Source organism: Sciurus vulgaris (genome assembly GCF_902686455.1).
Source record: "Sciurus vulgaris genome assembly, chromosome: 9".
NCBI classification, from domain to species: domain Eukaryota; kingdom Metazoa; phylum Chordata; class Mammalia; order Rodentia; family Sciuridae; genus Sciurus; species Sciurus vulgaris.
The window spans coordinates 4300444-4368197 of NC_136469.1; the positions used below are offsets into that span (position 1 = coordinate 4300444).

Here is a 67754-nt window from a genome sequence, read left to right on the forward strand (position 1 = left end):
CACATTACAATGAAAATGCCTAACATTCAAAATAAAGATAGGATTTTGAAGGCCACGAGAGAAAAGCATCAGATTACATATAGGGGGAGACCAATACGGATAGCAGCCGACTTCTCAACCCAGACTCTAAAAGCTAGAAGGGCCTGGAACAACATGTTTCAAGCTCTGAAAGAACATGGTTGCCAACCAAGAATCCTATACCCAGCAAAACTAACCCTCAGATTTGAAGATGAAATAAAATCCTTCCATGATAAACAAAAGTTAAAAGAATTTACAAATAGAAAGCCTGCACTACAGAATGTTCTCAACAAAATATTCCATGAGGAGGAAATGAAAAACAACAATGGAGGTCAGCAAAGGGAGGAACTACCTTAGAGAAAAACCACTCAAAGGAGAAACCAAGCCAACTTAAAAACCAAAAATAAGCCAAATAACTGGGAATACAAGTCATATCTCAATAATAACCCAGAACGTTAATGGCCTAAACTCCTCAATCAAAAGACATAGACTGGCAGAATGGATTAAAAGACCCAACAATATGTTGCCTGCAAGAGACTCATCTCATAGAAAAAGACATCCACAGACTAAAGGTGAAAGGATGGGAAAAAACCTACCACGCACATGGATTCAGTAAAAAAGTGGGGGTTTCCATCCTTATATCAGATAAAGTGGACTTCAGGCCAAAGTTAGTCAGAAGGGATAAAGAAGGACATTTCATACTGCTTAAGGGAACCATAAATCAGGAAGACATAACGATAGTAAATATTTATGCCCCAAACAATAGTGCATCCCTGTACATCAAACAAATCCTTCTCAATTTCAGGAATCACATAGACCACAACACAATAATTCTGGGTGACTTTAATGCACCGCTGTCACCACTAGAGAGATCTTCCAAACAAAATCCAACCAAAGAAACCATAGAACTCAATAACACAATCAATAACCTAGACTTAATAGACAAATATAGAATATTCCATCCATCAACGAGGGGATACACTTTCTTCTCAGCAGCACATGGAACCTTCTCGAAAATAGACCATGTGTTATGCCACAAAGCAGCCCTTAGGAAATGCAAAAAAATAGAGATACTGCCTTGTGTTTTATCAGATCATAATGGACTGAGAGTAGAAATCAATGACAAAATGAAAAAGGGAAATTACTCCAACACGTGGAGACTAAATAATATGCTATTGAATGAAACATGGATAACAAAAAACATCAGGGAGGAGATTAAAAAATTCTTAGCGGTGAATGAGAACGATGATACAACATATCAAAATCTCTGGGACACCATGAATGCGGTACTAAGAGGAAAATTCATTGCATGGAGTGCATTCCAGAAAAGAATGAAAAGTCAACAATTAAATGACCTAACATTACAGCTCAAAGCCCTAGAAAAAGAAGAACAGAATAACAGCAAAAGTAGTAGAAGACAAGAAATAATTAAAATCAGAGCTGAAATCAATGAAATTGAAACAAAAGAAACTATTCAAAAAATTGACATAACAAAAAGTTGGTTCTTTGAGAAAGTAAACAAAATAGACAAACCCTTAGCCACACTAACAAAGAGAAGGAGAAAGAAGACTCAAATTACTAAAATACATAATGCAAAAGGAAATATCACAAAAGACACCACTGAGATACAGAACATAATGAGAAGCTACTTTGAAAATCTGTATTCTAACAAAATAGAATCTACCGAAGACATTGACAAATTTCTAGAGACATATGCTCCTCCCAAACTGAACCAGGAGGACATACACGATTTAAACAGATCAATATCAAGCAATGAAATCGAAGAAGTCATTAAAAATCTACCATCCAAGAAAAGCCCAGGACCAGACTGATTCTCAGCCGAGTTCTACAAGACCTTCAAAGAAGAACTCATTCCAATACTTCTCAAAGTATTCCAGGAAATAGAAAAGGAGGGTACCCTACTGAACTCATTCCATGAAGCTAATATCACCCTCATAGCCAACCAGGAAAAGACACATCAAGGAAAGAAAATTTTAGACCAATATCCTTGATGAATATAGATGCTAAGATCCTTAACAAAATATTGGCAAACCGTATCCAAATACATATTAAGAAAATTGTGCACCACGATCAAGTGGGGTTCATTCCTGAAATGCAAGGATGGTTCAACATTCGTAAATCAATAAACGTAATCCATCATGTCAATAGACTTAAGGATAAGAATCATATCGTTATTTCAATTGATGTAGAAAAAGCATTTGATAAAATACAACACCCCTTCATGCTCAAAACAATAGAAAAAATAGGGATAGTAGGAACATACCTGAACATTGTAAAGGCTATTTATGCTAAGCCCATAGCTAACATCATTCTTAATGGAGAAAAACTGAAACCATTCCCTTTAGAAACGGGAACAAGACAGAGATGTCCTCTTTCACCACTTCTATTCAACATTGTCCTCGAAACTCTAGCCAGAGCAATTAGGCAGACTTAAGAAATTAAAGGGATACTAATAGGAAAAGAGGAACTTGAGCTGTCACTATTTGCGGATGACTTGATTCTATATTTAGAGAATCCAAAAACCTCCTCCAGAAAACTTCTAAACCTCATCAATGAATTCAGCAAAATAGCAGGCTATAAAATCAACACACATAAATCTACAGCATTTTTATCCGCAAGCGATGAAACAGCTGAAAGGGAAATGAGGAAAACAACTCCATTTGCAATAGCCTCAAAAAAAATAAAATACTTAGGTATCAATCTAACCAAAGAGGTAAAAGATCTCTACAATGAAAACTACAAAACACTGAAGAAAGAAATTAAGGAAGACCTGAGAAGATGGAAAGATCTCCCATGTTCTTGGATAGGCAGAATTAATATTGTCAAAATGGCCATACTACCAAAAGTGCTATACAGATTCAATGCAATTCCAATTAAAATCCCAATGATGTACCTCACAGAAATAGAGCAAGCAGTCATGAAATTCATCTGGAAGAATAAGAAACCCAGAATAGCTAAAGCAATCCTTAGCAGGAAGAATGAAACAGGGGGTATCACAATACCAGATCTTCAACTATACTACAAAGCAATAGTAACAAAAACGACAAGGTATTGGCACCAAAAGAGACAGATAGATCAATGGTACAGAATAGAGGACATGGACACAAACCCAAAAAAATACAATTTTCCCATACTAGACAAAGGTGCCAAAAATATGCAATGGAGAAAAGATAGCCTCTTCAACAAATGGTGCTGGGAAAACTGGAAATCCATATGCAACAGAATGAAACTAAACTCCTATCTCTCACCCTGCACAAAAATCAACTCACAATGGTTCAAGGACCTTGAAATCAGACCAGAGACTCTGCATCTTATAGAAGAAAAAGTAGGTCCAAATCTTCACCTTGTTGGTTTAGGATCAGACTTCCTTAACAGGACTCCCATAGCACAAGAAATAAAAGCAAGAATCAATAACTGGGATAGATTCAAACTAAAAAGCTTTCTCTCAGCAAAGGAAACTATCAGCAATGCGAAGAGAGAGCCTACAGAGTGGGAAAACATCTTTGCCACTCATACTTCAGATAGAGCACTAATTTCCAGAATATATAAAGAACTCAAAAAACTCTACACCAAGAATACAAATAACCCAACCAACAAATGGGCTAAGGAAATGAACAGACACTTCACAGAAGAAGATGTACAAGCAATCAACAAATATATGAAAAAATGTTCACCATCTTTAGTAATAAGAGAAATGCAAATCAAAACTACCCTAAGATTCCACCTCACCCCAATTAGAATGGCGATTATCAAGAATACAAGCAACAATGGGTGTTGGAGAGGATGTGGGGAGAAAGGTACACTCATACATTGCTGGTGGGACTGCAAATTAGTGCAGCCACTCTGGAAAGCAGTATGGAGATTCCTTAGAAAACCTGGAATGGACCCTCCATTTGACCCAGCTATCCCACTCCTTGGCCTATACCCAAAGGACTTAAAATCAGCACACTACAGAGATACAGCCACATCAATGTTCATAGGTGCTCAATTCACAATAGCCAGATTGTGAAACCAACCTAGATGTCCTTCAATTGATGAATGGATAAAGAAACTGTGGTATATATATACAATGGAATATTACTCAGCTATAAAGAATGATAAAATTATGGCATTTGCAGGCAAATGGATGAAATTGGAGAATATCATGTTAAGTGAGATAAGCCAATCTCAAAAATCCAAAAGAGGAATGATCTCACTGATAAGCGGATGATGACATTTAATGGGGGGTAGGAGGGGGACAAGAATGGAGGAAGGAGAGACTGTATAGAGGGAAAAGAGAGGTGGGAGGGGTGGGGGGGAAGGAAAAAAATAACAGAATGAATCAAATATCATTACTCTATGTAAATATATGTATATGCAAATGGTATGCTGTTACTCCATGTAGAAACAGAAACAATGTGTATCCCATTTGTTTACAATAAAAATAAATTTAAAAAAAAAAAAGCCAAATTCTCTCCACATTTTGCCCATTTCTGGTCACTCTCAGAATGACAAATGGTCATTTCATATTTTACCCAGGATTCATCATTACTCTGTGGCAATGGCTTCTCTACCTTACCAGAACCAAAGACTACCATGGTATTCTGAACACTTGTCTACCACAGAGTGTGTCACGTTGTACAGAATCATGGTGTAATCGTGTCTCTCCCACTTGACTTATGTTCCCCTGCAGACTGGTGGATCGAACCCAGAACCTTGTGCCAGCTAAGCACGCACTGCACCACCAGCTACGTCCCCAGCCCTGTAGGCTCAAAATCCTTTACAACATGAGTCACTTTTGGGGACATTTTAATATCTATCACAGTAGAAGTGAGCCTAAGAAGACCAGCGAGTTTGACAACGGGGCTGGGACGCTCTTCCAGATGTCAAGAGGAACTCCCTCGGGCTTCTCAGATCAGCCACCTGAAGGGTGTCCTGAGCTTGAGCACTGCCCCTGTCTGGTCTAGCCTCGATGATTTTTAAATTCATTTTTAGTGATACAAATAAAAACCGGTGCTTTGGTTAGTCTTAGATTATGGATTAACAGGGCAAATAAGAAATAATGAGCCATTATTGCTTTTAATTTTTGTTTCATTATTAAAATGAACCTCCGACTTGAAACGGCAGGTGCAGGGCCCTGGCCCTCCTCGCTCTTGCAGGGGAGAACACGGAGGCAGAATCTCGGTTGAGCCCCGAGGGTCCCCTGGGAAAGCGCCAGGCATTCCCAGTCAGAGGAAGCCACAGACATGGCCGCACGCTGTCATGTGGTACCAATCAGTGTGTGACAAACGATGTTTCCTGATTGTCGAAGGAAATATAAACTGCAAGTGACACAGGACCCAGGACCTCGGACTCAGCGTACCCCTTGGACCTGGGCAGACTCTGCTGCCAGTCCGGGTGCCGTAGCCTTCCCCGAGGCGGGTGTGCAGGAGCGGCCTCTCCTGGCTCCAGCTGCCACTGTCCCTCCCTCCCTCCCTCAGGATGCTCAGTTGGCTGGTGGGCTTCGCCCCACCCTCTCGTCTCCTGGGCCGAACCTCGAGTTCCCCTGAGCTGGCGCTTGACAAGGATCTGGGTACTCTCCTTTTCATAGAGGAAGTTGCTCAAAGGCGATTCCGAAGCTGGGATTTTTAAGGAATCGATTGATTCAGGCTCTGACGTTCTCAGTGGCAACACAGCTGAACTGACCTGATGTAGCAGGGGACTCGCCTCCCACCCAGGTTGGTGGGCGTCTGGGCAGCACTGGGGCCCTCTGGGGTGCTGTCGGCTCTCCTCTGTGCTCAGAGCAGCGCCAGGGGAAGAGAACTGCTCTGCACATCATCGGAGCAAGCGCGGCCAGGCTCCCAGGCTGGGCTTGAGTTCCGTTCCCAGCCCTGGATCTGGGGTGGGACCAGCCCGAGGGCTGCGAGTTGGGTGAGGAGCATTCCCAGGGGAAAAGAGGAAGGAGGGCGGCTGTAAGGCAGACGGACTGGGGGGGGGCTTTTCGGGGCGAGCGTTGCGCCTTCGAGGCAGAGGCTGCAGAGGCCAGCGGCGTGGCCCCGGCTTCCTCAGACGCTGTGTCGAGGGAATCGGGTCCCGCACAGTGATGATGGGCTGGGAAAGAGGAGACGCTCGGAGGCAGTGGTCCCAGAGTGTGATTACAATGCTGCGCCTTGACAGCTTTCCTCTGGGACAAACACGGGGACATGTTGATGACCTTGTGCTGTGGGGCTGACATACCCCTCAGGGAGGCCAGGCCGTGGAGAGGAGGCTCTCCCGTGGCCTCTTTGCAGGAGAAACTCCCTGAGCAGGGTGGGCGAGTGGAGTCCACGCCGGCCACATCACTGCAGGCAGGAGAAGCCAGGCAGGAGCTTGTGCCTGGCGGGGTGAGCACCGGCCGCTCCCCCCACAGCCCGCGTCGCCTGTCAGCGTTCTGCGACAAGCCCCGCGGGGCTCCACCCGTCCCCAGGACTTCACTCACGCACCGGGAAAGCCCCAGCGGCTTCTCGCCTGGCACAGGTGAAAGATGGAGGCCGGCACCTGGCTAAAGGGCCCCATGCAGGACTCTGGCTTCATCCAGCTCACTTTGCTGGGCCTTCTGCAGTGGCCTCTCAGGGGCTGGCTCCTGGTGAGCAGGCAGCAGTGTCCCAGAACAGGTCTCAGCCTTCCTGTGGCCCTTCTTCCCGCTGGTCCTGCAGTTCCAAGAAGAAAGGGCTTCCTGGCCCTGAGGCTGCCCCAAGGGCTGCTATAGGTGGTGTGGCTCTTTGTAGAGGCCAGCACTGGACGCACCTCTGTCCCCACTCTGTGGTGACAGCTGGTCCTCCTGGAACCGGACACCTGCGTGCGCTTGCGTGGCTTCACTAGGTGGCAGCACATCCCTCCTTTAAGAGAGACTGAAAGGACGCGGTGAGGGGCTTCAGCTGGGAGACGCAAGCGTGGTGTGCACAGAAGGCAGGAGCCAGGTGTTCCGCCACAAGCCACCGCGCGGTGCTGGGGCCGCAGGTCACCTGCCGGGCTGTACATCGGTGGCACCGTGGCGCTTCTGCTTCAGCCGGGCGCCGGGAGGGCCTCCCTGGGCTCAGCTCGCTGGAGAAGCTCCAGGCAGCCGCTCCCCTCAGCGTGCGAGGCGCTGCTCTGCCCCTTCCTCCTTCTTCAGCGTGACCAGCTGGGTCTCTCCTCTGGCAGGGGGCTTTGCCAATCCTCAGACGTGCATACGCCCACTCCTCTCCCAGCGGCCCTCAAGGGACCACTGGTTCCCAGCCAGTTGGTCGTGACCAGGCGCATGGTCTCCGCAGACACCAGGCCCTCAGCAGGGAAACTCGTCCTGTGGGGTGGCTGCCCTGGGGCGGGGCGGGTGGTCGAGCAGGTCCAGGTCCTCGTGATGTGCGGGGACGTGTGGGGACACGGGCACAGCACTGCTGCAATTCTCTCGCCTGAGCACTCACTCTTTAAACTGGGGTGGCTCTCAAAGGCCAGGCTCCTTTAGGTTAAGTAGGCCTCAAGAGAATTGAATTGTGACTGGAAAAGGAGGTAATCTATCTAAAATATAATAAACATACATTATTTTATGGAGGCACACATATCCTAGCTTTCATATTAGGAAAGTTAACAGTAAACTCCACTATGATAATAAAATCAGTCTTTTCTCCAAATCTTCTTATTTTTGAAATAAACCTTTTTGTGAATCACTCTTATTAAAAAAAATTATTTTTAGGAAAAAAAAAATCTCAGGCTAGCAAACAGGGTCAGCTGCCCAGATCCCCTGGGTGCTTTCCCGCAGTCCTCTGACTCAGCCCCATCTTGTGTGTGCTTGGCGACACCCAGTGCCTGGGGACTCAGCCCCACCGGAACCCGCTGTGCACACACCTGGCCAGTGCAGGGCCACAGATGCCAGCCCTTGGCCTCCAGGAGGGGCTGGTGACACTCAGGCTCAGTCAGGCTGAGTCTGGGCCTCCCCTTCCCAGTGCTGCTGCCCCAGGCCCTGCTGATTTGTCTGGGAGCGGCTCCCTGGTAAGTCACTGGACCTTGATGTGCACTCTCTTGAGAAACCAAACAAGGACATTTTACATCCCTACAGCCTCTGATTCGTGATAGTGATAAGGATCAAAATGAAGTCATTTGTCAACATTGTGTAGAAGAATTTGGGGGTAGGCTTGGAACCTTCTCTTTCACATGCAGTGAAAGATCTTTAAACTTATAAACCCAGAAAAGTAATTCTGCTAAAAGTTCAATAAGGGAAGATGTCTCCATAGTCTCCAGGTTTTAAACTTCTGAAGGACGATTTCAAAAGCGAAGAACAGCTGCGGGTACGTCTAACAGAAACTGGGGCATTTGCAGAGGGTAGGAGGTGCCCAGAGGTCAGGGAGAAGCCAACCGGGTCACGCAGAGAAGAGGCGGCAGGGATCGAGCCGAGACTCGGGGCTGCAAGAGCCACCGTCCTTTGCAGGCGTGTCCCAAGTTCTTGAGTCCCGGCACCGCGCCAGGCACCAGGTGCAGAGCTCCGGCGGCTCAGCGAAGCAGCACTAGGGAGCCTCAGCGAGGGACCCAGGAGAGGCTACGTGCAGTCAGGGAGGTGAGAAGTGGGTGGGCGTCCTGAGGACGGGGCACAGGGGATGGAACTGGAGACAGGAAGGAACACCAGCATGGCTGGCTGACCTGGAAGGGCAGCAGGAGGACAAGGCTGGTGGCCCTGGCCAGCTCAGGCCTGCCCCCAGTGGTGCGAGGGACGCTGGAGGCTCTGGCCCGCGGACTGACATGCTGACTGGTTTTTAACAGGCCCCCCAGCTTGCTTTGTTGCATGTAGACTTCGGTGACAGGCAAGAACAAAGTAGGAAAGCTACTCAGGAGGTTCTGTGCCCACCCGCCTGGGAGACTGTGGCCTTGTTAAGCAAGCACAAGGGGTGGGCACCATGAAGGGACCGGCTTCCAGCAGTATTTTGGGACAGAATCCACTGACTTTGGTGATGACTGAACTCAGCGTGTAGGAGAGGCATCAAAGAAAGACGTTAACGAATAAGTCTTGCGCCCTGTGCTTAGTTCAATTTTGCAGACATTTGTTTTCTACTCTACGTCACTGGCTACATACGAGGCGCTGTACTAGCAAGATGCATTTCCTCCTGCCAAGAGCCTACATTCTGGAAAGAGAAACAGACATAGCAATAAGCACACATAACCCATGTCAAGACTAATGATCAGAGTATGCTCACGTTCTGAGGGTGGGGTTGCCACCGCCCCAGCCAGATGGTGATGGAAATGGTGTGACGCTGAACGCCGGCAGGCACAGGAGGTTGTCCTGAGCACCCAGGCTGGAGGAGGGGTGCTCCGGGAGAGGTCCCCGCCTTCTGGAGCCACAGGAGTGAAGCAGCACTGTCTTTGGAGCTAGCAGCAGACTGAACTGGCTGGGATGAGAGCAAGGTGAGAGGAGATGGGGGCTGGGTGGGGAGGATGATGGCGTCTCTGGGCCCTGCTCCTGCCTGGAGCTGGTCGGAAAGAGAGAGGGAGAGGTTTTGTGTGGTTTTGCATTTTGAGGCAAAGGTCTCACATATTACCAGGCTGGCCTCCAGCTCCTGGGCTCCAGTGACCTTCTGCCTCAACCTCCCTAGTCAATAGGACTACAGGTATGTTTACTGCGCCTGCTTCAGAAGGTTTATAGTAAGGGATTGTTGTGATCAGACTAGGTTTTATAAAGTGTCCGTCTGACGGCCATGCGGAGGTAGATAAGAGGAGAAGGGAGAGGCTGGAACACAGTTGGAAGTTACTGCAACCAAGGCAGCGAGCGGAGGGCACCGGGTAATCCCAATACAGCAGGAGGATCACAAGTTCAGGGCCGGCCTCTGCCACCTAGCAAGTCCTCAGCAATCTAGTGAGCCCCTCAGGGCTGGGATGTAGATCTGGGGTAAAGCACCCCTGAGCCAAGCCCCAGTACAAAAAAGAGAAAGAGCTGAGAGCCTGCATGGGGTCTAGCGCGGGGAGCAGAGGAGCAATCGAGGGAGGCCCAGGGATGAGCGAGGGAGAAAGCAGAGTCCGGCAGGTCAGGCAGATGCGGTCCCATTCATCAGGACCAGGGAGTCCCGAGAAAGTGAAGGCCATGGACGTGGGAGAAAGGGTGGGGTCCAGCTGGCATGTTGAGGTGGAGATGGATCTTCAGAGGGAGGTGGACACGCAGCCCCGGGAATAACTAGGGGCGGCTAGCCTGTAGCTATGGCTCTCGGAGCCCAAACATAATGGGGATATTTTAAGTTACAGGAACACATTCAAGTGTCAAAGGAGGGGCTTGAAGTGACAAGGGGGCCAGGAGAGGAGTCCTCAGGAACCCGGCCTTCAAGAGGAGCCAGCAGCCAGCAGTGAGAGGGCACAGTCACAGGCCACACCCCAACCAAAGGCAGCACCAGTGTCCGGTGGGAGCGGGAGGAGCCGGCAGGGGAGGCAGAAGCCACGCCAAGATCAGTTTGGAGCCTTGCACACATTCCTGCGTTGGGCAATGATGAGGTCACTGTTGATCAGACGCAGCAGCTTTTATGGTGGTGACAGGTGTGGGACGGGTAGAAATCCGATGACAGTGGCTCGTGGAGTGGGTAGGACAGGTGCGTAGATGTTCCTGCAGCAAAGGTGATGTCTTTTCCACTGGAAGCAAGACCATGTCCAGGCGGATGGGGGCTGGAGTGGACGGAATGTGTTATCTAATGCTGTGGCAGATGCTGGAAGCAGGTTAGTGTTCAGAGCACAGAGCGAAGGGACCAAGTGACACCAGCAAGCCAGGCAGGGAGTTTGAGGGAACACCCAGATAGGGGCCAGAGCCGGCGTCTGAGGCCGGGCTAGGGGAACAAGGGTGAGAGGCTAGGAGGGGAGCTGGTTGGCAGGTGTGCACGAAGGGCAGTCAGGGAGGAGCTGGTGGCTGCTGGGCCCCATCAGGAAGGAGTGGAACCAGTGGAGAAGCAGGAGGGCTGGCTGGAGGCCGCCGGGACGCAGGGTAGTCGGAGCTGGGAGACTGGCAGGCAGGGTGGTGTGTGTGTAAAGATTTCACAGAGAGGGCTCCGGGTGACATCTGGGCCTGGGACAGGATGGACTTGGGATGGGGTAAAACAGGCGCTCAGCATTAAGGTCAAGGTCCCAGGAGGCTGCAGTGTGGGAGGCACCAAAGCCACCCAGGATGATGGCAGAAGTTGGGCTCAAGGGAAGGGACACGCTAGAGATCCCTGGACCTGGGCAGGAGCCAGCAGATGACGTCACTGAGCAGAAGGGACTGAGAAAGCCCTGGAAGCCATGCCCAGGACTGCTTGTGGCGGGGCACGTGGGCACCAGGAGTGTGCCCTCAACTCCTCCCAGGCTGCCGCTCACGTGGGAGGGCTGCAGAGGCCCCCCAAGGCTGGGACAGTGGTGTGGACGGTGGTGTGTGGTGGCCCCAGGCAAGGAGAGGAGCTCGTCTTCACCAAGGACTTGTAAAGTCATGCGCTCCAGAAACCAAGGACAAGACTACCGCACTAAGGGTTTCCAGGGAATCACAAAAGACAGTTGTACTGACTGCACAGTATTTAATACGATCAGTTCTTAAATAAGAAGATAGGCGCATAAACAATTAAAATGAAATATATAATAAATAATCATTAAGTTATAAAGTACATAGTTTATATTAAAACTAAATTCTCAGAGGCAAATGTAAATACAGAAGAGCAATAATATAGAATAATAATGCTATGATTTTATAAAAGTGTCCAGAGAAGGTACTTTCAGCTAAAATATTCAAAATTCTGGTAAGTTTTCCCTGAACTCAGGACCTGCAGCAGAGCTTTCTCCCCACCCCCTCCCTCCCTCCCTTTTCTGTCTCTGCAAATGCCATCGGAACCGTGTTAAGCACCGAGCATCAGACTCTGCGGAGTCTTGCTTCGAGGCATGGTCCAGCCTTCCTGCAGACGCACCCAGGACCCCAGAGACTCAGATGTCGGCAGCTTTACAAAATGCAGAACAGGCCCTGGGGCTCGAGTTCAGCACCCTGGATGTACACAAGGAGGTGGAAATGCTCAAAGCTAAGCAGTGCCCACAGTTTCAGGCGTCCTGTGTCACTGTGCCAGGTGAACAGTGGCGGCTCCCTGGACACGGCCCTGCAGAGGGAAGCTCTGCCTTTCCTGGGCGCTGGGAGCTGTGTGGCAGCCTTTAAACTGTCTTGGTTCTAGCCAGTGACCCCGTGAGCCATGCTTACTTTACAGTGGAGAGGCTGCCCAAAGGATTAGATCATATTTTTAACAATAAACACACCCAAATAAATACATTATTTTAAATATAAAATCACAATGTCAAGAAGTCAGTAAGTATAAAGCCAGAAAGAAACAGTCTGGAACTTTCCCACGCTCCAGAAGGGCTGCGTCCCGGGGCCTGGTGCTCTGGGCTCTGCCCAGCAGCCCGTCCCTGGACCGCGGCAGGTTCTGCTGCCATCCACAGGCAGAGGCGCACACGGTCCCATGGGACAGCGTATTCTAAAGGCTTAAAAAAGCGACACTTCTGGAGATGAGACACTTCATGGAGCTGAGTGAGTACCCAGGCTGGGTGCATCTTTCCAGTCTGCGTCTGTCTCGAAAACACTCTCAGGTAGCTGCGTTCTCCTCTCAGAGCCTAAAGCATGTCTGTCCACCTGCTCCTGCCTGCTCAGAGTACTGAACAAGAAGAGATTCTCAAGTAGCTTATTCCAGTCTAGCGAAAATTTTATTTTTCTAGAGTTTTTAAACTTGATATTTAAACACACTCCGATGGAATTGAAATGAAGGGGCAGTTAGAGCAGATTGCTTATCTTTACAACCCTTGGCAAAAGATCAGACAATTTCCTGGAAAGCCTGGAACAGGCCTTCCGGCCACTTTGTCTCCTGGCTGTGAGTTTATGTTGGTGACTGAATTTGTCTTCTCCAAAGTGAACACAAAGTATCTAACACGAGAAACATGTTTTGAAACAAATTCATCACAGAAATTTCATTTTAAAAAGAAGAAAGCAAAGATGGAAGGAAGGAGACCTCTGGAGGTTCTGGCCCCCTCGTAGAGCGAGGGCACAGTCTGAGGAGAGCCAGGACACTGCCTCAGCCCTCTGGTCCCAGAAGGCCATGATGCCTGCCCCTCCGCAGCTTTTACTTGACATGCTTGCAAATCTAAAAGACTAAGGAAGTCTATGTCATAAATACACTCATAGCTATAGCTTTTAAATATTTTTGATGATAAAAAAGCAGGATTTTTTGGTCCCCATCTGGTAAATCTGTCGCCTGGTGTGTACATAAGTTACATATTTATTCATTAGACACTGAGATAAAAAGTAAACTCTTGAGATATGAATTTTTAAACACCCCTTGAAGGAACACGGATTTCAGCTTTTCATTTGATCCTGTGCTTCCACATGTTCAGCTTCAATGAAGGCGTGCGCTCTTAAGTTATGATCCTGACAGAACTCATCCTTGTGAATCAACATTGAAGTGAACATAAGATCAATCAAGTCCTGAGCAGTATTTTTGGTTAATAATGTTAGCCTTCTCCATCAATCAAGGAATGTCATAGTTGGGGAGTAAAATAAAGTAAAAATTTCAAAAGCCATAGAAACCCATGACCTAGGCAATCAGACACCTTGAACTGAATAAAGTATTGCATGATAATCTGGGGAATGATCCTAGCTTTGCACACTTACTGAGGTCTTTTCCACACTAATAAACTGTACTTCTGCACTCTGAATGCCAAGAAGTGAGTTTGACTCCTGTTAGAGTGTGTAACATAGTGTCCAGCTTCAAGTCAGATCCTCAGGAACCTTCATCTCCCTGAGTCTAGGAAAGATGCTGGTGGATCATCTGTGGAGAGAGTACGCCATGAGTACCCGAAATGTGAGAAGCAAGTGGTCAGTCGGAGGCCAAGTCCAGCAGCAAGGGGAATTAAGGGAGATACCTTTTGGAGAAGCGATTTCAGTCTTTCCAGAAATTCTTTTGGTGGTTTCTTCTCATAGGAATCACATGAAGGGCATGTCTAGAAATCAATGAAAAGCAACATTCTTCTTTAACACTTCTTTCTACTGATTAAAATGTCATTTAAAGTTTATTTTCCAGCCAGGCTTGGTGGCACATGCCTGTAATCCCAGCAGCTTGGGAGGCTATAGCAGGAGGATTGCAAATTCAAAGCCAGCCTCAGCAACATGGCAAGGCCCTAAGTAATTTAGCAAGGCCTCGTCTCAAAATGAAAAATAAAAACCAGACTGGGGATATATGGCTGAGTGGTTAAGCACCCCTGGGTTCAATCCCTGGTACCAAAAGGAATAAAATAAGATAAAATTTATTTTCCCCACTGAAGGCATAAAGTATGTTCTTTGAAAAACATCTGGGAGAGCTGGGTGTGGTGGGGCACACCTGTAATCCCTGTGGCTCAGGAGGTTGAGGAAGGAGGATGGTGAGTTCAAAGCCAGCCTCAGCAACTTAGCAAGGTGCTAAGCAACTCAGCGAGACCCTGTCTCTAAATAAAAAAAATTAAAAGGGCTGGAGATGTGATTCAATGGTTAAGTGCCCCTGGGTTCAATTCCTGGCACACACACAAAGAAAAACAATCTGGGAAAGTAAATAAAATTGTTCTGAAAGTGACAACGGTAAAATCACTTGTGACCCTGCCCTGGGAAAGGCTGCAATGTTTACTTATCTCCCCCAGTGTTGTCTGAGGTTCCTGTTTTTACTTTTCTTTTAAATTATGCTAGTTGATAATCTTTTTTTTTTAACACATCACAAGCATTTCCTAGGTGTTACATATTCCTCAAAAATATTAAGTATAATGGTTGCTTTGTAATCCAACCTAGAATTAAATTACCACCATATTTGGACACATAGATAGCTTCTAACTTTTCACTTTTATATACAGTACTTCATAAAACACCTCTGTAAATTATTTTTCATATATATCTTGTTTAATTTATTTGATAAATTTTAGTAGTAGAATAACTAAATTAAAGAAAAAGAATTTTTTAAGGCTTTGGATGTATTGTAAAATAAGTATATGTCTTTTCACTCACAGCATTATTATTATTGGAAAAATAATCATAAACAAATTCTCATCCAATTGAAAAAAAAAAAGGATTTCCTTGTTTTAATGTGCATTTGATTGCTGGGAGAGTGAACAATTTTTTACATGAATCCTGCCTGCTCACACTTCTTTCTTTATTCCTTTCTTCCCTCCTTCCTTCCTTCCTTCCTTCCCTCCCTCCCTCCCTCCCTCCCTCCCTCCCTCCCTCCCTCCCTCCCTCCCTCCCTCCCTCCTTCCTTCCTTCCTTCCTTCCTTCCTTCCTTCCTTCCTTCCTTCCTTCCTTCCTTCCTTCCTTCCTTCCTTCCTTGGATTTGCATTCTTTATTCTTCTCCCTGTGGAGATGCGGAACACCAGGCATTGCTTGGCATTTAAGCGCCTGGTTGCGGGTTCCATGCTGTAGTGACGACATCTGGCTGAGAGACAGGTGAGGCATTCTGACAACTGTCTGTGCACCTGGTGTGTCTCTTGCTTCCTGGGTGGTCTCACCCTCCTCTGTTACACGAAGGTGCCTAACTGGACAGCTCCAAGTTCAGTGCTAGGGTGTTGCGATTTAAAGCCATGCCCAGCTTCTTTCATTCTGAGGAAAGTTTTAAAGGGCTATTTTTCACATAGTAACCTGGCCAAGCAGTCAAAGGAAATAAGAATCATTTTGGTAGTGTCATTAAGATTTCACCTGAAGCACATGTGGAATTTCTTGGAGGAGGAGACTTGATAACAAGATTTTAGAGTGACTTACTTTATGTGGTTTACATGGGCTTAGATTAATGCTTAAGTGCCTCATGTTCTTGCATATCAGCATTGCCCATGAGTTGGCAGAAGAAGATATACACAAGAAGGACTCGGAATCTGGAAGACATGGAAACTCCCCATCCAAGAAATGGGGTAGACCTTTTTAAGTTCAGCACTGACTCCATTACTGTCCAGGACAAAAATATTCTTTAAGACAGAAGAGCAAAGTTTAAGACTGATCCCTTTTCTTGTCAGAAAACTAGGATCCAGCTCCCATGAACAAGAGGACAAGCCACATGTTGCTGTGTATATAATAGGAGGGAAGTGCTTCTTAGCACCTAAGTCACAGTCGGATGCTCTCCTCCAGGACGTCACCTTGGGAAGCTGCATGAACATATTCCAGCTACCAGCAACTCATAGCAAATCCTAATTAGGTTCTGGGCACTTTTGGGGGTTTGAAAGAAACAAGCTACTTCTCAAAACGTGCCACATGTGACAAGGTGTCACTAGAGCCCTAGAGGCTCTGGCTGCCTGTAGGTGTGTGCGTGTGCATGTGTGTGTGTGTGTGTGTGTGTGTGTGTGTGTGTGTGTGTGTGTGATATAACAGACATATTACAATGCAGTTAACAAATACAAATGGGATAGGTGACAAGTGACAGTCTTACTGGACTGTGTTCCTGCTCTCTGCTTGCATTCGTAGAAGGTAGTTTCCTCTTCAGCCTTGAAATCAATAGACTGATGTTCTTTCTGTTGTCTTCTGTCTTTGCTGGCTTGAGGCGGGCCTTCTGAAAACACGAAAAAGCTGCCTCCTCACAGTGTTCCTGAAAGAGAAGCAGTTTGCGTAGATGCTATGGAAGTCATTGCTGAGCCTGTGGGGTCACCCTTACCTCAACCGAGCCCTAAGGCCTGCTCACACCTCCACTTAATTGTTGGCCAGAAAAGAGGGAGGTGCCTGGGTGTCAATTTCCCCTTGTCCTGGGAATAAAGGACATTTCCTGCCTTGCCAAGACAGGAGAAGCAGCTAGCTCCCTTTTCCATGGTTCTTTACTCCTGACTCCGCACTGCTGCACGGAGGCCCGGCCCATCTGGAGGTCTGACGGGTAGGAGGGCGGTGGGAGGCAGGGGCAGGGAGTTCGTTTGGTTTAGGAGCACGTCTGCTGAAGCATGAGGCTCCCAGTTGCCCGCAGCCTTGATAAATTCTGCTGCAGTCTGGCTGAGGTCTTTGGTTGGCCCCCTATCTCTCTGTGAGGTCCGTGGAGCATTTCCAGTGATGGGTCTTAAGCGGCTTCCACCCTGCGCAGCACCTGCCCAGGCCTTGCTGCTCAGAGTTGCTTGGTATCAACTGTGGAGTCCACAGGTGAGTGAGTTAAAGCCTGCATTTGGGGGAAGGAAGTGGGCTCCTACCTCTGATGGCATTTTAGAAGATTCCTATGCTTGCCCTAGGCTACGCATGGCTTTTCTAAAATCCTGTTCACATCCTTGGGTAGGTCAGGGTAGGATCTGCAGGAATCAAGCAGCTGAGAACAGTATTTGAGATTTGCCCAAGCAGTGGGATGGACGACCATTCCTCAGAAGGTAGAATGGGCTGGGGACACAGCTGAGTGGTGGAGCATTGCCAACATGCAGAGGTCTGGGTTCCACCCCCAGCACCACAGGAAGAAAGGAAGGAGGTAAGAAGAGTGTCTCCAGGAATGGAGAAGTGGGCAGAACAGGATTTTGACTTAGCCAGATGACTAGTGAATGAGCCAGAATCTTAGCAATCAAACTGGAAAGGAAATGGAATTCACTGGGAGAGCAGCACTTCCACCCACTTGCGGAAAGCATACTGCTGCTGGCCTACGGGCTCATATCTGGGTTACTTGTGTCTGTGCTACTGTTTTCTTTGAGCCCACGCTTATGGTGCTGTTTCCCCCCAGAGCGCCACATCATCTCTCTAATGCACACGGAAGCCACTGCCTTCCATCCAGAAGCCTCCAGAAAGAGGTGCTGGCAGTGTAGGACAGCATTCCCTGTCTGCTCAGGGGCGGTCAGCTGAAGGCAGTCCACTGCTTTGCATTTTCCAGCCCATGTGCCCACCCCACATGGATGTTGATTAATAACACGCATCTCTAAGTCACAAACCCCCAGTTTCGCTTTGCATATGTAGCCGCAAGCCGAGAACCTGCTTATCTGGTTTCCTTATATCAGGCCTGGTTGCCTTTCATCGGGCAAGGTAGTGTCCTTTCCAAGTTTGCCAAACTGCTTATTTAATAGAAACTATTTATAAATGTTAATTATAGCACTTTTTTTTCCTTGAAAACCACATGTTCATGTTTGTTGAAGTTTTTTCTTTTCTCTTCTTTTTGACCACAACCGGCTTAACTTACTGGAAAAAAATAATATTCATATTTAAAGAGGTAAATTTTCCAGCTGAAACTGAAAACACTAACTGCTTCATCCGTGATGATCTGAAAAACCAGCATTTCTCACAGGGGCCCATTTTGCTGAGTTAACATTTTCATTTGTATGTTCAAACAAAATTAGGTTCCAAAGAAGTCCAGGGGCCCTACAGAGCCAATGCCTGTGGCGATATTGCCAGGGATGGTCAAGTGGGTGGTCAGAGCTTTAGCCCTAAGGAAGCCTTTCTGTCATCGAAGAAGGCGTGAGGGGACAAGGCCAGTGCCATGGCTGCGTCCCAGCCCTTCCTGCTCACCTGTACTGACAGACATCGTGTTGGCTTTGTCATTTTGCCCTGCAAGCAGCAGAGCTGTGCCTGGCAATGTGTGGTCTGGACAAATGACTGCTGGCCCGACCTAAGGTGTACCCCAGAGGCAGCCTCGGGAAGGAAGAACTGAGAAGCCACCCCTGCCAGCTGCCTGAAGGTGTGCAGGGGAGACGAACTTGACTCAGGCCACCTGGGCACCCGGCTCCGGAAGTACGGGCGGCCCGAGTGCCTGCACAGCATCCCCTGGGGCACGCTCGCCCTTGGCAGGCTTTGGTGACGGCAGAGTCGAGGGAAGGTTTTGTTCCCTCATCCTTCAGAACTGGACACGAGGCGCTTTTGGTCCCACGTTAGTGCTGCAGACCAGGGGGAGCAGTAAGGAGGTCCAAAGCAGGGGTAGAAGCCACTCCGCTTGTGGGAAGCAGGCGCGGGCTCTTTTGGAAGAGAGTGCACTGTTCTGCCGTTGAACATTTGAAAGCATTTGCCTCCTCGGAGACTCTCTGCAGCCTTCTTAGTTTTTTTCTTCTTCTTTTGCAAAGAAGCCATAATCATTCATGGTAGGAAGCCTTGCTAACTGGAAAGATCACCTTTGTCCCCCACAAAAACTGAGTATGGATCAGAGGTTTGCAACAGCAGCGCCACAGACGCATGGGACTGGATAGTCCTCTGCCGGCAGATCTGTCCGGCGCGCTCCAGAGCGTGTAGCAGGAGCCCTTTCCCCGCCATAGTCGCGCCAACGCGACATTTCTCTGGACAATGTCAAATGTCCTCTGGGGGAAAAATCACCACTACTTGAGAGTCCCTCGTTTTTCAACTGAAGGAAGAAGGAGAAAGAGAGGAGAGAGACCTGGAGGGCCAATTGGAGACCCTCCATGAACACGACCTAACGCCACCTCTCAATGGTCCTATTCTGAGTGAACTTTTCAATTCTGTTTCAGGCCCTGCTTGATGCTGACCTGAAAACCTTGGCCTAATGCTGCTGTGGCCTTGTCTCTTTTCTTCCTTCCTGACTTTTTCTGCCAGTGAACTTAGAGGTCTCAGGCACACACTGCTCACTTGTATCATAGAAAGCACTGCTCGATCGGCTTATCAGACAGATCTAGTATTGCTGAGACAAAACCTGCTCGTGATGTAAGATAAAAGTACCTCTCAGTGGAAGAGGGACGACTACGGACTGGAAGGAGCAGGCCCAGAAGGTGGATGGACATGTGTGCACGTGTGCAAACATCACCGGGACTCTGTTACTTTGTACGATGGATATGCATCAACGATCACAGCACAAAGATAAAAAATGAAAGTGGCTATAGAAACATTTAAACTTTAGAAATCTTTCATTAACACAACGTATAAAGGAATTACCTACGGGATGAGTTTAAGTCAGAAAATGGGGCATTTTCCTGTTTTGCCAGTTGAGGAGTGCGACTGGGAATTCTGCAGAGGACAGGGACACGGGCCGGAAGTGCATCTCTGGGCAGTTAGACACTGGGCTCTAGAGCCATTCCTAAGGATGCTACTTTCACTTTAGATGCTGCTGAGTAGAAAAGTACCTAGTAAATACGAGAGTAGCTAGGTTCCGAGCTGGAGAGTGAATTTTAGAGAAAAGCAATAGTTGTGACTCATTCACTTTCTAAAGTTTGACAGTCATTTACCATAACTGTTTTCTTTGCAGTGCCACTTTGTAAATCTGCCCCTTTGCAGTGTCCAAATTACTGGTAGCACTTTCATAGTTATCCTAATTTGTGCAATTAAAGGTTTGTGACCATGACTGTGACCTTTCTCAGATTGCATTTATACTCTCAGGGTGCCAGACCACAGCCCATACTGAAGATGCTACTGCAGGAAAGACCAGTGGGCACCACTCTCGAACTAGATGCCTGGCTGCTTCTCCCTGGAGCTCTCATTTGAGGGGCTGAAGAGATGGACTGAGTGGTTGACCTTACGGAAGCCTGAGGTGCGTGTGAACTCCACTCCAGGGCTTGGCTTCCACATTGCTATTCCTCATGCTGTTCCTGTGATCTAGTTCTTGCCTTCCTTTCACGTATGTATTTCTAGCTTATTTTTTAAAGGGGCGTTCCTCTCCTTCTGGTATGTGCCTGTGTTCCCTAAATAAGATCCCAGAGAAGACCATGGAAGCTCCGTGACCAAAGCTCATGAGATGCAGCTAGCTTTTGTTGGTACGGAAGCTCATCCCAACATAGGTTTCTCTTCCAGTTTTATTCTGTCTTAACAACACCACCTAAGAGTACTCTTAGAGAAACTTGAAGGTAAACATTTATTTTATAACAAACATAATGTAGTAGTTTGTTGGTAAATCTGTGACTATTTGATCAAAATAGAAATAAGTATTTTACCAATTATTAAATGCCCAAATTCATTGAAATTAAATGTATTCCTCAATGACCATCTTAATGTCTTTCTTAATAGATTTAAAAGCATATCAAATAAATTCAACAGGTCTTACCTTCACATCTTGTGGAGCTGGCAGAAGTTCAGGGTCCTATAGTGAAAAAGAGATGAATTCCGGTTGATTTTTGTGAGTTAAAAGCCTGCTCATATGCTAACTGAGAAATGCTATTAGATGCTGCCATGATGCGTGTGCTCTTACCAAGTCATTCACACAATTCTTCAGCTGGTCAACCGTGTCTATAAGGTGACGCATTCTAATCATGAGGCGATGATCTTGCCCTTGGGAGCTTGAGTTATGGGCCACTGTCCCCAGGAGGATGACCATCAGACAGAGAGTCACCCTCTCCATGTTGCCAGGACCGGGCTCCTCGGTGCGACAGGAGGGCAGGAGCCTTCTGCTCACCTAGTGTGACTGAGGACAGGCTGTTGGTACAGCACCTATTTATTCACCCTCCAGGGAGAGGCAAGGCCCTCCCATGAGCCTGGAAATCTCTGTAGAATGGATGAATGTGAGTAACTCAATTTTCTTTTCCACTGGCTAGGTGTACGTGTGCATGTGCTAGTGCGTGGGGGTAGGGATGGATGGAGTGAGCGAAATGTGCCCCGTCTGCAGCTTACACAGGAAAAAGAGAGAAATGGGTGAATTCCAATGTTCAGCACGAATCAAGAGAGAGTGCTGAATGGCAGGTACTCTAGTGCCTCAAAGAAGTAGACACAACACTTTGATCTCTTCTTCTCTGTACCCCTGGCATCTTACCTGTCCTCTCTGACAGTCATAAGGGCACTTTGACATGAATGAAGTGGCAGAGAGCAGCTACTGGCAGGACTTTTTCTTATGGTAATGACTATGTCTCTTGACTGAAACCATCCTGGGCCATAAAGGGAAGAGGGAAGACTACCTTCAGGAAATTTTAAATGAAGGAGGTATTTTCCCAACCTGTAAGACTACTTTAAGTTTTTATCAGGTGTGAAGGGTCTAAAATAGAATTGGCTCCCAACTCTTCACCAAAGCATCTTTAAATAACACTAACGTTGGCTTCTGACATTTTATTTGGCAATCTGATTTATAAATATCGTGAGAGATTCTAATATTCTGGAGAAAACTTAATCCCCCAATCAAGATATCATTATACTATTAAAAGAAGCTGTCATTAAAATAAGCACCCACAAATTCCTCTAATGTCCATCCCTTCCACATGATGATGCACCAGTTAAATGGATGAAAGATGCTACTACTCATTTAAGTCAGATAATTCCAAACAGCAACTTCAGAAGTGCTGAGACATGGTGCTTTCTGGGAGGACAGTGTCTGCCACTTCTGTTAGACGTTGTCCCCTGTGGGTGTGAGCACACCACTCTAACTGCCTCTGCACTAGGTAGAGGCCGGCCCAAGGCTGCATCTCCAGAAAAGGTTTGCGTCCTCGCTCCTCTGCCTCTCTTGTCCCTGAGGCTCTGTCTATTTGAGAAAGTCGATACAATATTCTGGCCTGAGGGAGGCTTGCTCCACAGTCAGGCAGGTTTTGAAACTGACCCTTGGGTATACATTTATTCATTCTCCTACTGGAATGTTAGGTAACCTAGTTAAGGGGGAGTTCATGCTTTGTGTGCTCTGAAGGTGGGCTGTGGACTTCTCACTATAGAATGGCTACTCCAGAGCACACGGCTTTGGCGTTGCAGTAGATGAGACTTCTCCCAGCATGACCAGGAAGTTCTCCTGTGATCTTCACCCTGTGCAGGGGATCCTGTGGGAACTCACTAGTGGATGTGGACTCGGGATCACCACACGCATGTTGGCCTCGCCTGCATGTCCGTGCACGCCTTCCTTGTCTGCCCAAGCAGAGGTCTGTCTCCTCCAAGGCTAGTCACCAGTGCTTCCACGATGCTAGCCACCCTGTCCCTCCCTGGGATCTCCCTGCCCTCTCTCAGTCCATCAACTAATGTGTCAGGGACCCCAGGGCCAGTCCAGCACTTTGAACCCAGACCTGAGGGTCAGAACCTCTGCAAGACACCCCTGGTGTGGGAGATGGAATATGCCTCCCACCAAGATGTCCCTATCCTGATCCCAGGTACAGTGAACGTGTCACTTTACCAGACAGAAGGGATGACATGGTGTGGTTAAATCCAGACTGTGCGAGGGGAGGTCAGCCTGGACTATCCCATGAACCAAGGTGCTCACTGCGCTCACAGAAGGCAGGCAGGCAGGAAGGTCAAGGTCAAGGAGTGGGATGACAGGAGCAGGCTGTGTGGCCTCTGGAAGCTGGCGAGCCAGGGGCAGTCCCAAGGCCTTCTGCAGGCCAGCCCTGCGGCACCCTGACTCAGCCCCCAAAGCTCACTCTGGACTTCTGTCCCTCGGAACCATGAGATGACAGATCTGGGTTGTTTTAAGCTGCCGAGGGTGTGGTGCTCTGTCACAGCCGCAGCAGGGGCGCGTGTGGGGCCGGGCCGTTACCACCGAAGAAAAGCGAGGGAGGGAGGGGTGGCAGGAGTGAACCAGCAGAGCAGCATCCTGTGGGGGCTCTGAGGGTGCAGGCCAGGGGTCAGGGTGCATGGGGACCATCCGGGGTCAAGTGCATTGGGACCGTCCAGGAAGCCCTGAGTGCCTCAGTCAGGATGCAGCATGTCTCAGGGTCCCTAGCCCACTTGGCCTTTCGTTTGAGTTTGCCGCTGTGCTGAGGGGGACCTTTGGGTAGGAACAGGAGGCACAGATGTCACTAAGTCACTTAGGCTAGAAAGGCTGTTCTCCGCTTAGAAATATTGACCCTGTTGCTGTCTTTCCAGCCCAGTTTCATCAGGGTCTTTGGGCATCAGTCAGCTGTAGCCCCTGTTTCTAAAGTGGCATTGTCCTAGAGGGTCACTGCACGGAGGAACAAGGAGCATGATGAGGGTGTTGCAGGCCCTTATGTGCAGTTTGTCTGCAAGAAACAGCTGGTGGATGCCCAGCACTTCTGTGGCTGAGCCGAGTCAAGTACAAACTACACACGCTCCTCAGACGGCCACCGGCCACCACGGGGACTCTGAGTGACAGGAGCCATGCCATCCCACCTGGTGTCACTGTTTTCCACCCCAGAGAACCCTCCTTAACACCTCTGGGTGGCTCACGCGCTGCAGCACTGCGCCCGTCAGGTCTTCTCTAGGTGGAGTGCCTGTTCATGGCAGCACTGATTAGTTCTAAACAGCTGTCTGCTTTGTAGGTTCCTTTCTTCTTTTTCAGCATCACTGATAAAGTGTCTGATAGCCGTGCCCTGACCTCACGCTCCCCATAAGCCTGTGGTTTCACTGTGGGACTTTATACAGTGCATTGATTTTTACAAACACAAGTCAGGATAGCGCAGAACTGACTCTGTTCTACATGTGAGTACCAAGTTAAGCCCAATCTGCCACTGTGTAAGTCCAGGTAAGAAGCGAGACCAGCATACAGGGTTTATTCTTAAGGAAGGAGGAAAGAGGGATGGTGAAGGAAGAGGAAATGAGAAACAAACCCCTCAGTCCTGCATGCAGCCCCCAAGCCCGGGGATGCCAAAGCCTTGCTGTGCACTCTTCTCTTGGCCCTTTGCCCTCAGCACAAAGGCTGAGGACCCCAGAGGTCTACAAATGTGTTCAGAGGTCCTTGAGCCTCCTAAAATCATGTGCAAGATTTTGTATTCCTATTTGCAGAGAGAAAAGCCTTCAGTTCCATCAGCTTCTCAGAGGAAATGTCGTGCAACCGCCATTTTTATTTTTCAGCCTCCGGAGGCCTGGACGCTGCTGGCCTGGTCAGTACAGCTCGGGCCCATGGTGCCTGGGAGAGGCTGAGGGGCCTCAGGAGACCGCCCTGCCCTGCCCACTGCTCTTCCTTCACTCCCGCCCTTCGCCCGTGAGCACCCTGCGTCTCACCAGAGGTGCTCTCTCCAGGGCAGCAAGGCCACTGCTGGGAGGGCTACGGAACTTCAGCTTCTCCGCCAGGACTCAGGGGCATGCTGCGAGAGTTGTTCCCCGTCCTGGGCTTAGGACCCAGGGCCCTGAGCCACATCTCCAGCCCTTAAGCATTTCCTCTAACAGCCTATGTTATAAACGCCCGGCAGGGGCAGCAGTGAGGCGGGAGCTGGAGGAGCGTGTCCAGCCCAAGGGCATCTGGGCTGGGAGGGAGGAAGGGAAGGCCTTGCCTCCAGGAAAGGGTGGCTTCCACAAAAAGCTGCCCTGGGGCCAAGGCCGCTGACACCCCTGTCCCAGGCTCGCTGGCCTAACGAGCCAGGCGCCTGTGGCACCAGCCAGTGAGGCTGGAGAGCAAAGTGCTTCACACCAGACCACCAGGAAGCAGAGTGGGAAGGTCCTCGCTGCCTGACCTGGGTCCACTGCATCTACTGCACCAGCGGGATGGGGCCCACCAGCCTCTCCCACCTCCCATCTCTGACCAGGGCTGTTCTCCCCGATGCCAGACCTGTCCCCAGGTCCTGCTCTGGGGAGTGAGGTAGCTGCAGTGGTGACAGGCTTGGCCCTGACGCCCCAAGTGCATGCATGGAAGTGCAGCAGCCAGCAGTAGGCGTGGGCAGTGTCCTGTAAGGAGTCCACCGAGCCCCAGTCACAATCGGAGCCTTCCTGGCCTGCCAAGGGCTGCAGCAGGGTCTTCCCCGGGGGAGTCCATGGCAGAAGGCAGCTCGCCCTCAGGACTGGGGTTCTGTTCTAGGAATGATGATTCTCTCTGGGAAACTGCTGTTCCTCAGTTGTTTATTTACAAACACAGCAATGCTTGTGTGTCAGGAAACAGAATTCAAAACACACAGCCTGACACACCAAAAAGCAAAATATAAAATTATCCAGTTCTTCCTTGATTTTCACATCCTAGGAGGCTTCTGGGAGTGTATGCCATTCTAGACCGTTTCCCCAGGTGCACAGAACAACGAGGGAATAGATGGGCAGAGGCTGACAGAAGTAGAATCCTACGTGGAGATAGGGACATCTAGAAATAAGGGGCACAGACATGGGGCACGAAGAAACGTATTTTCGTTACATTGAGTCTTCATCTTCGTGCTCGGCCTGTGCCGGCACAACCATCCACAGTGGGGTCCCATGCTGGGCCAGCACGGGTCAACCCCTGGATTAATGTCCTGGCTTGGCCGGCCATGACTTGTCCATTCATGACCCTGATGAACGTGCACATTGTTTGCGTTTTATTTGCCACAAACAAAGCTGCAATAACCATCACTAGAGATTCATTTATATGTACATATATTACCAATATTTTAAATGTTGGCCCACAAATCCAGGTAAGAAGCAGTGCCGTCTCATTGGCATGTCTTTCTTTGACTGACAGTTAGGTCTGGCGTAGTGTCATTATGGATTTCTGTTTCTGTGAAGAGCCTTCTTCCTGTTCTTTGCTCACATACTGGGTTGTTTCTTACTTGCTCGTGAGGGCTCTTTTTCGATTAAAGATTTGTGAAACTTGTTGCAACTATCCTTTCTATGGTATCTTTTGTCATATGGAGATTTTATATTTTTATGCCATTATAAATGAAAATCTTTTGTTTCTGATGTGGGCCCCCACTTGAAATAAAATCCATCTAACTTCCAAAATGATAAATAGTAGGGATTAGCTGCTGTTGCTCTGCATGAGGAATCCCAGTGCCAAGGAGTCATGATGACTTCAGGAGAGCTTTTAAGTGATTTGCACTTAATTCATCACAAAACTAGCCACTTCTTTTGTTTTATTTAGTTTTGTTTTTATGCTAGGGCTTGAACCTAGTGCCTGGTACACACTAAGCCTGCACTGTACCACTGAGATTCACCACCAGCCCTACATACATTTTTGAAATATAATAATACATATGTGGTTGAAGATGGTCCACTCGGTTTATAGACAATGTCATGTGCATCACTGGATTCATGAACCCCTGAACGCCATTGCTTCAGAACAAAGACTGGGTATAATATGTAAATATTACACACACGCAGAGCCAATCTTCTGCCATGCTCTGGGGGACAAGACACTTGGAATCCTGAAATGGCATGAGTCAGTTGTTTTCATGCAGTTTGGGGGTTTAAAGTTTCATTTTACTTGAATTCTTGAAGCATGGATTCTCCAGGCCTGAGGTCACACAGCTCCATCAACCGCAGAAACTGATAGCAAAGCAGAGGAGAAGGAAACAGCCTCCAAGACTTGTCCTGAAGTCAGCTTCAAAGCTGAGAAACAGTAAGATAGGACAGCGCGTGTGGGAAAGACCTAGGGCCAGTCAAACAGCAACAACATGGAGAGTGGGAGCCATGATTCTCTTTCTTTACAGACGAGGAAACCAAAGCCCAGAGAAGTTAGGAGACCACTGACGGGGTGGGGATGCTGCCTCCAGAGCCCGACCGCTCTCCCAGCACGGGATCTGCCCCGTGTGCTTCATGAGTTAGGGCCACCTGTGCAGGTCACCAGACCCTGTGAAGGCACTGGACCCCATGAAGGTGTTCCCCGACACTTGGTGTGAGCAGTTGATTTTTGCAAAATTGGTTTTGGTGGTATCCAAAGTTTAAATGTGTGCTGTCTGTGTCGGTGAACTAGCCAGCGTCTGCCATGCTGGCAGACCTCTCTTGCATTTACTCTGCTGAGTACCTGGCCCAGTGTGAGACTTGAGAGTAATTTTCTCTTTTATAATCATAAAAGAGAGAAAGAAATGAGCAAACTCTACAAATCATCTGGGTCTTGAATAGTGTAGACAAAGTCCATTAGGAACTCAGTTCCTTGACAATGTGAAATCCAGAAATGTGACTTAGTCTTGGAGACTGGATCCTGGCAGCTCCTTCTCCCGGCTTCTGGAAGCCTTTCACATGAGGAGGACAGCAGGACGCTCACCTTGGTTCCAGCTCTCACCCAGGATTTAAGGGTTACCAGCACGGAGGATGAAGGGGCATGAGGAAGACGAAGGAGGCATGCTAATAGAGAGCGCCCACCGCAGTGCAACTGAAGATGTCGAGAGTGGGCCATTTCAGGTCCCTGGATGTCCACAACTGCAGCAGCACCCCAGGAGGACTCAGGGCATCCAGTCTCCTTCCCGTATCTCTCTTGTCTGTTCCTCTTCCTCCTTTCCACATTTCTTCTCTCTCCTCTGCATTGCTTTGTTTTCTTCCATCCTCATTCATTTTTTTCTTCTCACATCCTCATACTGCGAAACCAGAATGCGTCCTGACTGCGACCCTGTCTAGGCGGCACTTTCTGGCTGCTACTTCACATGTTTGTTTAAGGTAAATGAACTGAACACTGTAATCTAAGGAACAGGGAGTGTCTTTTAATGACCTGATCCTTTTACAGAAAACAAACAATATCATTTACAGAAATGATTTGTAGAAACGGAAGTCAGGGAACTTTCTAAGAAGGCAATGTCTGCTTAGCATGGGGACAAGATGACTTGGGAAATCACGCTCACTTTCTGAACCCTTGAGGAGGAGGTTTCTTTTAGAAAGCATTTTCAGGCCTTTTGCTAGTTGCCTGTCTGAAGCTCTCTGGGTTGTCACCATTGGCCCTTGTGGGAACTGCATCGCAGCTAGCATCTGTGCCAGACCTAAGGCATTCCAGAAGGTTCCACCAGGGAGGAAGTTCTTTGCACCATTTTGTGTGGGATGCAGAATAGAGTATTTCTCTTTTCACTTACCTGCTGTTTCCTGGCTAACCCAGGAAGACAAGCCTGTGCAGAAGACTTACATTTCCCATAAGCTCATAGTTGGTACACAAAAATAGTTAATTAAATTTATTATCAGGTGGAGGCTTCCTGGGCCAGAGCTCAAGGAGGGTTTCAAGAAAACAACAATTAGAATCAAAAGTCCTTGCCAAGATGGGTGCAGTGGCACACACTGTAATCCTACTGACTTGGGAGGCTGAGGCAGGAGGATCACAAGTTCAAAGCCAGCCTCAACAACTTAATGAGGACCTAAGCAACTTAGCAAGAACGTGTCTCAAAAAGAAAAAAACAAAGAAAAGATCTGGGGATGTAATTCAATGGTAAAGTGCCCCTGGGTTCAAGCCCTGGTACCAAAAAAAAAAAAAAAAAAAATCCTCTCCATACACTGTGGTGCATGCCTGTAATCACAACTGCTCAGGAGGCTGAGGCAGGAGGATTGCAAGTTTAAGGCCAGCCAACTTAGCAAGGCCCTGTCTCAAAATAAAAAGTAAAAGGGACTAGGGATGCGGCTCAGTGGTAGAGCCCTCCTGCGTTCGATCCCTAGAACCAAAAAAGGAAGGGAGAGAGGGAGGGAGGGAGGAAGGAAAGAAAGGAGGGAGAGAGGGAGGAAAAGCCCTTGAGAGCAACAGCAGCAGCATGGAGTGAAAGCTCAGAATCCTGCGTGCGTGTCCTCTAAGAGCGCTCAGTCGCTCAGTCCGGAGGTGGTGGGGTGGCTGGGCGGGGGCGAGGCAGGTGGGAAGACGAGGAGGAAGGGGTGACAGCTCCCGCAGGCGAGCTGCCCTGTGGCTGTGGGGCTGGGCGTCTCCCGCTGTCCCATCCAGTCCTGAAGGGACTCCTTGCAGGGCCGCCTGGCTGGAGAGGCGGAGGAGGGGCAGGTTCCTGCCTCGGCCCTGCCTCTTCAGCCTAAGTCCGAGTCGGCCTGTTTTACACACAGAACGCTGTGCGAGACCTAGTCTGGGAAAAAGAGGCCCAGGGTGGGGAGGGCCCTGCCCCTGCCCACTCCACGCCTCGGCCAGGGCCCCGAGCCTCGCCACGGTGTGCGGGGATGTGGCCGGCCCACTGGTCGGCAGGGCCCGCAGGCTGCCCACAGGGATCCTGCCAGTCCTGTCCTCAAGCACCTGTCACCACCTCCTGAACCTCGCCTGCAGCACTCTCTGTAGCCAGGCTGCCAGGCTGCCTCCTCCCACCAGCAGAAACTCAGTCCACCCAGCCCCAGGGCCACCTGCCCTTGCGTTTGGGAGGTGCTGGGGTTGCCCATCTGAGAGGCAAGGAAACGGAGGCTCAGAGTTCAACAAACGTTTCCCAAGTCCTGCTTCTAAATGGCACTGTGACAGCAGGACCAAGGGCGGCCCAGGAGGGGCCCCGCCAGCATGGGGAACGGCAAGAGTTGACACAGGGATTGGAGCAGGCAGCGGTCATCACTGCACCACGAGGAATGATGTGGAACTTTGGGGACCAGGAAGCCAAAGGCTCACAATTCTATATATTTTGTATCCACTCTGCCCTTGTAACTTCTTCATTCATGATAAAGATCAGCAGTCTTTCGTGAAACACTGACAAGAAAGTTTTGCTTTAAATGAGAGAAGGTGTTTAGGTCTATTAAACCGCTCCTCAGGTGGCGGTGGGCCACGCTGCTCTCAGCCCCCGCCTGCCTTCAGGGAGGCCTGAGCAGCACCTGTGAGCCTGGGCGGCCCCTCCAGTGCTCAGCTCAATCCTGAGTCCGGGGGTGCCATGGGGTACTGAGGGGGAGGTTCGCCCTCCCCTCCATCTCTACACAGGTTCGCAGCACGTCAGGCACAGGAAGCACCATCCAGAAAGGGAGGACGGCGATGACTGTCCCCGAGAGGCCCGGTGCAGGCTGAACGCTAGGGAAGGACGGGTCAGGACGTCTCGACTGTTAGACACCTGATTCAGACCGAGACCACAGGGAGCCAGCTGGACTTCCATTTGGTGCATGTTTGAGGCTGGGAAAATACATGGCATCTCTGTCACCTGAGGAGAGCAAATGGGCAAATGCCACGTGTGTGGCAGACGTCACCTCAGGGGCCTGTGGCTTAGGAACATGCTGAGTCAACTTGCTACTTGAGAATTTACTTCACCTTGATGGTGGACTGCCCCAAAGGTGGAATTCTGAGCAAGCGCACATCCCTGCTCGGGAGGGCTGAGGTGCCTTCCTCCAGTTTCCAGCAGTCCAGCTCAGCAGGTGGATCGCCCAGGCCCCATTCCCACCACCCACGCTTTCCCTTACGTAACAACAAAACAAGATGTTTCCTGCAGCTTAGTCACTGCAGGAGTACAGAGCAGTCTGGAAATCGGGAGCTAAGATGATAGAGCTGCTTTCAAGGAATTTTTTTAACTCTAAATTGAGGATTCACTATTCAGCATCCACCATAAAAACGCACCAGTCTGAAGGTAAAATGACTCACTATTTAAAACAACAAATAGAAGCATTATGTCATCATAAGGCACTTACTGAGCCTGTGTGTATCTGTCTCTCCAGACGATATCAGCTCTATGAAGACAGGCCAAACCCAATTACACACATGCTCACAAAGACCAAGGCACGCTGGTCTTTCTGTGTGAAACTGACATGATCAACAGACCCTGGAGACGGTTTCCCATTGTTCTGAGTTTTCCTTCCACACTTCTGTTGTATGCTGACCACCTGGACGGAGGGCACAATGCTGAAATGACCAGCAAGAGGTAGAAGCGTGATCTCTGCTCTTCCAATGGCCCTGGTCCTTGAGATCTCAGTAGTAATTAGAACCACATGGGATGCTTTCCATTATACTGGACTATAGCTTCTGTGATAATCTAGACACAAGAATTTGGAGAAGGCTCTTCAACACACATCAGCATATCACTAGTATTGTGTGAAATTCAGGAGAATTGGCTCCTCTTGAATCCAGCTGAGAATATTTGTTGGGGAAATTACTTTGGAATAAGGTCAGCCATGTCACATGCTGTTGATGCTCCTGTATTAGGCTTTGCTCTAGAGTTCATCTTGATAAAGTAGGATTAAATTCCTTGGTCCTTTTTCTCTCTTGATTCAAGGCAGAAGTGGGATACTAGGACCCCCATGACTGGTCACAGCTGTCTTTTCATAGCCTGGTACAGTGCCAGGTACAGAAAAGTCCTTAATAAATGTTTGCCCGTGGATGATTGAATGAATGATTGACTCACATGAGAAATACAGTTAGAGAGAGTAAGAAACCAGTCACCAGCTCAATCTGAGTTCTGCAACTGGAGTAAGATTTAGTGGGACCTAGTTAACAGTCCATTAACCTAAGTATCAGGAACGTAGATAACACGGGTTCCAGAACCTGGGTGGGGGTGGCGTCCCTGCAGCTGCAAGCATGCCCTGGAGAGACGAACTGTTCTCTCCTGCAGCAGACGCACTGCTCATCAGCTGAGAAGCGGTCACTTGAGCAGGACCAGGAAAATGCCCTGAGCAATTAAGATGTATCCTGCAGAAAAGCGTTCCTTTTGATCATAATTTTAAAACATGATTTGTGCAGTTTCCTTTTCAGTAGCTGTGCCTGATCAAGCAGCATTATTAGCCTCTGTTAGCAACAGAAGTGGTAAGGAAATTACTCACCGCAGTTGTCAGGGTGGTTATTAGAGGCAGGGAGGAGAGTGGCCCTCCAGGCTGCTCAGCTCAGAGGGCTGCAGTCAGCAGAGGTGTGGGCCACCGTGGGGCAGGATGTGAGAGAGGAGGAGGCAGTTGCCTGGCCTCGGCTCCCTGTGAAGCATAAAATCTGCAATGCAATAAGCCACCCGGCTTGGCCAGGGAGATGGGTTGCTTTTGTTCTAGAAGGGTTGCTGGGGAATGACTTCAGATGGGGATAATATGGCTCTAAAGTTTGAATTTCATGAAAGCTTTGCTCATAGTCATAAGGTGATGTCTCAAGAAAGCAGTTTGCAAGCCATTTTTTTGTTTTCTAAAAGTGTGCATGTATTAGATTGAGTCATTCCCAGGGATGAGTTGGTGCCATGGAGTCGCCTGTGTGCCCGTGTGTCTGTGCATAACCAGGCATGTCCGTTCATTTAAAATGCATTCATTGAAAAGTATTTACTGAGCCACGAGCCTCACTTTCTCCTGTATTTCTTTCCATACGTGGACAGACAGAAGCTCTTTAGTTATGTTTTATTGGGCACAACTTGCAAGCTTTTAGCAGGGACTTCCAAACACCATGGTGCTTTTTGTGGAAATGAAAACAGCTCCCTGTGTGTGCAGAAGAATCACTCTCACAAATGCCTCTTCCTCTGGGCAGGAAGACCCGTGCCAGGACGCAGGCTGGGAGGGAAGTGCAGTGAAGGTCTCAGCCTCTTCCAGCCTCCACCTGGGTGCCAGTCTGAGGGTCACAGAAAGCACACCTGGATGTGGAGGCTGGTGTGAGATGAAGGTCAGGAAACGGCCTGGTTCCAGTTTCTGATGGCTTATCTGAGGGCCGGGCCTGTGCCTTCGATCCCTAGCCAGGGGATGGGTGTACCAGAGACCCGTGGTCTCAGCTGCCCGTCTGCCAGATGAGGGGGTTACACTAGATTCCTTTTCTCTCCCTCTAAAAATAAGCACTGGTGAGGGCTCAATGGCACCAGCTGCCATTGTCGTCACTGTTACACAGCCCATGTGGTTCCGTCCCCAGCAAGCCAGGGACTGCCAATTCCGTCCTCCACGTAGCAGATTTCTGGCACCAGTCTACTGGCTGTGGCTCAGTGGTGTGTCCACAGTGCCCCCGCCCAGCACAGCACCCTCAGGTCTGCGCTGACAGCAAGCCTCTCAGAAGCCTTGACGGCTGCTCCCTGGCTCCTGACGCGGCAGGCGCTGGCCACCTTCCCAGGAAGGGCCAAGCAGCAGGCAGCTCTGCCCGGATCCAGTGGCTGGGGTTGTACTGACACCTTGGCATGGCCTCCCAAGACTCCTAAGAAGTAATCCCTGAGACAGGTGGATGCCTGGCCACCTCAGAACACGGCAGCCTGTCCCTGAGCCCGGCACGCAGCCAGCAACAGCCAAAGCTGCTGGCCGAAAGCACAACCAAGGCGGAGCGTGGTTCCCGGGGGAGGCCAACCTGGCTGCTGGAGGCCCTCGCTGTGAGCCACTCCCCGCCACCCCAAAGCAGCAGCAAGCACTAACCTGGGTCACTGCTTTCCACCAGGCTGAGGGCTGGCCTAATGGTGCTGCTGGTCTGGAGCATGGAGCTGCAGTCGGTGGTTGTCCTGACAGGACAGCTCAGCTCTCCTTAGCACGACTCATGGCTGTCATGTGGCCTCTATGGTCTTCACATGAGCTAACATGAGTTTCACACGACTCTCATGCCTCACAGGGCGCACATGTTGGCAGGATCCAAGAGAGAAAGCGGAGACAAGCCAGTCCCTTTCCAAGCCTTTGCCCTGTCAAGCCAGAGCACGCCCTGCAGCCAGCACAGGGTCGCACGGAACCATTCCACCAGAAGCCACGATAGGGAGGCATGGAGGGCTGGGGTCACTATCGCAATTGACTGCACACAGGAAAGATTGGTTTTAAAAGATCTCTAGCTCATTAACTCACCCAGGAGTGAGCTCCTTCTTTTTTCCATAGACACTGTATGCACACACAAGTTTTGTCTAACTTTAGTCACAGGACATGTTTTCAAGCAGCATAGGACTCAGAAGTAAATTGCTAGCTTCTAAGTAATAAAATCATATCTAAAGATTTCTGCTTTCAACTTCCCTGCCCAGCTGTCAGGGTCTTCAGTGCAGTGTCTGGGCACAGAGCAGCTAAATGACTTCTCTGTGCCCCAGACAGTGTTGCTGGTATTCAGGCTGGGAGAGCTGCAGCCTGTGCCCAAGAGCCTGTGAGCTCCCAACAAGTGTGCTCTAGACAGCAGAAAGCCAGCAAGCAGAAGTGCTAAAAATGGGGTAAAATCTTGATCAAAATCTCTCCATGAACTTCTTCTGATTTGTACTTTTACAAGTCAGCTAGGTAGATAAAGAATTTATCCCTATTGAGGTGAGATTGAAGCAGTGAATACCACTAAAACAGTGAAGGAAAGCTGGGAGTGGTGGCATAGGCCTGTAATCCCAGCAACTTGGGAGGCTGAGGCAGGAGGATTGCAAGTTCAAGGTCAGTCTCAGCAATTTATCGAGGTCCTAAGAAACTTAGTGAGACCCTGTCTCAAAATAAAAAGTACAGGGCTGTAGACTTAGCTCAGGGATAAAGCACCCCGGGTTCAATCCCCAGTATTAAAAAAAAAACCACACATGCACACACACAGAATTGAGGAGATGAACCCTCCTTTCTCCTTCTCACAAAAGTTGGTATCCTAGCTGTGTGAGAACCAACCGAGAGCAGGCAGAGCGCTCCGGAGAGCCATTCCATCTGCTCTGCGAACCACGCCATCGGCACCCACGAGTCCTCCAAGGTCTAAGTCGAGGGTTAGGATCCTCCTTCATCTTTGCTTCAGGGTCTACAAGGACATGCTCAGAACTGGCAGGTGCGCCTCCGACCCCCAGTGCCTGGACTGGCCTTGAGCCGGGCCGCCTGCCGCTTTCCTGCAGGACCTCGTTTCCAACCGCACCATCGTTTTCCCCTTGTGTTCTCTAGACCACGTCACCCTGTGCCGCGTGGCCCTGTGCCACGTCTGCTGTGCCACGGTTACAGTGCCACCCCAGGTGGGGTCGACTGGGACGGCTCCCAGGCCCACGCTGTGCCCACAGAGTGGGGGAAGCTCAGCTAGCAAGCCCGCCCTCCTCGCCAGGGCGGGCAGGGAGGCAGCGCTTGGGCGGGCCAGTCTGATGACGACGCTGCTCTCCTCTCAAGTTCACCTGCAGGTTCTGGGCTCAGGCTGCTTGTAAGGAGAGGGCTGCGCGAACCAGGTGATTGCCTTCCCTGTCTCATCCCTGCAGCGCGAAGGCCCAGAGGCCCCCGGAACCCACAGCGACCCTGACAGTGGCAAAACGGTCCGAGAAAAACTGGGCTTCTCCTGCACAGCCCCAGGCAGGCCAACGGTGCTTCTCCCAGTCAGCGCTCGGTGCCCTGGCGTCCGGCTGTGGACCCTCTGACGCCAGGTCTGTTTTCCCATTCCTTCTTTCTTGATTTCTCTTCTTAACCACCCAGACCTTAGCATTTTCTCACAAGAGCAGCCGAGGTGGGTGGCCGTGGGTGTGTGGAGGAAGGTCACCCCTGTGGGCCCTGCTCTTCCCACTTGCCACTGACCTTCCTGCATCCTCTTCTGTCTGGTTAAGTTCCTGAACTCGGCTCTCAAGAAAATAGCTAGGACTGTGGCTCCTTCCCTGCAAGCCCCTCTGGTCTGCCTGTCCAGAAGTGAGTGTGTGACCACAGAGGCCCTTCCTGGAGGAGCAGGAAGAGAACAGGTCCCAGAGGACCTGTGCCCAGTGCATGGGCACAGCCCAGCATGGGTACTGGGGCCTCTGGGGACCCTGCCATGCAGAGTGAGCTTTCCTTGGTGGGTGTTCACTGGGCCTCACTATTGCCTGCTGAGGCTGGGGGAGGCCCTAAAAGATGCCTTTACGCTTCTCTTTGCCAGGGGCCTCATATGTAAGAGGGACACTATCGGCGCTTCCTCCAGCTGATCTTCAGAACAGAGTTTAGCTCATTCCATTCAACCAACCATATTCACGGAAACACCCATTTTGTCCCAGGAAATAGAGAATCCCAGCCCTCAGGGAGCCTGTGTTCCTGTGGGTAGGGACCGACGATGAATGGTGACTGGCAAGAACATCAAGGGGCAGGTGCTGAGGATGAAAAGGGAGTGCGGGGTCAAAGGTCGGACCCTGGCTGGGAGAGGAAGGTCGCCTGTGGACACCTGTGAGAAGAACGCGGCTGGGAGGGACAGCCAGCCGGACCCACGGACCCACGGCAGCAGCCAGGTGTGTGTGCCTGGAGCTGGGAGAGCCTGGGCTGGGGGCCGCGCTGGGAGTGACCGGCTGACGGGAGCCGTTCGGGATCTCCAGGGAGTCACAGACTGTGAGAAGAGGGGCACAAAGAGGAAGTCGCGCCTCAGACACCTCGGTGTTGGACACATGGCCGAGGAGGAGCCGGGGGCAAAGGAAAGCGAAAGGGAACCACGGGGCAAGGTGAAGAAGGGAGCAGGGGCCAGGCCACGAAGGGCAGCAGGGATGCGGGGAGGAGCCCGGGAGGCCCAGGTGGGGGCTTAGGAGAGGGCGGAGGGAGGGCCAGGGGCTGCAGGAAGAGGGTTCCCAGTTCTGCTGGAGGGGAGCGAGAAGTGCGTGCCATAAAGGGGTCATGCCATCTAAGCTATTTTTAAGAAGGGAAAAATAATGTCTTATTTCTATCCAATGGGAATGAGCTCGAGGGGAGCTGGGACAGTCCAGAGGACAGGAGCAGGATTGCCGCCCACCCCAGCACTGCAGAGCAGGGTGCTTGCTGGGCAGGAGCGGAGCCTCCAGGGAAACCCAGGACACATCTGCACAGAGCACACTGTGTCCACAGGGACCGGGAGCATGAAGACCTTCTGCCTGGGGCTACTGTGTTCTCAGAGAAAATAGAAGCAAGGTCATCAGCTGCTGAGTACAGCAAGTCCCAGAGGGAAGGCGAAGGTGGATGGACCTCCAGTCACCCGCCAGCCCATTCCAGGGTGGCAGCGGTGTGCTAGAGTGAGGACGGTCAGCCGGGCTGCAGCCCAGCCAAGCTCAGTTGCCTGCCTGAGTGCGAAGGGCCGCCAAGTGGATTTAAGCCCAGCTGCGCTTTCTTCGAGGTAGGCAGTGAGTTAGGAAAGGGAGGCGATGGTGGGTGAGGTTGGGAAGCAGTGTCAGAGCTGGCTGGGGACGGTCTGCAGGCGGGAGGAGCCACTGGAGAGTGTGCTGGAAAGACCGGGCTGTGATCAGTGCCGGGCTTGGAACTGGGGCTACAAGGCTCTAAGACGATGGAGAGTGATCAGGTCTAGGAGGGCGTGACCACGGAATGGGCAGCAGACAAGGACGTAGGGAAAGTCTCCGGAACCCAGGAAGCCGAGGAATCAGCCAGAGTGTCAGAGGCTGACGCTCACATTCCAAGCACCAAGAGCCTTCAGGGGGACATTGGAGAGGGACAGCTAGCTGGGAGAAGAGAAATTCCAGGAATGGGAGTTGCAGAAGGATGAAAGAAGAAGCCGGGGCCGCAGCTCCCGGGTGGGCCCTGAGCACAGGACGCAAAGCCGGAGCCAGGAGGCTAAGAGTGTCTGGAACCAGCAGAGGGGGCCAGCCCTGCGCCATCTCGTCTTCTTTCCTCTTCGACCTTTATTCCTTCTACGACACAGCCTCCCAACGTCCCAACGAGGAGGGACGGGAAGTGGTGCTTCCTGGGGTTTGTTTTGCTTTTCCTTCTAGGCGACAATCACAAGCACTGCGTCTCAGCCCTCATGGCACAGGTGGCGTCTCACAGAGCGGCAGCGCACCCGGCTCCAGGTGAGCGGCCTGGTTTACACCTTGTTGGGTGGGGTCCAGGCACCGTCCTCCCGTTCCTTCCGTCTCTGGGTGGCCCTCATGGGCTAGCAAGTTGAAAGCCGCTGTCCTGTCCGAGGGGAGCCTTCCGGGAGCTTTGCCTCCGTGCAATTTCATTGCTGGGGACATGGCTCCACGCCTCTCATTCTCTCCTGACCAGGCAGGGCAAGGTCAAGACCCTCTCCTGCAGCGAGAAGACTTAAGCCTAACTGCTTTGAAGATCTCTTCCACTGTGGGGGAGGGCAGAGGGAAGGAGTGAGAGATCTGGGGAGGAGAGCACCGAGCTGAGTGGACTGCTGCGTCTTTCCCACTCCTCAGGGCTCCGGAAGCAGCTCCCGGTCTGGACGCCGGGGCAGGACCATGGCTCTGGCCTCCCTCTCAGGCCTAGGAGTGCAGCCGTGCGCCTGGGCTGACCCTGGGCTCTGTCGCTGCTGTCTGCGTAGGAGTGTCGCACAGCCCCAGCTCACTTAGCACCTGCATTCTCATGATGTGAAAGCTGCAAATCCACCATGCGAGCACGACCTCAAATTGTGTAATTTGTTCTCACAAAGTGGAAAAAAGAAGTTTCAGAACAAGCTCAGCCTCTGCTGGCCTCCTGCAGAGACCAGCGGGTAAAGAAAGGGGCCCTGCATGGAGAGCCCTGAGGCAGAGGCCCACCCGAGCCTGTTGTGACACCAGCCCGCACGCCTCCCGGCCCCTCTCTGCCTCCACATCACTACAGGGCCAGACCCAGGGCCTCAGCTTGCCCATGGACTTGCCCACCTGGTGGGATGCCTGCCAGTGAGCGTTGGGTGGTCCTAGCGAGGAAGCAGGAAGGTCTCAGAATCTTGCACTAAGATGGCAGCCTTTGATTTTAGTCAGCCACCCTTTTCCTTTTCTGCTAGGATTCTGAGATGCCCCAAGCAAACCTGGGGCATTTCTAAACAGCACAAAGGCAACAGGGAACAATTTTTAACTAGTGAGGAAAGAAAGACTGGTCAAAGGAGCAGCCAGAAAAAATTCTGGACTTGTCTCCCACAGTCCTGCACTGCCCACCTCTGACCATGAGCATCAACTCTTGCTCAGTGGCCTCAGTGTTAGGGAACGGGCCTCAAGGGGCTGGCTGTCTGCAGCTGCCTCTGGCCTCCCCCTCCTCTCGCTCCTCTTCAGACTTCTGGCCGACCTCTGTCTAGCCTCACCTGCACACCCACTCAGACCCCTCAGCCTCCCCTGCCCTCTCCCTCCTCAGCATATCACGGCCAAGTTCTGAGGGAGCCCAGGACAACATGCGGAGACTAAGGACGTCAGAACAGTCCTCTCCAGAGGGGAGTCTGCAAGCCAGCCACCTCTCCTGCCTCTGGTCAGTGTTCTGTTTAGCCCAAACAGCATGTTAAAAATGTTAGGGGCACATGAACAAAAATATCCACTCAATATCCAAGGTGGGGAGGTCACAGCCCTCTCCAGTCACGGGTCTGCACTCGGGTCATGCTGCCCTCCAGCCTGACGCAGTCCTGCCCTGCCCGCCCAGCCCCCTGCCCTCCACCTGCCCGACAGGGAGGCAGGGGAGCGCAAGCCCAGCCCGACAGAAGAGCCGGTGCTGAGGAAAGCCAGAGAGGAGGGCTGCCCGCAGCTCCGCTGTGCCAGGGTTCCTGGGACGATGGAAGAGCATCCACCGGGGGAAACCCTGCCTGAGGACAAGCTGGGCTGCCTGCTAATAGCTAACTCTGACCACTCGCTAGTGGCCATCAACTTAACTTTCCTTTTTCACAAACTGAAGGTATTAATTGAAACACTCTGGTGAGGATAAGAGAAGAGACATGATGAAATACCTGGCCTAGGACATGCTAGCTATGATTACCTGCTTCCCCTCCCCTCTCTGGCTCCTGCACACTTTTGGGGACTAATGTGTGCACACACACAGTACCAGCGAGGGGGAGTTAGCTGGGCTTTCTGTGCACTGGGGAAACCAATGTTCCTAGAATTAAATCTGGCACTAATTAGGGACTTGATAAATGGTCATGCGGTTGAATTAAATCTCACTAGGTAGTGAGATTCAGCAACTGCCACATGGCGGGCTTTATCACAGCACATGCCAATTAGAAACAGACAAGCCAAAAGATAAGGAAAAGCGCTGGTCAGAGACGTTCTCTCTCCCATGTCACCACATAAATCAATCCAGCGCTGCAAGGCCAGGCCAAGACCACAGCCACCAGCCGCCTGGACAATGACAAATAAGAGCAGCAATGCCAGGGTTAACTCAGCCACCTGCTGAGGTGGTGCTGGAGGATGGGACCCTCCAGCAGCTCAGATGCATGTGGAGTTCACCCAGGGCAGGTGCCCGGAGCATCCCACGAGCCAGCAGCAGATGGAGTCACTTTGCAAATGGAGAAACTGAGACACATAAATGCTATGCCCCATTCCCAGTGCCACACAGACTCCAAGCAGATGGAGCGGAAGCATGCGGCCACCTGGAGCTGGGTTCTTGGTGAACATGCAGGTGAAAGCAAAGCACAGGGCCTATTTGCCTGTTTGCACTTGTGGCAGGGACGCTCCCTGTCTCCCTCCTCCTCACAACCCAAAGCATCTTTGCTTCCAGGGTGGCTCCTGGATTCCCTTTCACTGTACAGGATGCAAGTAATGAGCAGTTGAGGGAGTCCATCTACACGCTAAAAGTCCTCCAAAGGAAAGCACCAGGCCTCCTGGCTGGAGATCAGGCGCGAGTTCTGTGAAAGGTCTTGGAGATGAAGCTTAAGGCTCACCAGGACCGAGGCAATCAGGAGGATAAGATGGGGAAGGAGATGCTAAAGAAATTCAGCCGAGTACTTTGAAGGAAGACCCCACCACATGGCACGCTTGGCGCACACTGCTGTACAGGTTTCAGTAGTTTCTGTCTAGTTCTCAATTGCCAGACAGGTTTTTCCTGAAGGTTCTTGTTGGTGGGTCATGAAGTAATCCACAGGGACTACGCTTTGAAAGGAAGGAAACGGGGAAATCAGCTCCAGCGTCAACAAGGCTTAAAATCATAAAGTAATCTGAAGCCCCCTCTGTAGCTACAGATTGTTGCTTAGCAAATCACCCCAACACCTAGTGGCACTTGGTATGCTCGCAGTGTCCTGCCCAGTGGACCCCTGCAGGAGTCCAGGAGTGGCCTCACCGAGCGGCTTCCCAGAGTGAGCCTGCATCAGCCCTGGGAGCTGCTTCATACCCAGCCCAGGGAAGGCCCACGTCATTGGCCACTTCTAGAGCCAAGGGTCACTGGGGAGCAGAGGTCATCTTAGGAAACCAATCCCCCTTTTCTTTCTTCACAAATCCAAGTAGTTGCTGAATAACGACTATTCTTCTCTACAGCTTTTCCCATGTTCACCACCTCCAGTATTCACTCCTACACCAGACCCTGATCTCAAGGTTAGCTTAGTGGTCTTTTCGTGGTCTTCCTGCCTCAGTCCACTCCGTGTTTATCACCATGCCCACCACCCTTCCTTAAGAGCTCATTCTATGATCACGGTTAGTTACACATTGCTATCCATTGATTTCCCACACTAGACTGAAAGTCTTCGAAGGCAGAGTCAGAATCCTACATATACAGGTCTCTAGAGTCCCTGAACTGTACCTCAGATGGATATGAAGGGAGAAAGCAGGAGGGCAGAGCAGTTAAGCACAGAGATGGTTGGGCCAGATAAATGCTGAATTTGCATCCCACTTGCAAGCTGCAAGACTGCAGACAGGTTATTCAAGCTTGCACATTAATAATAATTATTAACTTAATAATAATCGTAACAAATATCACTTATTGGTAATAGCTACTATAATGGTCAATGGTGCTGCCTTCCAGGGAATTGGGTAAATGATGTGTGCACGATGCTTAGCATTGTCTTGCACATACTAAATGCTTAATAAAAGGTAGACAGTCAGCATTTAATAATGTCTAAATACCCAGCATTGAGGAAAGAAGTGTCCAGAAGGCCCTGCTTCTGGAATTTCTGCCCCTGCAGGTTCAGAGGCCTCCAGCAGGACACCCTGGGAGAGGGGCTCACTGTCTGTACAGTGCGGGGTGCAGCCCTCGGCAGTGTGGCTGACGGCCCTGGGGCGCAGCTCCTGCAAGGACCGTGTGTGGAACTGGATGCGCTGTGAGTGTGTGTGTGTTCCAAGTGGCTGCACACTCGGGACAGCAGGAGGGGCCCCCAGGTCTCTCCCCTTCCTCCCTGTGGCCTCCGGGGCGCCCGAGGACCTGCTGTGTGAGTGCCTGCAGCAGAGGGGGCTGGAACTCCTGACTCGAGAAGCTCCGGGCGCCCCTGCACCCACCTTCCAGGCGCTGGAGGATGAGCAGGACAGAGCCTTCTGTTCTGGGGACGAGGCTGTGTCTGGAGGACTCAAACTCATGCACACCAGAAGAGTGAGAGGGGTTGACGGGTACACGTTGCTCCTTGAGACCTTGCTCTGGGTGGACGCCCTGGACACCATCCCGTGCGCACTGCTCTCAGGCCCTGCAGCACAGGCAGCTTCCCCACTCGGAGGTCCAAGATGTGCACCACCTCCCTCCCTCTGACGGGGAGTCTGAGCTTGGAAGGCCAGATGCCACACTGTGGGTGGGCAAAGTAGGACTGACCCGGGACCTCAGATTCAGAGCGCGTCTCAGAGCCAGCCCGCTCTGCCACGACATTCTTTACAACCTGGCCTTCACCACGCTTGGTTCCTCAACATTATTTTAATCATACATGTGTTCATTGGTGGAAAAATCTAAAAATACAAAGACGCTAGCTAACAAATTTAGAAGTCTTTAAACTTGGCATCCATGCACTGGCCTGCCAAGGGTCGTCACGCATAGTTCACGGTGCCTGCGCACCACGCCGCCTCCCTGAGAGAGGGGCGGCCCGGGCAGGCTGACCAGCTCTTTACTGGTATGTTGCCACCTGCACAATGGAATGCCCAAGTTTGAAGGGAATGCACTGATGGTCCAAGGGTTCTAGATCGATCTCCTCATTTTCAGAGACCCAGACTGCAGGAGACCTGGAGGTCTGAGTAACTCGGCAGTGGTGATTCTCAAGAAAGTGAGATTGTCCCTCAGAGGAAAGGTGGCACAGCACCCAGAAGCTCCTCCATGCCGTGAGGAGGTGGTGCACGGGCAGGTGTTCCTGAGCCCAGGGACAGCCAATGGGGGCGTCACTGACATCGGTTGGTTGATGTGCTTCTGCAGAGGTGACACTGTGGCTCATCTCCATCAAAGCCCTCAGATGGATGTTCTCTGCAAGGAAAGAAAGATGAAGGAAGGAAGAAGAAGGGGCAGAGAGATGGAACACCGGGGGGAAAAGAAGGGAGAGAGAAGTCAGACAGGCCCAGGTTCAGACCTTAGCTGTGCCTCTTGCAAGAAATGCGACCACTTTCACTCTTGGCTTTCCATTTGTAAAGTGGAGATGATATTTCACAGGAATGTCACCGGAAGCGAGCCACAGCGGCATGAGTCACTGCCAGCAGAACTCTTGGGCCTCACAGTGGGCCGCAGTTCAGGGTGCGTCCCTCTAATCACCACACAGCTCTCCTCCAAGGGGTGGTTTGAGACAAATGTCATCCTGCCTTGTGACTCCACCATCTTCTGCTTGAACCTTCCAGGTCACCCTGGAGCCTCAGAGCAGGAGGAGAGGATGTGAAGAGCAGCAAACTCAGGCTCCATGTTCTGATTAAAGAATGGCTGTAACACAATGAGTTCAGCTACCCCTTCACAGTAAGTGATCCAAATGGCAAGAGCCACAATGTAGTAGAGACATAAGTGGCCTTCTATTTTTATTTATCTATTTTGAAATACCATTTCTTTCTTTCTCAGGGTTTGGTCTGCTACATATGCAACTAAAGGACCAGGTGGTATGGTAACTACGGCAGGGCCTTGAAGATGTGGCCTCCATCCTGTGGCACCTGGACAAATCTCCCCTGACCTGGGGAGTCCCAGGGCATTTGTGGAGCCCCCTCCCCATGCACATCCCGGCCCCACAGCATTGGCCCAGAAGTAATATAAAAACAAACCTCGCAGGACTCTGTCGTCGGGAGACAGCGCAGCCCTGGGTGGGCTCAGGTGCAGAAGACTCCAAAGAGGGGAGCCGTGAGCCAGGACGCGACATCCCCAAAGAGCGGAATGAGGTGTGGCGTGAGCAAGAGAGCCCCAAGACACAGGCAGTGAGGGAAACCTGGCGCAGACAGGACCGCGCTGGGTGGACAGGGAGGAAGCAAGGCAGCCGCAACAGGCAGAGGCTAGGAAAGCTGATGACGGGCAGACAGAGCTGTGTGATCCCCCTGTGGAAGGACCCCAGTCGGAAACCGGTTATGGATTTTGGATGGGCAATGATATCACAAAACTCCACAAGTCATTTTAAGAAATCCGACTAGGTCCTAGCCCTGGACTGACAGTACCTTTCACTCAATTGCTGAACTTCACAAGTCTAAATGCTCCATTAAAAAAAAAAAAAAAAAAAGTCTTCCAAATATGTTAGTTATCTGAATGCTACACCCATTTCAAGGAAGAAGAGTTTTATGTGGTAATGGAGAAAAGATGAGGATGTGGGGAGAATCAAATAGCTCACATTAAAAGAGAGTCCTCATTTCTTGGCTTTATTTTATTTCCTTTTTTTAAATTGGGGGTAAATAATGTAGGTAAGACATGAGTCAGAGCAGCCTCAGAAAGTACCTAGAAGCCTTCATGGTTTGAAGCCTGCTAGCTGGTTTCACGTGGGTGAAGTATGGTTTTCAAGAAGGCAACCTGAGAACAGGACCTGTTTGTTTAGGTTTTGCCACTCCGCAGAAGACTTGCAGGGTGCTTGGGAGCCCTGGGGGAGCACGGGCTCTGGGGACGGCCATTGTCGGGCTCTCTGGGAGTGACTCCAGCCTGTGGGGACAGTGAGTGCCTCAGGCTGTCCTTCGGACCTGTCTGGGGAAGCACAAACAGAAGCCAGTCCCCCTCAAATCAGGCTTGCACCAAAGAGCCTTGGACCCCTGCGGCCTTGCGGCCAGGTAGAGCTGTCAGGGACGCCCCGCCTCTCCAGCTCCTGAGCCCCTGGGAGCCCTGCTTCTATCTTTGTTTCAAGAAAAAGGCTCATTTTAGATATCTGCTTGACACTTACTACGGATCTGTTAATACAAAGGAGCTATCCAGCTCTGAAAAACCGCGTGACCTCGGCAAGTCAGGCCTTTTCTGGGCTTTGCACTTCAGCTTTCTTCTCTGTAAAACATGGGGGCTGGATTATATAATCCTCCAGGCCTCTTCCTGACCTAAAATGACAAATTCTAATTCAAACAACTTCCTCTTTCTGGTGAAATGACATGAAGCTTGAGGTTACTTATCACATGGGTCTAAATCTCAACCACTCTTAAAACCATCCAGGCCAAACCTGCCGGCGGCGGAGAGTGCTCAGGGGAGCATACCCTCCAGCAGCACCCGGATGAACCCGGCCAGGAGCTGGGGTCACACCCGGTGCCCCTAGAAATGCAGTTCCGCAGGAGTTTCTCTGGCTGTGGGCCTTCTCCAGTTTGACAGTGACTTATTTAGAAATACCTTATTCCTCATTCCTATTCAGTAGTTTACACAACTCTGTCCTCTCAGGAGGTGACTTCCTCTAATGCAGGAGAATGTCCTGCAATTTTATATACAGTGTCAGAACAGGGTATGTGATACTAAGGTGAGAAGCCGATGCAAGCTGGAGAAACCCTCAATTCTAGACCAGGTGGAGCCACATGTGGCTATTTAAATGTAAACTAATTAGTTAAGTCACCTCAAAAGTCAGCTCCTCACTGAGGAGCACTGCATGGCCACCCTGGCTGGCTGCGAACTTTCAGACAGTACCAAGCAGACAGACCACGCCCTCCCCAGAGAGTGCTCTATGGGGCAGTGCCACCTTAGTGAGGAATCCGCTAGTCCAGGGATGATCTAGGACGTTCCTGCATTCAGGACGGCTGGCTGTGTACCACTTGCGAAGTGGCCTATTCCACCTTTGGAAACGTTACACGAGGAAGTCCTTCCTGCAGTGGGGTCCAAGTCCTGTAACTCTGCTCTCCCTGGAGACACACAGGACAGGCATGGCTTCCCTCCCCAGCACGTCTCCACTCAGCCTCCCTTCTCTAGGCACAGCTAAGGGCTGAGGCCTGGAGGAGATCAAGTCCTGCCTGAGTCTCCATGACACAGCCAACCCTGAACCCGGGTTCTACTGCTAGGGGGCTCCTGTTCACATCTAGCAACTTGTTAAAGAGTGCTTGTACCAGGCGGGGGTGAGGCTCAGCATAGCCCCCGCTGGCACCACAGAAAACAAACAATGACCAAAAAATGCAGGCCTGCAGATAGGTACACTGGAGAGCTGAGTGGCCTGGCGTCCAGCTTTCCCGTCTAGTCTGTTTGCACTGCGTGCTTCCTAGGAGGTCTGGCTATCTCCTCTCCAGCAAAGCAGGTCACTCAGACTATATGATTACTTCAGAACAAAATAATGCCCTCATTCCCACCCCAGGGACCCCAGGACCCCAGGGGCTGCACATAAAAATTGTCCTTCCCTTGCCCAGTTCAAAGGTACTTTGAGAGTCAAAGAGGAAGCAGGTGCTGAAGAGCAAAGATGCACGTCAGATGGTGCCTGGAGGCCAGGATACTCTTGGCATCCTGTGGAGGGAGAAGGGGCATCCACCTGCCCCCTGCCACTGAGCGCTGCAGACACTGCAGGGAGACACTGTGTTAGGTCCCAGACACACCTTCAGCCTCCTCTGTGGGGGAGACACTGTGCTAGGTCCCAGTCACAGCTTCAGGTCTGCCCAACACGAGCCTCCTCTGTGGGGTCTCCACTGGGGCAATGAGACGGTAAAAGCAGTTTCTCCCCTCCAGGCCCACAGGGAGGCCAGCAGAGTCAGCAGGGCCTCCTGGGCACTCCTGCCTAATGGGCTCCAGTCAGACAGCGTTGGAGGTCAGAGAGCCACAGGCCTTGCTGCTGCAGCCAAGCAGCTCCCGAGAGTGGCTGAATAGGGAGATCCACCATCCAGAGTCCAGAGAGAGTCTCTGACCAAACCAGCCAGGGGTCTGATCTCCTGTAAACAGCCCTCCTCTTCACCAGCAAAACCCTGGCACCTGAGTTGTGTCATTAACTTTGGCATAAATCAGCCACCAACCCTTCCCCTTGTTGCTCAATGTTAAGCAGAATGCTAGGTGCATGGCTGGTCACACACACACACAGTCAGTCTCTGTATCAATGGGTGCTGTAACCGTGAATTCAAACCATGGACCAAAAATGGTGGGAAAAACTTGCATCTGTTCTGAACATGCGCAGACATTTTTCCTTGTCATTATTCCCTCAACAATGTAACATAACAGCATGCACACAGCCTTAGGCTTTATAAGTGATCTAGAGATCATCTGAGGCACACAGGATGCAGATGCTACACCATTTCATATCTGGAACGTGGCATCCACGGACTTTGGTACCCTCAGGGAGCCCTACGGTCACTCGGTCACAGATGACAAAGGACAACTGCTTTGTGTACCATAGCCATATACACAGCTGTTTCACATGTATACACACATGTGGATATGATGTTAACATTCATGTATAAATGTGTATTTACACAATGCATGCTTCCAGTTGTACAGACTTGTATGTAACATTTTAGCAGCACCTGTGTGTGTGTGTTTGTGTCATACACTGAGGAGGAGCACTCGGGAACTGTGGTGGCTGCTTTGGGAGAGTGGCCCCAGGCTCCTGGGGCCCCGCAGGGAGCACCCCGTCTGCACCTCCTGTGTTTCAGTCTTCCACCTGCACGGCCGTCATAGCCACACAACACGGTGCTCAAACTCGGTCTTCACTATCACCTTGGTCTTCCTAAGGCCGCTCTCCAGCTGAGCGCGCCCAGGGCCCTGCCTGGGGCCCTGCCCGGGGCTCTTGGAGCTGCCGTGGTTCTCTTCACACCAGTGGTCACTCTGCCTACCAGGATCAAACATGATGAGGATGGCTGAGACAGGCCCTGCTCATCCCCTCCATGGAGGCCCGCGGCCCCAGCCTGCTGAGGACCACCCAGAGCTTCCCAAACCTGACCACCTCATCCAGTTCTGGTCTTCTCCGTCAGCCTATTTTTAAAATAAAGAAGAGGCCCTTGTAGCACAGGCTAAGGCAGAGGATGCTCAGGACACTGGTGCATTCCAGGACTCCTGGGGAGGGACGCTTCTGCCTGGCTGGGGAGGAGCTGCCCGGCTTCCCCTCTTCTTAGCTCATGCGTGAAATCTCTGCTGAATCATGAAGAATCTGTCCAGGTAGTTTCATGAAAATAATGGTAAATCCAGGTCTCCTTTTCCAGAGGCTGAGCCAGCTCCCTCTGCTTTGTCTCTCACCGACTCCCTCGAGTCCTCTTGTTTAATTTATCAATTCCACCAATTTCACCAAGTCTCTCGCTCGGAGGACGTGGGGGAATATGATGGAGTCCTGGTCAGAAATGTGTTCCCTGTGAACAGTGGACACGACATGGAAGTGAGGCAGTGCCAGCCTGAGTGCTGACTGTGGCAGAAAGAAGACAGAGGGTGATGGGGACCACCCAGCACAGGGAAGAGGAAGGGAGGAATTTACCCCGCAGGGAGCTTGAACAGAAGAGCAGCGTGTGTATCGCAGAAAGGTTGGAAATGCAGAGGCCGGAGGAAGTGAAGAGGGCGGGCTTGGTGCAACAGGGCCGGCGGCCTACAGGGCCGGGCAGGCTGTGGTGTGGGAGCCTAGGGCTCCAGACAAGAGTTCCAGGTGCCTTCACCTCTCACCTGTCACAGGTTACTCATCTACCCGTAATAAGAACCTTTTTACTTTATTTCATGGCAAAGTAGACCTTGCTATTTATAATCTTTTTAATGCTCTCAAATAATTGACTGGTCACTCTATTATTAGGCGTGGAGCGTAGAAGTAAACAGGTATGTTTGGAAATCAAAGTTAATGAAAGCTACGGATTTTTCTCCCATAAAAACATAGATGTACCATATTGTGCATAATTCCAGTGAGTTTATGAAACTTTAAAAAATTCCAAGTTTCAAGTTTGTTGGATTATCTCAATTGACAGTTTAGCTTTGTTTTGACAGTTTTGGAGGATTTTTAACCAGAAAATCATGTAGAGTCTTATGGATTCACCTTAAGCCTCATATTGAGATCCAAAGAATAAACTCAAAAATCTCATTTTAGCATCCTGTCTGAGATCATCTCCCAAATGCAGCATAGTAATGTTGAATTTTCTGAAGTTATTCTTAATTACAAGAAATCTATGGCAAAGTAGAGTGGGTGGTGTTTAATCTAGGTCACGGGCTATGTTAGGGTACCCAAAACAGGAAATGAAAGAGGAAAATTATCCTATAAAATGAGGTGAAAAAAACAGATGTTGAATTTTCAAAATTTCCTCCTGATGCAGCCACATAAATGCTGGATGGAGTCCATGACATAAACAGAAAGCCTCCAGTTTAAGGCTTGCAAACCTTCAGAAAAAACTAATGCCTCTGCTGGTTCATAAGCCTAGGACACCCTTGGGTCTGACCCCTTTGCACGAGACACAGGGACTAAATCTTTTGAAAACATGTGCCTGTGCTTCTCATTAGGCACAGGGGTGGGGTGAATTGGGACTTCCTCATGCAGGAGAGCAAATGAAAAATTTACTGCTCAGCTTTTAAAAACCAAAATCAAAATAGGACTTTCTTGGTTGAGGCACTAAAATCTGGTTCTTTTGAAACTTGAGCCAATTTTGTGGGCCCCTGGTTCTGTAAGCGGGAAGAGCCTGCTCTGTGAGCTGCTCCCAGGTCTGGTGTGGTGGGAACCAGGGAGGACCACGGGAGTGGGCAGGTGGAGGAAGGGAAGCAAGAGAGAGCAGCTCCAGGCTCTGGCCCTAGTTCCAGAAGGAAGAGCTGCCTAAGCCAGCCCACCCAGCCCCTGTGCTACATGGAGGGATTGGCTCACCACTCCTGCTGGGCCAGGAAGCAGTTGGGCCAGTTTGAGCTAGCCCTTGAGTTGCCTGGGCCCCCAAACCACACGGAGCACTCTGAGGTCCTGCTGGCAAGAGGTGGGCAGCAGAGGAAGCTGATGGTGTTGGCTGTCCACCTTGGCAGAAGTTCCCAGGCAAGAGGGAAGTGGGGCTGAGGCCAGGGTGCAGCCTACCTTATGGACCAAGCCACCAGAAGTCATTAGATCACACCAGACTGAAAGCACAGACCAGCCACACCCACAGACCGCAGGGCAGGCACCGGCAAGGTGCCCGGGGCAGAAGCGAGGCGCCCAGATCTCAGAGGACACCAGCCGGAGGGTGGCCAGGAATGCCCTGCCTCCCGAAACGCCCGAGGCCACAAGAGCACAGGAGAGCCCTAAGGGGAGAAAGAGATCTTGACATCTGATCCCTCATCAAGGGACTGACCCACTGGCTCTGAACATGCTCTCATATCGTGTTTAAGGAGGCCATTTAAACCATGGATTGCTCCTTGCAGGGTGGGGCTGTGAGGAGGATGAAATCGGCGTGGAGAGCCCGAGTGGCAGTGTTTCCTCTGGCGTGTGAGTGTGCTGTGAGTGGACTGGAAACCTCCTCTATGTACGTCCTATTACATAACTCCACCACAAATTCAGGATCATCTCATAATGTGTGACCTTCTTTGAAGAATCAGAAAAAATCCAACTCTGAATTGGCAAAGCTTAAAATTTCAAATACCCCAGGTAGGTACCATAATGCATGTTCCCTGAATGGCTGAGTGTCCCACTGCACATATCATACATGCTCTGTATGTGCATGCGTGTGTGACACACACGTGCATATGTCTCAGTGCCTTCTGTTTCCTCTCTCTTGTTGTCGCTGCACTTCCTGTGTGCTGAACAGGGCCTTATGCTTCTGAATGATGCAATGGATCAACTAGATAATGTATCAGGAAGGAAACCTTTCAAGGTGCCAGGACCTTGGCACTACCTTTCGTTTCGGTTTGATTCAACGTGGAATTCCACGCCGTGGGAAGCTGCACAGGTGGCCTCTGTGGCCTTGCCGCTCCAGCAGCCCAGGCCGGGGGAAGTCCCTGAGCGGCGGCGGGCGCAGAAGGGTCTCGGCACCTTCACCAGTAGCTGTGCTGCTCCAAGCCTCAATGTCAAAATCCAAGTTTCACCGCAGTAAGAAAAAGTGCTGTTTTCAGCTGTGATGCTTCCACCATCTGAGGGAAAGGGGTGACTGCCTGGGAAACCACACACCCCTGAACACTCCTCTCAGAGGTGGTTACTCTGGGCATGTCAAGAGACCAGGAGCCGCTGGAAGTGGGGGAGTTTTCTTCCTGAATAAAAATAACCAAAACTTTTTTTTTTTTTTTTTTTTTGGTACTGGGGATTGAATTCAGGGGCACTCCACCACTGAGCTGTATCGCAGACCTATTTTGTATTTTATTTAGAGACAGGGTCTCACACCTTGCTTTTGCTGAGGCTGGCTTTGAACTCATGATCCTCCTGCCTCAGCCTCCCGGGCCACTGGATCACAGACATATGCCACCGTGTCCACCCAACTGAAACTTTTGATAAGGATTATCCTTTATTTTACAGGGAGACATCATGGAGATGTCCAGAGTTGACCAAATTTTTAAGTATAGTATTTTGGAAAGTTTGGCATGATCTAATTTTAGAAACTAGAAATGATTCTAATCAAAGATGAATATGTTTGAAATGACAGAATGCTCAAAGGACACTTTCTTTTCAATGAATCCTTGTAATGTTCACAGAAGAGTAAATGACCAACAAGCACAGGCAGATCCAAAGCCAACTCTCTCTTTTAAAAGGACGTAAATCTTACCAACGGAGCTGGAACTTCTTTTCTGCTTAGTTACATTTTAATAAGACACAGAAGGAAACATCATCCCCACTGTAGGATTTTAACATCACATCAAGTTTTGACACATTGGCTTCAGTGAAGATGAGTGAGTCCCAGCTGGTGAGCAGGAGCAGGCTGTGGGCTGGTGGTTGGAGGGTCCCTGCACACCAACAGCAACACAGGGCTCTTGCTTAACAAGACTGCCACCATCCAGGAAGACAGGACACACGACTTCTTGGCATTTGACACCTGTGCATGAGTGCTCCACTTCCCTTTCTTGCTTCCAATTGGGGGCATGAGTGGTTTGTGGCCTGTGCCAGGTGCTGTGGCACACTGTGGTCTCAGGAGACTGAGGCAGGAAGATGGCAAGTTTGAGGCCAGCCTGGGCAACAGCAAGACTCTCAGCAACTTTAGCAAGACCCCGTCTCAAAATAAAAGATAAAAAGGGCTGGGGATGTGGCTCAGTGGTAGGCACCCTGTGTTCATACTCCAGTACCAGGGAAAAAAACAAGGCCACTGCTTCATTTCACACCAGTGCTGAGAAGCAGCAGCCATGAAGCAGAACACTTCCAAACAGCTCAGTTGTGTTTCCAAGAAGACCCCAACCACCGTGTGACGCGCAGAATAAATACTGCTTCCCTAGGGGAATGCTAGTGACCAGCCTCGGGAGGCAGGCATTGCCAGCGGCTCCCACAGTCCCAGTTGCATGGTGTGGGGAGACCAGGATCCCGAGCCCTGGTGGCCTGGGACTCCGCCCTGGCTGGGGAACCCTCTGGGCTCTCTGTGCCTCTGCCTTCTCCCAGGAGGGATTGTGACTTAAGAGGCGGATATAAGTTTTAGGTAAGTGACTGGAGCACTAAGCCCAGGGCCTGACTGCAGAGGGGCATCTTAGCTTCCTTTTCTAGTACTGCCAATAGCACACGTGCTAAGTCCCTCCATGCTGGTTAAACGCTTGACCGTGGCCACCTCCTGGCTCCCAGTCACCCAGCCTGCCTGAGCTCAGATGCTGCTGATGTGAGCCAGCGGGCCCCGAGCCCGCCATCGGGCCGCTCTAGAAGACTCCTGCCTGGCCCCACCTCACCACAGTTCAGATCATTCAGATGAGCCTTCTAAGCCTTCCGAGTTCTGCTCGTAAAGTCCTTTCTAGAGCAATTCAGAAAAGATCCAGAGAGTCCTTCACCTCCTTCTCCCATTTAATAATTATGAAGATAAAACAGCAAACAGGACCACTGTCATTCAGTGGAATCTCACGTCGCTCTGGCTGAGCTAGGTCCTTTGGTGTGTTGCACTCCAAGGTCTCGGACATACAGTTATCTACTGAGCTTCCTGATGGCAAGGCCTGTCCCTTCCAGGGCTGTGCTCCTGAAGAGCAGGACGCCCTCAGAAAACGTTCCAGTTCAACCGCCCCCTACCAGTATCCATCAGAGAGAGCGTGGCCCTCCGGCCAGGGGTGAGCTTGCATCCTGCGCTGGCACCCTCCATGGCCATCCTTCCCACGGCCTCCCCAGAGGTCCCCTGCTTCTTCCTCGCCAGGGTTCCCGGGCCACCCTGTGAGGCCTGTCGACTCTCACCTCCTCCAGCACACGTTTCAGGACACACACCTCGATTCCACCCTCCCTAAGCACACCAGTGCAGATGCACCTGTGTCAAGCACACTCAGGAGATGCTCCAGCAATGTTTAAGCCCGAGAGAGAAAATGGTGCCTGGCTTCAGAGATAATGGCATTTGCCTGCGATGCCCTGGGTGGTTATGGCTGGAATGGGCCGGGTCTTCTGAGTGCCAAGTTCAAGGCCTGTGGTACTATGCTGTCCTGCGCCTGATGTTTTACTCTTAATGTCTTTCCACAAGTGTCAGCAATCAGTATCCTTTCTTCTTGCATTCAAATGCTCAAATCTGTGGAAGATGTCTACCTTATCATGATATTTAACAGCATTTATAAATAATAGCAGTGAGTAGATTTATTTAGTACTGAATGCTAAGAAACATTAAGTACGTGAACAGTTTAACAGTAGGATTTATTACTATTACTAAGAAATCATTCCATGAGAATGATTCACTATAGAAAGTTTAAATAAGACTCTGAAATAGTCTGTGTGCGATTCATAACAGAGAGAGAGAGTAAGTTAGGGGGAAAAAAAACCTTGTGGTGGCTTTTCTTACAACTGAATATCATTTTACTAGAAAAGGGCTTGGCCGACCCATTGATTCATCATGGACTGATGCCGTTTTTTGTTCTAGATTTTTTTTGAAGACCTATTGTTCATTCTAATAATTTCATTTCTCCTCCACTGCTCCTTCTTGTTCCTTCCCTCCTCCTCAACCTCCTCCTCTCTATTCTTTTTTTTTTTTTTTTGGGGGGGGGGGCATTAAAATCAGTTCATACAAAGAAATCACATATTTCACTTCAAAATCAACATCTGTCAGAATGGAGTTCTCGTCTGGCTTCATTTGTCCTTTCTTGCCTACAGACCGTGCCTGATATTCTTCTCCGAGGGAGACAAAGTTATCAGCAAGGTCTGCCTCTACGGGTGAATGGGAGGGGTCGCTGTGGAGAGGCCATCGCTCATTCTCCAGGGAAGTTCCCAAGCTTACGTAGCATGCGCATGAGTCAGGGTTCCGAGAGACGCAGAACTAAAAGGAGATGGGCAGGTGGGTGGGAAGGAAAGTAGATGGGTAGGTGGGGGAGGAGATGGAGATAGACACACAGAGAGACAACTGGTATTTTAAACAACTGGCTCATTTACAATAGCAGAGACAGAAGAGTCCAAAATCTGCAGGGCAGGCCATCAGGCTGGAACCCAGGGAACCTGTTCTGGTGTGTGAAGCAGGCTTCCAGCAGAAGTCCCTCAGCTTTGGGGGAAGTCAAAGCTTCTCTATTAAAGCCTTGCTAACTGGGTGAGGCACACACTGCATCCTCAGGGTAGTTTGCCTCACTCACTCCAAGTTGGCTGGGGTTTAAATGTTCATCTCTTCAGAAAAGTGCTTCTTTACAGAAGCATCTAGAATCATGTTTGACATATTATCTGTGTATCCTGGCCTAGCCGAGGAGACACATAAAATTAACCACCACAGATGGCCAGAGACTTCCTGTAGTGAGGTCATTGTCTTATGTCCCATTTTTGAGCTCTTCAGAATGGACTGGTCCCATAACCAACTAACGTCTCTCCCTGGATTAGCCAGAGAAATGATTATGTCTTTAAAAATTGGGTTCCCTGCCTTGATGGCAATTTAGAAGGGAAGTGAGTTTTACCTCTACTAATTCAGTAGCAATTTTCTTTGCTAGAAAAGCCAACAAAATCCTTTCTCCAAGCTCTAAAGGTCTGAAAGTTGCTTCCCATCTGATCATTATGAAAACAATGGGCTTAATCTATGGGATCATGATCATAGCTTTTCCAGCATCTCTCAGTAATTCCAGTTCAGTTACTTTAAGTTCTAGCATTGACTCAACCTCTGCTCTGCTCCCAACTCTGTTCTGAGATGCAAGAACAGCCACTGAACCGGACCCGGAGAAGCTGAGAAGCCTCTGGGTCCCGACTTACCCTGTCCTAGGTGATCCCATCCTCTTCCCTACGCTTCCACTCATGGACATTGCAGTCTGTCTGTCTGGCTCTTTGTCTCTGTTGGGAGGGGAGAGAGGAGCAGAAATTAAGAAAAGGGTGTGGAAGACAAAAGAAAGGAAGGATTCAAATTTACTTTTTTCCTTTCCTTTCAAGTTCTAAGTCCCTAAATGCTTGAACAATTAGAACTCAGAAGGTGTAGTGAAACCTTAAAAGAGATGCTTGTTGTTAGCTAAATCTTTCACATTAAGATTGGCACTGTGCTGGTGCCAGGAAGAAGGTAGAGGAGGGAGTTGGAAGAGAGAAAGACATCGGGCGCAGGGTGCCTGGGCACAGAGGCCTGTGGGAAGCAGCCTGGCCAGGGTGCACAGCAGGGAGCAATGAGGCTGGAGGAGGAGCCCGGAGCTGCGGTCTGGAGGGTCTTGGAAGCCGTGGCTAGGAGGTGTGTCTGACAGTAAGTGAAGATCTGTGCTAACAGCTTTTCATCAGTGGCCAGAGCACCTGCCAGGAATAGCCACAGAGGCAGAGTACAATGGGGGGTCACAGTTTCAAGGTTCAGTCCATGACGGGCCGACTCCATTGCTCTGGGCCCAAGATGAGGCTGAGTATCATGGCAGGAGGGCGTGGCAGAGAGAAACTGCTCCACTCCTGTCAGTCAGGAAGCAAAGGGAAAGGGGAAGAGGCTGGAAGGAAGAGGAACCCTGAGGGCATGCCCCAGTGGCCCACCATGAGTCTGTTCAGACGGGTGGGCAGGCGGTCTAGGTCACAGCCCTCATCATGCAACTGTGCCTCTGAACCTCGCTGCGTTAACACGGGAGCTTTGAGGGCACTTCGTCCCACCATAACCAGATGGGATGGGCGAGGGCTGGAATGCAGAGGAATGAGCACAGGCCGGAGGAGGGGACTTTGGGAAACCGCACTCCCAGAGGGTGCCAAGGAGACAGGTCTTGCCTGTGCCCACTTCCTCCCTGGAGCCAGAAGCTGAAGGCCAGTTGCTCACTGCAACCCCACAAGCACTTCTGGACCTCTGTGGACTGGTCACAGTGCTAGGTATCAGGAATACAGAGATTGATAAGTTGTGGTCTGTCTTCTCAGGAAGCCCCCAGACTTCCAGATGAGTATGGGGTCATGTAAAAACAAAGCAAAACAAAACTGTGAGCGACAGCGCAGTCAGGCTGGACTGCGTGCGAAGCCGCGGTGGCCTGTGGGAAAGGCAGCTTTCTAGGGAGGCCAGGTGATGAGGACAGTCATGAGGTTACAAGTGAGACAGTGACGAGGCTGGAGGCAGAGAGAGGATGATGGCCCCTGCTCACGGACTCTGAGACACGTGTGTACAGAGCTAGTGGCCTGAGGCCCAGGGCAGACCCTGAGGTCTCATAAGGAGGTCCTGGGAGAGAGAGGCAGAAGTGCTTCAGCTCTGGCCTGGGATGGGGGTGGGGTCAAGAGCAAGGGCAGGCAGAGGACCTGAGGCCCAAGAGTTCAGGAGTCCCAGCAGGCCACTACAGGGTGCCCGGAGGCAGGGCACTCAGGCTGGGCAGGGAGACGTTCATCTCCCCGCATCATCTCAGTCTCTTCATCCTTCACCACCCCACCCCCTGGAGAGTGGGGAAAATCTAAACTTTAGTTCAGTCTCTAATGAACCCAGCACACTGTAATGAGAACGAGTTAAACAATTCGCAGGGTTTGGTGCAACATTAAAAGGCCAGAGGCCTTGTGTAAACATGAAGACTGCGAGATGTCCGCAGGGGCTGGAAGCAGCCTGGGCACTGGTCTGCATGCCGCAAAGCTGGGCCTGGGAAGAACTCCCCGGTCCCTGCCAGCTGTCTGCTCCATTTCTTTTGAGTACCCAGGTTTCAGATTTGCTCTCCTGTCCTGGAGGTTTGGGGAAAGGCTATGGAGTTGCCCTCTCTAGTTCCTGTGCTTCCCGTGCTGGGGGCTACTGACACGCAACCGGCGTGAGCGATTTTTGAAGGTGAAGGGCTGGTCCACATGCTAGAGCCCGGGATTCCAAGCCATCTCCCAAGGCTGAGGTCATGGCCAGGGCCGTCTTGCACTGCAGGCTGCCGGGGACCAGCCCAAGCAGCAGAGTCCAGGGGTCCTTGATGGCCTGAAATGTAAAAGCCCCGAGTGATTAGGCGGCGCAGCGTCGGCGATGGACAGCAACCACACAGACTCAGGTCAGTGTTAGGTTGCTGACAAGTTTATTGAATTCACCAGCAATTTTTATACCCTTTACAAACTTACTAAGAATAAAGGAGGGAGTTTCAAGGGCATAGATAACAGAAGAAGGATTTGGGTATTTAGCCAACAGGCGCCATCTGGTAATATCTTATCTTACTTGACATTTTTTTACAATGAAGTATCCTTGACTCGAAACTTACAAAAAGCAAGTTGTTGTATACCACTTGTTTTTCCTTGAAGTTTAACTTTTATTTGATTTCTTACTGCTAAGATTAATTATAACTTCTAGTAATTTGTTATTAATTTTTCATGACTATAATTACATGTTTATGCTATGTTAAATCATATTATACTATTAAGAACCAAGTTATTATCTTCAGAGTAAAAAATCTTCATCTAAAAGAACTAAAACTTTTCTTTTGAACTAAATATAATGTATTTCTGTGGGAGGCTCATTACTTTGCAGAAGAAACCAGATGTAATAAATATGTTGATCACTGAAGCTAAGAGAATCACTTATATGCAACTAGATGTCTGGGAATCTTGTAAAAGTTAACAAAAGCATCACAAGACATATTGCTTCAGAATGTCCACCATTCCCTATAGGAATATTAGTGCTTTGTGCAAACAAATGAACTTTATTTTACTGGAATTGAGTTGACTCATATGAACTGTTTGTGTTCCCATCATCCTTCAACCGAAGAACTTTATTAAACATGATTAATCCGCGTAATATTGTGAGTTCTGGTGAAAAACAAAAAAGGAAGAGAGATTAACACTCTGAGGAAGGGGCTCCAGCTTTACTCAACTTACGACGAGTCCTTGCTATCGTCTTCCAGGGAAGGCCTTGGCAGCACCCAACTTATGACGAGTCCTTGCTATCATCCTCCAGAGGAAGATTACCAACCTCTGGCATGGGTCTTTATGCGCTAGGCACACTTCCCTGGCATGAGTTTTATGTGCTAGGCGCCCCCGCAGCAGGCTTGCAGAGTCCCATGCTGCCACCATCCCTGCACCATCACCTGGGTCACCTGAGAAGGTGGGTCATGCCTACTGTTTCCAAACAGGGCCAGACTGGACTTTCAAGGGCCCTGCCCATCTTCGTGCACCACTGCTGCCCACAGCACTGTGACTGGCAAGTCACACCAGGATCAGAAAGGCCAGTGCACACCCCTCCCCACTTCCCATCCAGAGACGCTGAGCTGGAGCTTGAAGCCGGGCTGGGGAGAAGGGGTGGCATGAAGTGAGCAGGGCTCCCAGCAGAGCCTGCTCCAGCCTGCGGGGTCGGGTCGAGCGCAGGCCTGCTGCGGCTCGCGCGTGTCTAGAGCGTCTGCCTCCTCTGTTGACGGGCCGTACTTCCCACGCTCAGAACCGTGCCTGCACAGTGCCAGTCTCATGGCCTTCAGAGGCAGTGGAAGGAGCCCACTCTGCTGGCAGCTATCCCGCATCCCACGTCCCAGAGTAAGTGAAGCCTGAAAAGTGCACCTCCTTCAACACAGCCAGCTGGCCCCACGGGCTCCCCACTGCGGCCACCAGGGTCTGGGAAGGATGTTGGCATCCTGCTCCTTAGCCCCTCTCCTGGACCAACTCCACATCGACGGGCTGGAGGTGCCTCTGGAAAGCGGGGCGTGGTGCTCCAGGGAACGCGAGGAGCAGTTCCAACGTCCTCCCAGGCACACGGTGCTCTCCCCAGGGCCCGGCCCAGGAGCCCAGCAGAGGTCTGGTCGGCATGGCTCTTCCTTTTGTCTGTCTTGTGATATTAACTGTGACTTTTCTAGAGTTTTGGGGAGGTCCTTCGGGAAAGCCAATGGTGTATAGGTGGATCTATGTTGTACATACTGTATCATTGGTGGGCTGTTCTTTCCAGAGAGATCCAAAGGATGGGTAGGTTTTGAACACAGCTCCCCTGCTGAGGATCCTGCAGGTGGCCAGACAGCACAGCAGATGGGCAGAGAGCAGCCCCGCATCTCAGAACACAGGGAGCAGGCAGTTCAGCAAGCAGATCCAAGTGCAGAATAGAACCTTTTTTGGGGGCGGCTACTGGGGATTGAACCCAGGGATGCTTAACTACTAAGCCACACTCCCACCCTTTTTACTTTTTATTTTGAGACAGGGTCTTGCTAAATTGCTTAGGGCCTTGCTAAGTTGCTGAGGCTGGCCTTGAACCTGCAATCCTCCTGCCTCAGCCTTCCAAGTCACTAGGATTACAGGCGTGACCACTGTCACTGTACCCAGCTCTTTTTTCTTTTTCTGATATTGGGATTGAACCCAGGGGCACTCTACCACCGAGCTACACCCTCGTCCTTGATCTTGCAACAGGGCTTCACCAACTTGGAGTCCCCAGGGATGAGTGTCTCTTTGTGTGCTGGTTGAGAGGCATAGTGGCAGAGGACCTGGACAGCTTCAGGACAGAGGCTGCTGCCAGGGGCAAGACCCCTGTTTTTTAAGGATTGGGCCTTTTCTCCCCCAACCTTCAGCGAGGGACAGGGGTGGACCCAATGGCCAAGGTTTAATTAATGTGCTGAATGGAACTTTCGGCAGGCCCTAACCCACAGGCCTTGGAGACCACGGGTTGGTGACTACACAGAGGAGGTCACAGGAGCTGGCATGCCTGTGCATCTCGGCATCAGGCTATTTGTGTCCTTTAAAATAACAGCCTTCATAATAAATCAGTAATAGTAAGTCAGGCAAGGAGAGCTGTCGGCTGTTCTCAGAAAGGGTCCCTGAGTTACAGCCAGACGGCTGCAAATACCGGGCACAGCCTGGGCCTTTTGGCCAGCGTCTGAGGCGAGGCCTGTCTTGTGGGACTGACCTTAGCCTGGGCGGGGCCCTGGCTCCAGATGGTCAGCATCCTGAGGGAATCACAGGCCCCTGTTGCTGCCCACTGAGTTGGAGAGCTGCCTCCGGAGGGGAGGTCCACATCTGGGGTCAGAGGCCAACAGCTCCACACCAGGAGTCTGAAGCTGAGGAGGGTGGGGGTCTCCCCTCAGCCAGCCCCAGGGCCTCCACTGGCTGAGCACCTGCTTTACCTGGATGTCTGGGACAGAGCCCCCGCACACGGTCCATGATGGATGGCCACAGCCTGGACCCGAGGCATCCTTATGCCCTCCTACGTATGTCCATCCGGTACTGGCCAGGTGTTCTCAGTCGGTCTCGCAAAGAAGCGGTCCCTGGGAGAGTGCCCACTCCTGCCTAAGCCCAGGGGCCCAGCCTCGGCCCTGCAAGGTCAGGCCCAAGGTCAGTCCTCCAGCCCATACGGCCCTCTCGCGGCTTCAGAGTCAAGGCCCGCCACCTTCCCAGTGCAGGGAGAGGATTTGGCGGAGCTCCCTCCCCTGGCGCAGAAGGCGGGCCTGCCAAGCAGCAGCAATCACCAGGCCTCCTGCGCCTGTGCTCGTGCACACTGCCTGGGCCGCAGGTGGCCACCCCCGGGCGACTCACAGCTCTGTTTCAGCTCTCTTTCTGTCCGGAGAGAATGGCTGACAAAGTCCTGTCAGTTCCACAGGACAACAGACTTTGTCCAGAGCCTGCTGAGATCTCCAAACTCACTGAGTCCCCTAAAACCACCAGCCATCCCCGACATTCCCACTTCCCTCCTCCTCTGTGGAAGAAGGGAAGGGATCCCTGAGCTCGGGATGACTCGGGGCCAGTGACACGCACACCCCTGGAATTTTTCCTCTTGGATTTTCCCATTGCATGTTAATGAGTTTGCTTCTCTCTTGTTTAATCTGTCTATATTTATTCCAGTGAATTTTCAGAAGGCAGAGGGGAAATTTCCCTTCACTCCTACATGTTCAGGAAGATGACTCCCAGACTTGGAACGTAATCTGTCTAAGCAAACACCGTGGAGGCCTTCTAGAATTACAACAGAAACACGTTCCTTTCATTCTTAAAAAATATGCCAGGTGCTGCTAGGCATTGTCTTCGTGAAGCAGTGTTCATTGAGATGTCAAAAGGAGGTATTAAAATGTAGTTTTTTCTGCCAGGTGTGTGGCACATGCCTGTAATCCCAGTGGCTTGGGAGGCCAAGACAAGAGGATCACAAGTTCAAAGCCATCCTCAGAAACTTAGTGAGGCCCTAAGCAACTTAGACTCTGTCTCAAAATAAATAAAAACAAAAAAAAGGGACTGGGATGTGGCTCAGTGGTTAAGCACCCCTGGGGTCCATCCCTTGTACCAGGTGGCAGGGGGTGGGGGGATTTATATATTTATTCCCCTCCCCCCCGTCTTTCTACTAGCTCATCTTTCATTGCTTTTATTAACTGACCCTGGTATTTGTAAAAGCTAAGAAACGATGATTTCTGTGATGCACTGGAAAACTGTGGACAGAAGAGAATTCTGAACTGAAGGTACCTGCTGAACATCACGCGTCCTTCAAGAGAAAGCATGTGCTGTGGATGGGCTGCTTCAGTGGCCAGATGTGGACAGGCATGCTCAGGTGATGGTGATGCTTCACCAAGACCCTTTCCCAGCAGAGACCTCAGGACGTGTCCCTCATACCACCACTTCAATGCCTTCATTTCTACAAGTCGTCTTGGTTCTTATTTTTTATTTTCCCTGTGCTAGAGATCAGACCCAGGACCTTGCACATGCTAGGCAAGCCCACTTCCACTGAGGCACATCCTCATCCCTTTCTAAAAGGAATTTTCAGTTTGGGACAGGACCCTGCTAAGTTGCTGAGGCTGGTCTCAACTCTGATCCTCCTGCCCCAGCCTCCTGAGTAGCTGGGCTCATAGGTGTTTGCCACAACTCCTAAACACCTGATGTCTTAATTCAGTCTTACTCTTCAATTCTGATTCAGTAACAAACACCTTTAATTTAAATTATGAAGAACTGTGGAACAGATTGTCCTGACTGCCTACTCCAGTCCTGATTGGACCCTGATCCACCACAGCTCAGCACAGCAATTTCAACTCTCTTGTCAGCTGCTGGTTTGGGGAAGGGAAAGGGAGGAGGGGAGCCCTTTCTAGTTCCTTAGACAAGAGGCTGGTCTGCAGGGAGATCCTGGAAAACACACTTCCTGATGGAAAAGAGGCGACGAACCTTCTCCGCTTGGCTTTGATAAATTTGGACATCTCAAGGGAAACAGCTGAGCCACTTGATGACAAGGAGGGTAGGACCCCAAAAACCAGCTGAACAAGATCTTTCTGCATTATTCAAAATGATTTTATTCCAAGAGAAGGTGTCCTGGTGCTTGAGAAAATATTCCTGGGTTGTGAAACTGGCAAGAGGCTACTTAGCCTTTAAAAAGATTTATACCCGGGTGTGCTGGGGATCTGGGCATGGCGGGTGACTGGACACACGGTTTCCTGCGCTGTGGTGCCAGGCCGCGGGACGAGGAAGCGCGACCCACCCCCCCACCCCCAGCCTGGGAAGGCGCCTGCCGCGGGCGGACCAGGACTGAAAGTCCAGGTCTCAGGACGCACTTGGCAGCAGCCTAACCTCAGCAGCATCTTCTGAAGGGCCTCTTGAGGGCCTGAGGTGGACTTTGGCCTACGTTCCTTCCCGGGAATTGGGGAAATTAACTAGATTTACTTCTATTGATCGTCGGCTGTTTGCCAGGGAGTCTTGAGCATAAGTATAAATTTTTTTCGCGTGACCAGGAAAGCCCCCAACCCCCAGTATAACTGACCTTGTGCCTGCCCAAGCCCACTGTAAAAAGTGGGTCAACCTCGAGGCAAAGTGCCCTTTGAAATGCAGATCACTACAAGTGTGTTCATGTGCAGAGCTTGGCGGAAATTTAATGAGTATCACCAACTTTGTAGGTGGAAAATGGATGCTTTAATCAGACATTGGCTTCTGAACACTACCTTGGGAGCAGAGGTGACTTAAGGATGTCCTTGGTGAGGATTTTGGAAATTTGTTTTTCAAAAGTTGCTTGGATCATTTTAAAATTTCCAGGAGTCTGAGGAGTACTAAAATACTGCCTTTGGACAGAATATACATTTAAGATGGGATATTAATAAATGCTTTAATATGCTTGAAAAAAAAAAAAAAGATTTATACCCATCTCCAAGTGGCCAGAGAAAGAATTCACAATCTCAACTTTTCTTATATACTCTTGGAAAGGGGTGGGATGAGGCTGTCTTTTTCCCTTTCTTGCAAAGGAGAAAATTAAATTTTTTTTTTATTTATAATCCCTCTTAAAGTGAAAAACATGTTTGATTTCATGCTCATATTCTTGGAATTTTTTCTCTTTTTAGAGTTTCATGTGAACTAGATTCAAGTGAAAACATGAATTCTCCATTTTGGGCTTCAAATTCCTACGAGAACGTCTTGGTGAGTCCGCTTACCAGCCCTGTCCTCGGGCTTTTTCAGCAGATTTCCTGGCAGTGCTTCCTGGTGCCTGAGTCACTGACAGCAGCACTTCTACACATTTATTTTGTAAAGTGCTCCGTGAAAATAAAGAGCTTTGTGCTGTGGCAGAGATGGTTTGTGGTCCTGTCCTCTCCTCTGGTAGAAATGGAATTTTAGGCTACACTTTCCAGCCCTCTTTTTCAGTTAGGCATGGTCATGGGACTAAGTTTTGATGAGTCGGATGCAAACAAAAGTCACTCTGCAAATTCATGACGTGTCCTTGAAGAGACAGGTCATGCATCCCCTTCTGGACAGGCCTGGCCTGGAGCAGCCACATGGACTGAGTGGTCTCAACAACAGAAGCCTGGATCCCGGACACCCTACAGGGCCAAAGTAGCTCTGGACTATCTGTCTAGAATTTTTCTTAAGAAAGAAACTCTTATCTAGTTTAGGACATTAAGATAGTGATATTTTAGAATTTCCTGTCACTCCTGGTCAAACAATCTCAACTGACTTGATGGTCCGGTATGTTTGGGAAGTTCTGCTTACCTCTTCTCCAGTACAACTAGGGGGTGTTGGTATATAAAGACTCCAGAGACATCCACAGCAAACAGTCTTGCGAGTTGGTTTGATCCTCTGCTCCCCCGGTGTCTTCTTTTTTATTAATACTCAACGAGGAGGATGGATGTCATCAGGAAGAAATGGAATTCTTCCCAAACCTTCACAAATTCAAGGTTTGGACAAACCCTTGGAACAAAAGGAAGATTCACAAGAGAAGAGCCAGCAAGTTCATTTCTGCATACCACACCCATCCTCCAGGGGAAACCTCTGTGACAGATAAGTCAAAGCAGTGACCCAGAACTCTGGCTCATGCAGCATCTTCAACACAGAGCAGCACATGAGTGGAAAACTACAGGATGAAGAGAAGCAGCTTTAGGCTTCTGCAAAAGGAAGCAACTGTGGGAAGTGAGTGTATGAAAAAACGAGTGGGCGGGCGCAGTGGTGCCCACATGTAATCCCTGCAGCTCGGGAGTCTGAAGCAGGAGGATGGCAAGTAGAGGCCAGCCTCAGTGACTTAGCAAGCCCTAGGCAACCTAGCCAGACCTTGTCTCAAAATTAAATATTAAAAAAGGACTGGGGATGTGCTCAGTGATTAGACACCCCTGGGTTCAATCTTCAGGACCAAAAGGAAAAAAGAAAGAGCAAGGGGGTAAGGTTTGTTCACAGCCCCTTGGTACTGTCTCTGGGCAGAATCATCCCTGGAAGCAACATACAGATGTCTATTGGCATAAAAGTGGAAAATAGAGAGATTCCCCCATTTTCTGCTTCCTAACTGTCTTTAGCTCAAAACTGCCTCCTTTGTGTCAGAGACCTATTTGGGGCACACATTCTCCTTTGCCTTCATGTCCACCATGTGCGCACTGGAGGCACTGCTGCACACACAGCAGGGTCCCCGTGCACGACACTCAGCATGCTGACCCGACAATCGAGGACCTAGAGCGGGTGAGCGTTCAATGGCTGTCTTATCATCATCACAATTGCAGCCAAAACTCAGTCAGTACTCCAGTCGGATGGTGCAGGTAGCTGTTGAAGGACACTTCTGAAGGATAAAATCGTGACTCTCATACAAATATAAAATGAGCATGTGTCGAGGTTTTACTTGATTTCTTAATTAAGGAGGGAATCCATAAGATGATATGACCCTTTCAAAAGACGCACTTGTAGAGACTATTAGGAGTGTTGAAATGGATTTGCAAACAGATTAAAAGCTGGGCAGTAACCACAAGGCCATAAGAGTTTATTCCACATGGAAATATTCATTTGTTTTTCCTGCAGAGAAGAATCATTTTCATTAGTATCTGTTTTCTACAACTTACTGGAGTCTTAAGAATCAGACCCTGGAAGGGTGTGCTAGACGGGACACCCATGATCGCCATTCCTTTCATGTTTTTTCCCTTTATGTTCTTTCACAGTGTTTTCTGATACAAAGAACTGAATTCCATTACAAATAAAGTGAGAGCCCTGTGTTAGTGATTCCTGAGACACCCTGAGCTCCCACAAGCTGTCACTCCAGCTCCTTGCTCATCGTCTATTCATGTGTGTGCACGAAACTCCTGGGATCTTGGTGGGTGTTTGTGTTGGTCGAAATCAGCCACAGCGAATGCATCCCCATGTTCTGCTCCCAGTTGCTTCTCAGTGTGTGTGTACGCACACACATAGCACAGGTGCACATGCGTGTGAGAAGAAGCAGAGCCTGAGCAGTATTGTGGGCAAATCTGTTTCCCTAGCTACCAACAGAGAACACTGGTAGTTTGGTTCATCTGACAACCCAGAGAAATATCATGGAGCCTTTGCAGATGGTGAAATTCAAGGAAGCAATGAGCCAAGATCTCCCCAGCTCTTGTGGACTTTCTGTGCAGAGCACAGCGAATCTTTGAGGACCGCAGGGGTGCTGTGGCCCAGGTGCAGAGCCGTCCTTTGGTGTCCCACGTGACCGGTCCTTCTCTCTGCTTGCAGCATTCTCAAGAACAGCTGTGGACGTGCTCAGGGAAGGCAGCATGCTGCCCTAAGGGGCACGCTGGTGGGAAAGGCAGGCTGTGGCAGTCCCCTGCCCAGGATAGGATGTCCTTGATGCTTCCACCCAGTGTGTCCTGTGCAGGGTGCTCCTGGAGCCCCTCACCTGTGGCACCAATGGTGCTTTCCTGGTCCTTGGGGACCAACTCGCAATGACTCCCAGGCTCCTCCTTGTCCCCTGCTGCCGTCTGTGTGTAATAAGCCTGCTTTGGGCAACTCCTGCAGCACCAGGATCTGGGCTCCCTGGGCTCTCGCAGGAGTCTGCCCACAGCTGGGGAGTCCAAGGCTGATGCTGGAGCTGGCACTGCCACCGCTGGGCATTGGTGAGGGGAGAAACTGAAGTGTGATTTTTGTTTTTACTACATTTCTCTTCTTTTGGAACTTGACCTCCTAACTAGAAGCAATGGGGAAGCGTCCTCTCGAGCTCTTTATGTAGTTACACACACTCGTTGAATGGACAACTGGGCTACTCTCCCTTTCTCCAAAAACAAAGCTCATGCCACCTAAAAGGCTCTCAGTCCATAAGGACTTAGAGAATCTCCCATATTTGAAACTGTCACAGCATGAGCCAGTTATGTGCAGCTGATAATTTTTGAGGGCAAAGATTCTACTTTGTAGATTTTATCAGGTGAAACCCAGTCCCATTTAGAAACCAGCATCAAAACTAAGTTTTTATTTAAATTTGTTTATTCTTGCTTGAATGATTTCATTTTAACTCAAAGGATGTTCTTGATGGTAAAACATAAAAACAATCGCATTTCTTTGTTTCAATCCTCCTTTTCTTTCATCCTAGTCATTTCTATAGAAACAGAGACTGAAATGACGGGGGAGCATTCTGGAGGGTTTCTGGTAAGGCGACACCTACACACTGTGCTGCAGGAAGCTGTCCACACCTGGAGCCCTTGGTAACTGATGACTTGATGAGTCAGACAAGAATGGAGGGCTGCTGCTCCTGAGTGCTGGAGATTCACTCACGTCCCAAGCCCATGCCTCTCGCACAGGACTTGTGGCTTCCAGGGGAGACGTCCAAGAACTGGCTTCCACAGACACACATGCACATTTGTACATGCATCGAGGTGGCCGCAAGCTGAGTGCAAGCTGTGGGTGAGAAGACAGCACCTCCCAGGTGGAAGCCAGGGACACTCGCTATTCATCTGATCACCCAAATGACCCTGGCAGCACCCCCAGTGACTCTCTAGCAGATGAAGAAAGCCAAACTCCATGGCACATAGCAAAGCCCAGTTCTGAACCAAGTCAGGCCTGACTCCAAAGCTAATAGGACAGATCCTTGAACCACAGCACGGACCCCCAGGTAAAGCCCAAACAGCAAGCAGACCCACGTTCTACAACCAGAGACTGCCACAGCCTAGAGCCACACATGTTCTTCCAGAATGTAAGTAGTAGGGTTGCTCCTGCCATGAATCCTGTGCCTCTCCATCTCTG

General features: G+C 50.3%; 1 protein-coding gene and 2 long non-coding RNA genes across 3 annotated transcripts; 1 reads left to right on the plus strand and 2 right to left on the minus strand.

The window, feature by feature from the left end:
- Nucleotides 1–13095: 13095 nt before the first annotated feature.
- Nucleotides 13096–23224, minus strand: IL21 (interleukin 21). The gene is made up of 5 exons (XM_079153658.1): nt 21054–23224; nt 20910–20945; nt 16413–16568; nt 13903–13980; nt 13096–13808 (listed from the first exon to the last, which is right to left on the minus strand). Exons 1-5 carry the CDS (start codon nt 21201–21203, stop codon nt 13785–13787), a joined length of 444 nt encoding a protein of 147 aa, XP_079009784.1. The 5' UTR covers nt 21204–23224; the 3' UTR covers nt 13096–13784.
- Nucleotides 16979–20849, plus strand: LOC306669607. The gene is made up of 2 exons (XR_013766170.1): nt 16979–17104; nt 20249–20849. It is a non-coding gene; the product is annotated as an uncharacterized lncRNA (long non-coding RNA).
- A 24502-nt stretch (nt 23225–47726) lies between the features above and the next one.
- Nucleotides 47727–60720, minus strand: LOC306669606. Its single transcript, XR_013766169.1, has 3 exons — nt 60473–60720; nt 55245–55322; nt 47727–48357 (listed from the first exon to the last, which is right to left on the minus strand). It is a non-coding gene; the product is annotated as an uncharacterized lncRNA (long non-coding RNA).
- Nucleotides 60721–67754: the final 7034 nt, after the last annotated feature.

Bases quoted from the DNA above. Each gene is read 5' to 3' on its own strand.
- IL21 (XM_079153658.1), bottom strand. From the start codon at position 21,203: ATGGAGAGGGTGACTCTCTGTCTGATGGTCATCCTCCTGGGGACAGTG. The intron at 20,946-21,053 runs GTAAGAGCACAC...TTTTCACTATAG, and splicing joins AGAATTGTGTGAATGACTTG to GACCCTGAACTTCTGCCAGC. The intron at 16,569-20,909 runs GTAAGACCTGTT...CTTCTCTTTCAG, and splicing joins CAGCTCCACAAGATGTGAAG to GAACACTGTGAGGAGGCAGC.